The sequence below is a fragment of the Triticum aestivum genome, chromosome 1D (assembly GCF_018294505.1).
Source record: "Triticum aestivum cultivar Chinese Spring chromosome 1D, IWGSC CS RefSeq v2.1, whole genome shotgun sequence".
Classification (NCBI taxonomy): Eukaryota; Viridiplantae; Streptophyta; class Magnoliopsida; order Poales; family Poaceae; genus Triticum; species Triticum aestivum.
Window position 1 is genome coordinate 78,927,443 of NC_057796.1, and position 72,089 is coordinate 78,999,531.

A 72,089-nucleotide genomic window follows, 5' to 3' on the forward strand; every position below is an offset into this window, starting at 1 on the left:
GAAAGGGCTCGTCGCGGATGCGGGGGCCAAAGCATGGCGGGCCGACATCGTCTTCTTCTTCCAACGCCAAGGATCGAGCAAGGCGGTCGATCCTGTGGCGGGCGTCGTTCTCGCCGACTCCTTCTCGGCGGCCGAGTCGGTCGCCTAGAGTCGGATGTGCGACAGGCGGTGGAGTGAGGCGTCTTTCTCTTCGAGGCGGGGGAGGAGGCAGGTTTCCTTGGTGTTCTATAGCTCGAGGGCGGCCATCCGCGTCGCGCTCGATGGTAATGCGAGTCCGGCTGCGGCTGGCAGCCGGCTCCTTGTCTTTCTTCTGGCGCGCGCCGCTCGCAGTCGGCGAGCGGGACGTCGCGGCGTGCTCCCGGCGCGGGGGATGGCTATCAGCTCGGGCGCCGGCTTCGTGCCGTTTTGCAGCCGCGTCGATCAGCTGCTGGATCCGTCTTGTCATGTAAGGGAGCTCATCGGCTCCCAGCCCATTGAGCTCCTCTGCAGCCGCCTGAGCGGCTCGCAGATTCTCGAGCGGGGTGGCGTAGACGGGGCGATCTGCGCCCAGCATGCTGGCAACGGCTGCGCCGCGCTTCTGGACGAAGCCAGCTCGGCTCGGGCCGCTAGGCGGCGGCGTCCCGAAGGCGGCGCGGTCGACTTCGCGCTGGTGGGCCTCGGTGAGGCGTCTCATCGAGGCTATCTTCTTGCCCTCCGCGATGAGGGCAAGGCGGCGTGCCTCCAGGGTCTCGGCATCGGCGTCGGCCGGGATGGGGACGGAGAGGTCGTGCATCGCCGCTTGCTGAGCGTCGCAGGCATTCTCGTCCGAGTTGGAGACGTGGCTGATGACCAGCACTTCGGTGACAGCGCTGCTGCCGCTGTCAGCTCGAGGGAGGGGGTCGTCGAAGACCACCACGTCGGAGGGGTAGGCGTCGAGCGACGCGGTGTCGGAGTCGATGAGCATTGGGTCGGTGGAGCCGACCGACTCCATGTCCGCAGCAGGCTCGCTGGAGACGTGGAGTTGGTCGAGGAGGCTGACGAGGCGGCTCTTGGGGTAGTCGGTGCCTGCGTCGGACGCAGGCTCGTCGGAGATGCGAGTCTCGCTGAACATATCGGCGAGGCGGCTCGCTGCGCAGGCGTCGTCGACGCCTTGCAGCGCGTCGAGGCAAACGCCATCGGGCGAAGCAGGCTGGCTGCGCTCGCGGGGGAGGAAGAGGGTTCCCGTCTAGAACAGGTCTCCGGACGACGGTGCACCTGGCCCCACAGTGGGCGCCAAATGTCGGGTGGTTGGTGCGACATATGCCAAGGGATGGCTTATCATTGTGGGAGCCAATAAAACGTCGCCGGTGCCCGGAAACGGGATGAGGCAAAGACATGCACGCCGGCGAATCTTACCCAGGTTCGGGGCCCTCCGAGGAGATAACACCCCTAGTCCTGCTCTGCGGGGTCTCCGCATGATCACTAGATCGATAAAGGGTAGCTACAATCGCTCCTAGAGCTGTTGAGATCAAGGGAGAGGAAGAACAAGGCTAGCTCTCGCTTCTCTCTATCTATGGTGTGTGTGCTATGCGTGGGTGTGAACCTAGAAGCCCACCCTTTGCATGGGTGCCCCGGGGGGTTTATATAGGCCTACCTCCGGGGGTACAATGGTAATCCGACTGGGAATTGGTCCCAGCCGTTAGTGTCTACGCTCGCCGGCTTCTCCGTCTGCTGCTGGGTCCCGCCGGCTGCTGGGTCCCGCCGGCTGCCGGCTCCTTGGTCGACAGGCCGGCCCCACCGCCTAGGGTCTTGTCGGCGGCTGCTTACTGTAGCCGTGCCTCTGATGATGAGGGCTTTGTCGAGGTAAGCGTGGCTACAGTGGTCCGCCTCGGGGGCTATCACTGTAGCCTCACCTCGTCTTGTCTCCTTAATGGGGCTCCTGCTTCGAGGAAGGGAGTAGCCGGCTTCTGGAGGCCGGCTATACCCTTGGCCGACTAGGAAAAGCCGGGCCGCCTTCACGCCTCTCTCTGGCTGAAGGGGCCCGCAGTCCTTGGGTCGTACAGGAATGGGTCGTGGATGACGTTGAGGCTAGCGTGGCTACAGTGCCGAGCCGCACGGGAGACGCCCGTCCCGTACGGCCTCCTGTAGCCATGCCCGCCTCAGGCTTCGGGGGTAGTGGGCCGCACTGTGGCCACGCCCCGTCACGTCGTCGTTATGTGGGAGTGGTTGCGGTCTTGGCCGGCTCCTAGGAGTCGGCGTCCTTCTTGGCCGGCTTCTTGGAGTCGGCCACCCCGTAGTCGTCCTAGGGAGGAGTCGGTGAGGCTGGGTCGCCTTCCGGGGGTCAGCTTCAGTGGTAGCCGGCCAGGGAAGGCGGCCCAAGTGCTTGAAATGCTTGACGGCCCAAAGGTCTGATAATTTTTCTGAAGAGCCAGGGGTAGTGGGTTTGGCTACCCGTGGCCATTTACTCCGACAAAGATCGTGTAGTTTCGTTTGCTAGAGCTTTTCCAATGTCAAGTATCTTTTCCTTAGACCATGAGATCGTGCAACTCCCGGATACCGTAGGAGTGCTTTGGGTGTGCCAAACGTCACAACGTAACTGGGTGACTATAAAGGTGCACTACGGGTATCTCCGAAAGTGTCTGTTGGGTTGGCACAGATCGAGACTGGGATTTGTCACTCCGTGTGACGGAGAGGTATCTCTGGGCCCACTCGGTAATGCATCATCATAATGAGCTCAATGTGACTAAGGCGTTAGTCACGGGATCATGCATTGCGGTACGAGTAAAGAGACTTGCCGGTAACAAGATTGAACAAGGTATTGGGATGCCGACGAGCGAATCTCGGGCAAGTAACATACCGATTGACAAAGGGAATTGCATACGGGATTGATTGAATCCTCGACACCATGGTTCATCCGATGAGATCATCGTGGAACATGTGGGAGCCAACATGGGTATCCAGATCCCGCTGTTGGTTATTGACCGGAGAGGCGTCTCGGTCATGTCTGCATGTCTCCCGAACCCGTAGGGTCTACACACTTAAGGTTCGGTGACGCTAGGGTTGTAGAGATATGTGTATGCGGAAACCCGAAAGTTGTTCGGAGTCCCGGATGAGATCCCGGACGTCACGAGAGGTTCCGGAATGGTCCGGAGGTGAAGAATTATAAATAGGAAGTCAAGTTTCGGCCACTGGGAAAGTTTCGGGGGTTACCGGTATTGTACCGGGACCACCGGAAGGGTCCCGGGGGTCCACCGGGTGGGGCCACCTATCCCGGAGGGCCCCGTGGGCTGAAAGTGGAAGGGAACTAGCCCTTAGTGGGCTGGGGCGCCCCCCTTGGGCCTCCCCCCATGCGCCTAGGGTTGGGAACCCTAGGGTGGGGGGCTTCCCCCTTGCCTTGTGGGGCAAGGCAACCCCTTCCCCCCTTTTGGACGCCGCCCCCCATGAGATCCCATCTCTAGGGCCGGCGCCCCCCAGGGGGCCTATATAAAGGGGGGGGAGGGAGGGCAGCAACCTACAGCTTGGGCGCCTCCCTCCTCCCCTGCAACACCTCTCTCTCTCTCGTAGAAGCTCGGCGAAGCCCTGCCGGAGACCCGCTACATCCACCACCACGCCATCGTGCTGTTGGATCTCCATCAACCTCTCCTTTCCCCTTGCTGGATCAAGAAGGAGGAGACGTCGCTGCACTGTACGTGTGTTGAACGCGGAGGTGCCGTCCGTTCGGCACTCGGTCATCGGTGATTTGGATCACGGCGAGTACGACTCTGTCATCCACGTTCATTGGAACGCTTCCGCTCGCGATCTACAAGGGTATGTAGATGCACTCCCTTCCCCTCGTTGCTAGTACACTCCATAGATGCATCTTGGTGAGCATAGGAAAATTTTAAAATTATGCTACGATTCCCAACACCATTTTCAATATTAGCAGACCCCTTTTGCTTGCAAAAAGACCTCATTCAGAGCTTATGAACTGCTCCGTATCAGTTTTTAGGTCTAGAAATTTTTCTTTTCTGGACGATCGTTTGATCCAAAATAATCCCTGTAATCTATGAAACTTGTTTGTGCAACACTTAGGAAAAAACTGCATCTGTTAACCGTGGCGGGTCATATCGCTGGCTTAAAAGAAGCCATGCTTTGTGAAATTTCTGGATCATTCATAATAGAGTTAAATAACTTAATTGCTCATGATATCCACGGCGGCTTAAATAACCCGACACAATTAACCATATATCATTAGGCCCTTTCATAAGCCGCCATCTTGAAGACTGAACTGAAATTTTTCTCCGGCTTAAATTTGAACCGGAAACTTTATTTTGTCATAGGCTTCCATCTTTCACAATGCCACCTAAGGCTCCCAAAGCACCCATCACCTGCAACTATGTTAGATCCAACGTCACCGACAGCATCTTAGCTGACTTCATGAAAACGGGTTATCTCCCAAAGAAAGAGGTCATGTCCTATCGTGCTCCTGACCTGTCAGAAGAGAGGCCTCAACCCAAGGATGGGGAAGTTGTCATATTTACTGATCACATGAACCGGGGCTTTGCTCCTCCCGGCTCAAAAATCTTCAGAGATGTCCTGCACTTCTTTGACCTGCGACCTCAAGACATCGGACCCAATTCCATGTCAAACATCTGCAACTTCCAAGTGTTCTATGAGGTGTACCTCGGAGAAGAACCCAGCTTGCTGCTCTTTAGGGAGTTATTTTACCTGAACCGCCAGAATGAATGTGCCAACGGGCCTAGCTTGGAACTTGGCGGAATTTCAATCCAACGACGGAGAGATTGTCTTTTTCCTTATGCTGAGCCACCAAGCCACCCGAAAGATTGGAACCAGACATGGTTCTACTGCCAGGACACTTCTCCGGCTGACGAGAACCCTCTGCCCGGCTTTCGCGCCCTGCGTCTGGAATCAAATCACCCCTTGCCAGACAAATTATCTCAAGCTGAACGTCAATCACTTACACCCACCATCAACAAAATCAAAGCTCTTCTGGGGAACGACTTGAATGGTATTGATCTGGTCCGGGTCTGGGTTGCCTGGCGGGTGATTCCTTTAAGCCGCCGCCCCGGCTTGATGTGTGATTACACAGGCCAGAAAGATGATCCCCTATGACACAGTCCAGACGACTTACCTGAGGACGTCATTGATGATACAACCAAGTCGCTTCTGAACGAGAGCCTGGCAGATTGCGGGAGAGTGGGCTTAAGCCCTTTTTGCAAGACTAACCCGGCTCCAGCGGTAAACCATTGACCTGAATGCTTCTCCTTCCATTTTAACGATTTTGTCTTAACTTACTAACCTTTGTTGTATTTTACAGGCTAATGATAAATTCTGGAAGGTCAAGTATGACCACGAAGCTGCCAAGAAAGCCAGAAAAGTTAAAAAAGCCGCCAGGAAAGCCGCCCCCCGTAAGAAGGGGAGTAAACCTAGCGCCTCGGACCTGCTTCGTCTGGAAGACACCTCCGAGTCAGAGGTAGCTCTTGACTCTTTAGGCTCCTTTTTTAACCATCTTATTGACACGGATTATCAGCAGGAGGACACTGGAACAAGTCATGAAGTGAATGAAGAGGTAACTATAATTTCATCCGACTCCGAGCCTTTGCCGAGACGGAAAGTTCCAAGAGTAACCCGGAAAGTAAGATTTTCACATCCTTTAGCTTATCAAGATCCTCAATTTCTTTTGAAGCGACAGAATTATGAGAGCCAGAGGCAGACCCGGACCAGCAAAGACGCAGACCTCTCCTCCGGCTTACCCGAAGCAACAAGGAAGCGCCGGACTGAGGTTATCTCCGACTTATATCCTTTTCATCCTTTGGCGGGCGTCACTCGTCAACCACTCAATTCTTCTGATTCAAACTACCAGGGAACTTCACCTTCCTCCGGCGACTCAATGCAGTCTAGCTTGCCGGCCTTCAAGACCGCACCCGGGTAATGATGATCAGCTTACTTTGTGCTTATCTTACTCATGTTTTTGCACTAACTCTTTGACTTTCAGTGTACAAGTAAAGCCCAGCAAGAGGGCGAAGAAAAATAAGCCGGCCGAAGAGCCGGTCCTGACTGAGCCTGAAGCTTCTGCTCATGAGCCGCCGTCTGCACCAGCTCCTGAAACCACCACTGCTCCATCTGATGAACAAGTTATGGAAGGTTCGAATAACCCGAAGATCCCCAGCCCGGCTCATCCAGATGATCCGGACGTTGTAATCACCCGGACAGAGTTTGTCGAACCAGGAAGACCCACCGTGTTAGCTAGATGCTCTGGCAACGAAGAGCTTCTGGAACGCCGCAGGGCCAGGCTGGACATCACTGACTATGCCAATCTGAGCATTGGAGATATTGTCTCTGGCTATGTTAATCAAGTGCACAACAGCCGGGACCTGGAAATTGACATGGTGAAGCAAATACAGCAAAAATCTGAGGTATGACTCTCTTGCTTACTCCATAGTTATCCTTACCATGCCAGCCCCCAAGTCTATGACTTATGATAGAATATGTTGTAGACTTTAATACCGGCTTCATAATCACTGCAAGAAAACCGGCTTACCTGGTAACACTCAAGGGCCGGCTTAAACAGCATAGTTGACCCGGTTCTTTCCTTACTTTAATCAAGTAATTGAGCAACTTTACACATTAGCCCCCAAGTGCCAAGTACCTTTGCCTGCAAAGTGCTTGGGACTTAATGTTGCATTATAATTACCCTAACTGTAACCCGGAATTTGTACAGGCCGCCTGTAAGAAATTTGAATCGGAAATCTCTGATCTAAAGAACCGCCTGAAGACTCAGGAAAGTGAGACCCAAAAGGCCAATTCCAAATTTGAATTCAGTGTATCTGCACAAGAGAAACTGAAGAAAAAGTTTGAAGCAGAAAGAAAAGCCTGGGCGGATGAGAAAACTGCCTTGCTCAGCCGGGCCGAACAAGCGGAGGCCGCTCTTACTGAAAGAACCGCCGAACTTTCCGGCTTAAAACGCCATGTATCTCAGATGGTCTCCGCAATCTTCGGTACGTTACTCTGTAAGTTTCTAACTAGTTTACATCGTTCATTTCCCATAAATATCACCATTGCCATCAGCTCACCTGACTTTGTAATGCAGGTCCCAGAAGTTCCAATCTCAATCAGAACGTGCTGACCAAGCTGAAGGCGGTTTATACCTTGGTAGAACAACTTTACACCGGGTCACAGCGTGCCTTAGCCGTTGTGGCTCTGTCAAATGAGGTTCCCACTCACCTGGCAGATGTACTCAGGCGGCTTGCTGTACTTCCTCAACGCTTCCAAGAGTTGAGACGGGCTTCTGCAAGAGCCGGAGCTATAGCCGCTCTGAGCCGGGCCAAGGCGTTTCTACCGGAGCTAGACCTGGCCGACATCGCTCTTGGATACCCCAGCTTGAAGGAAGACGGCACCCCCTTTGACCAGAAAGACTTCGCCGCCTGTGTGAAGAGCGTGCGCCCGGTGGCCACCTTGATTGGTAATGATACATACCTTACCAAGTATCAACCGGGCTATGACGCGGAGAATCAGAGGATCCCAACACCACGCTATGAAGCAGTCAGCCTGATTCCTCCGACTCGTAAGCATACCTTCGCCCCTGAAGTTGACCCGGCCGGGTTAATTGATGATGAGGCTCAATTTGAAGCCTTGAGTGGCATTGACTGGAAATCATCAACCTTCCAGGTCATGGACACAGCCGGAGGAGCAGAGAGGGATGACCCGGAAACCTCAGGCCAACAACGCCCTTGATCTCGCAGGCGGCTCATATGATGTCTTAAAAGACGATGCCTCACTTTTTGGACTCGGGGAGTCATGTAATAGAGTAGGACAAACACCTAATTTTGTCGTGCCATCGCGCATGTGCGTAATGCTCAACATTGTTTAAGCTGCCCTTTTTATATTCTTCCGGGTTATGCTTGATCCTCTATTTTCCTTATGTTTAAAGAGCTGTCCTCAATTACCCTGCATAGAAAAACAAATCACAAGTCTCTAGGCAGCTTACTGCATGGAGAGTCACCTATTTCACATATAACCCGGAATATGAATCAAGGTCATAATAAACTGGCCCTCAATTATATCTTCAAGATAACCATAACAGCATACCTGCGAGCCTTCAAATATACTTCCGGTTTATATAACCCGAATAATGAGGTTGAGAACTCCGGCTCACCAGCACTTATAATACTTATTATGTGCCATCAACATTATTAATCAAGGTTAAGCCGGTGGAATTAGAACCACCCTTGAATACTTTTGATATGATCAAAAGAACTTGTTTGCAACAAAAAGATGTCAAAAATTTGGAGGCTTCTGATTCGAATACGACCAGAGAACCGTCCCAAAGGGGTTAAGCTAAGATTCGAATACGATCATATAGCCCTCAGTGGCTTTGGCGTTGCCGATCAAGAGGGTACCGACAGCTATGTTCTCTTTTGTTCGAATACGACCTATGCTTGAACAGGAAGCCCCCAAATGACCTTGAGAGTTGTTTAACGACGCTGATTCGAATACGATCCACGTCGGTTCCCAAAGGGGGTTGAGCTATGATTCAAATATGATCAAGAAAAACTCCCCAATGAGCTCGACAACATGCCAATCAAGTGGGTATCGACAGCTATGTTCTCTTTGGTTCGAATACGACCTATGTTTGAACAGGAAGCCCCCAAGTGATCATATTTTTAACGGCTAGATTCGAATACGATCATAAGCCGGATCAACCTCCAAGTGACCATGTAATATTATAATGAAAATAACAATGATACATTTACCTTTGGAGGAAAAAAGGACAGAGGTCCTGCTTTATCATTTATCACAATATATACATGGCTATAGAAATATATACATTATGAGAGCCGGTGGCTCAAGTGTAATAAGGCCGAAGCTGAGCTATGTTCCACGGCCGGCGGGTCTCCTCCTCCGACTTACATGAATCTTTGTGCTCCCGAACATCGATAAGGTAATATGACCCGTTGTGAAAGTTCTTGCTGACCACAAAGGGCCCTTCCCAAGGCGGGGATAACTTGTGTGCGTCTGTTTGATCCTGGATGAGCCGGAGCACCAAATCACCTTCCTGAAAGACCCTGGACTTAACCTGGCGGCTTTGATAGCGACGCAGGTCTTGTTGGTAAATCGCCGAGCGAGCTTCTGCCATGTCACGCTGTTCGTCCAACAAGTCAAGAGCATCTTGACGCGCTCTCTCATTATCCGCCCGACGTAAGCCGCCACTCGAGGCGAATCATGACGGATGTCGCTAGGGAGGACCGCCTCAGCTCCATAAACCATAAAGAAAGGCGTGTAAACCGTAGACCTGTTAGGAGTAGTATTGATGCTCCATAATACGGAGGGTAACTCCTCCACCCAACAACCCGGCGTCTGTTGCAAAGGGACCAAAAGCCGGGGCTTGATGCCCTTCAAATTTTCCTGATTGGCTCTCTCAGCTTGACCATTGGATTGAGGGTGAGCCACTGATGAAACATCAAGCCGAATATCCTCTCGTTGACAAAACTCCTCCATGGCGCCTTTAGACAGATTGGTACCATTGTCAGTTATAATGTTGTGTGGAAAACCAAAGCGAAATATCACCTTTTTCATGAACTGAACCGCCGTGGCTGCGTCACACTTACTAACAGGCTCTGCCTCAACCCACTTTGTGAACTTGTCAACCGCCACCAAGAAGTGGGTCTTCTTATCTTTGGACCTTTTGAAAGGCCCAACCATATCAAGCCCCCAGACTGCAAACGGCCAAGTGATTGGAATCATCCTCAACTCTTGAGCCGTCACGTGAGCACGTCTTGAGAACTTCTGACAACCGTCACATTTACTGACTAAGTCTTCTGCGTCAGCATGAGCCGTCAGCCAATAAAAACCATGACGAAAAGCCTTGGCCACAAGGGATTTTGAGCCGGCATGATGGCCACAATCCCCCTCGTGAATCTCTCGTAAAATTTCTTGCCCTTCCTCAGGGGAAACACAACGCTGAAAAGCCCCAGTGACACTACGATGATGCAACTCGCCATTGGCAATTATCATTGACTTAGACCGCCGGGTTATTTGTCTGGCCAAAATTTCATCCTCAGGCAATTCTCCCCGGGTCATGTAAGCCAAGTATGACACTGTCCAACCTGAGATAACATGAAGAGCTGCCACCAACTGTGCTTCAGGGTCTGGAACAGCCAAGTATTCCTCTGTAGGTAACTTGACAAAAGGGTTATACAAAATATCCAAGAAAGTATTAGGCGGCACCGGCTTTCGCTGAGAGCCCAGCCGGCTTATGGCATCAACCGCCTCGTTCTTTCTGCGGTCAATGTGCTCTACTTGGTAACCCTGAAAATGTCCGGCAATGGCGTCAACTTCACGGCGATAAGCCGCCATGAGGGGGTCCTTGGAATCCCACTTGCCTGATACTTGTTGGGCCACTAAATCTGAGTCGCCAAAGCACCTTACCCGGCTTAAGCTCATCTCCTTAGCCATTCGAAGACCATGGAGCAAGGCCTCGTACTCAGCTGCATTGTTAGTACAGGGAAACATCAACCGTAGTACATAACAAAATACTTCACCTCGAGGGGAAGCTAACACAACTCCAGCCCCCGAACCCTCCAATTGCCTGGACCCGTCAAAGTGAATAGTCCAGTATATATTATCCAGTTTCTCTTCAGGCACCTGCAGCTCTGTCCAATCGTTGATGAAATCCACCAATGCTTGAGATTTGATAGCAGTGCGTGTCACGTACTTTAGACCATGAGGTCCAAGTTCTATAGCCCACTTAGCAACTCTTCCTGTGGCTTCTCTGTTTTGGATGATATCTCCTGGGGGAGCAGAACTGACCACAGTGATAGGGTGGCCCTGGAAATAATGCATAAGCTTCCGGCTTGCCATGAACACCCCATAAACAAGCTTCTGCCAATGTGGATACCGTTGTTTGGACTCAATGAGTACTTCGCTGACGTAGTAAACCGGCCGCTGAACCGGATGTTCCTTACCCGCTTCCTTACGCTCCACCACCACAGCCACACTGACGGCTCGTGTGTTAGCGGCTACATACAACAACAAAGGCTCCTTGTCGACAGGAGCAGCAAGGACTGGCGGCTCAGCTAGCTGTCTTTTCAAATCCTCAAAAGCAGCATTAGCAGCATCATTCCAGACAAAGTCATCTATTTTCTTCATCATCTGATACAGTGGCATGGCCTTTTCCACCAACCGGCTTATAAACCGACTCAAAGCAGCGATCTGACCCGCCAGACGCTGGACGTCATTTATGCACGCCGGCTTAGCCAGAGAGGTGATTGCCTTGATCTTCTCTGGGTTAGTTTCAATGCCTCTGTGAGAAACCAGAAAACCCAAGAGCTTGCCTGCAGGAACACCAAAAACACACTTGGCCGGGTTAAGCATCATCTTGTAGACCCGGAGATTATCAAAGGTCTCTCTCAGATCATCTATCAAGGTCTCCTTCTTTCTGGATTTGACCACGATATCATCCACATAGGCATGAATGTTGCGCCCAATCTGATTATGAAGACAATTCTGCACGCAACGCTGGTAAGTCGCCTGTGCACTCTTGAGCCCAAAAGGCATGGACACATAACAGAAGGCTCCAAAAGGAGTAATGAACGTCGTCTTCTCTTGGTCCTTAACAGCCATTTTGATCTGATGGTAACCAGAATACGCATCCAAAAAACCCAAACGCTCACAACCCGCCGTAGCATCAATAATTTGATCAATACGAGGGAGAGCAAAAGGATCAGCCGGACAAGCCTTGTTTAAATCCGTATAATCCACGCACATACGCCAGGTGCCGTTCTTCTTGAGCACGAGCACCGCGTTAGCTAACCATTCTGGATGAAAGACTTCAATGATAAACCCGGCCGCCAGGAGCCGGGCTACCTCCTCACCAATGGCTTTCCGCCTCTCCTCATTAAACCGCCGGAGGAATTGCCTGACTGGCTTAAATTTCGGATCAATATTGAGAGTGTGCTCAGCGAGTTCCCTTGGTACACCCGGCATGTCAGAAGGTTTCCATGCAAAGATGTCCCTGTTCTCACGGATGAACTCGATGAGTGCGCCTTCCTATTTCGGATCCAGATTGGCACTGATGCTGAACTGCTTAGATGAGTCACCCGGAACAAAGTCAACAAGTTTAGTCTCATCGGCCGACTTAAATTTCATTACCGGCTCATGCTCCGTGGTTGGCTTTTTCAAAGACGTCATATCTGCCGGGTCAACATTATCCTTGTAAAACTTCAACTCCTTTGTTGCACAAACCGATTCAGCGTAAGCAGCATCACCTTCCTCACACTCCAAGGCTATCTTTCGGCTGCCATGAACCATAATGGTCCCATTGTGACCCGGCATCTTGAGCTGCAAATACACGTAACACGGCCGTGCCATGAACTTGGCGTAAGCCGGCCGCCCAAATAAAGCATGGTACGGGCTTCTTATTTTAACCACCTCAAAGGTTAGTTTTTCCGCCCTGTAGTTGTACTCATCTCCGAAGGCTACTTCCAGCTCGATCTTACCGACTGGATACGCCGACTTATCGGGTACCACCCCATGGAAAACAGTGTTGGACTGGCTGAGGTTTTTATCAGTTAATCCCATACGATGGAAGGTCTCATAATAGAGGATGTTGATGTTGCTGCCTCCGTCCATGAGCACTTTAGTGAATTTATACCCCCCAACCTGAGGAGCCACCACCAAGGCCAGGTGACCAGGATTATCAACCCGGGGAGGATGATCTTCCCTACTCCATACAATAGGCTGCTCAGACCATCTTAAATAGCGGGGAACCGCCGGCTCAACAGCATTTACATCCCTCTTATGAAGCTTCTGGTCTCGCTTGCACAGACTGGTAGTGAACACATGATACTGTCCACCATTGAGCTGCTTTGGATTGGTCTGGTATCCCCCCTGCTGCTGCTGCTGATTACCCTGGCCAGATTGCTGATTAAAACCCCCTTGAAAATTCTGAGAATTGGAATTTGAGCCGCCGCCTGGGCCATGAAAGCCGCCGGCACCTGAGCTGCCGCCCTGCCCATTGTTGCCATTAAAAGCGTTGGAATTTTTGAAGGCTTTCATGATTGCGCAGTCTTTCCATAGATGAGTGGCCGGCTTCTCCCTAGAGCCATGCCTTGGACAAGGCTCATTCAACAACTGCTCAAGCGTCGGGCCTGACCCGCCGGCTCAGGGAGGTGGTCTCCCCTTACGTCGGTGGTTGTTACCCTGTGCATTGGCGTTGGCCACAAACTCCATACTGCCATCAGCCTTACGTTTGTTACCTCCCTGGTTCGCCGGGTTATGCTGAGGGCCCTTGCCATTGCCGTTCTTCTTTCCCTTCCCTGTCCTTTCATCATCCGACGCGGGATCCTTGGTACTATCAGAGTCGGCGTACTTGACCAGAGCCGCCATCAGCGTACCCATATCATTGCAATCGCGCTTGAGCCGCCCGAGCTTCATCTTCAGGGGCGCAAAACGACAATTTTGCTCCAACATTAAAACTGCAGAGCCGGCATCCATCTTATCAGACGAATGTATTATCTCTTTGACCCGGCGAACCCAATGGGTTGTAGACTCGCCCTCCTGCTGCTTGCAGTTAGTCAAATCCACAATTGACATAGATTGCCTACATGTATCTTTGAAGTTTTGGAAGAACCGGGCTTTTAGCTCTGCCCATGACCCGATAGAATTAGGCGGCAGTCCTTTCAACCAAGTGCGGGCGGTCCCATCCAACATCATGGTGAAGTATTTGGCCATTGCCGCTTCGCTGACCTCTAGCAACTCCATAGCCATCTCGTAGCTCTCGATCCATGCTCCGGGTTGTAAATCAGCCGTATAATTAGGTACCTTCCTAGGTCCTTTGAAATCCTTGGGCAGACGTTCATTACGGAGAGCCGGCACCAGACAAGGGACACATCCGGTCCTCGCAGGTATACCCGCCTCGATAGAAGCCGTCGGATAAACCAGGAGGGGCTGGTAAGCCGTCAACTGAGGCATCTGCTCTGCCTCTTGCCGTGCTCTGTCTGGGTCTGCCGCGTTAAAGGCTCCATTATGAGCCGGGCCGTGGCCAGCTGGCAAGTCACGGCGTCGGACGTTGCTTGAGCCGGTCGCTGAAACCATGTCTCTGCTATAACTTGGGCTCCGGCCTAGACGAGGGGTTGAATGAATCCTGTCCCGGCTATATGAATATGCCTCCCGTTATGCCAGAGCCGTCTGGAGAAGTTCTCTGACCCGGCGGGTTTCGACCACCGTTGGAGAGTCGCCCTCGATTGGGAGAGCCGCCAGTCGCGCCGCCGCGGCGACCATGTTTTCCAACGGGTTGGCATAATGACCCGGTGGTATTGGCACGTACTGAGGCGGGGTAGTGTTCACACGGGGAGGCCCCATCACTTGCGGCTGAATCGGCGTTCCAGCCCCGGGTGCCGTGATCTCTGGCGGGTTACTGGGCCCTGCACCAGGCGTGTTGAAAAGGTTTCGAGGATCGTAAACCGGAGGAAGTCGAGATTGAGCCTTCTGATGCCTCCTTCTCATGATCTCATTGGATGCGTTCTGATCCATCGTGAGCCGGAAAGACTGCGCCTGAATCAGCTGAGTCTGGGCGTCGAGAGCCGCCCGCTCTGCAGCCATCCTGATCCCTTCCGCTGCCAGATCTTCCTTGGCTCTTGCTATATCCAGCTTTAACTGTGCCACCTCCGCATCATGCTGAGCTTGATCCGCTGGGACGACCGTAGCGGTTAACAGGGCCGTCATCTTATCTGTGAGATCCATTAGCACCTGAGCCGGTGAGTGTGCAAGGCCCCCTGCCCCAGCGGCGGGGTTTTGAACAGGTTATGCGCCGGCCATGAAGATTCCAACCCGGCTGGGCGGCTCAAAGGGGTCCGGAATACTATCGCCATCGGAACAACCCTTGAGCCTGCCATCTTGAAGTTGATATAACGAGTTGGTCTGATCTGTGGACGACTCGCCGTCAGAGCGAGCGGCCGTCTCATCGCCAGATCCAGATCCTTCAAAGAATATCCATGGACGCATCCCACGAAAGCACGCTTCAAGGCAGGCAGAGTCCGGGCGGGTCTTGCACGCTGAGCCGTCTCGATGAGGTCGGCGCAGAGGTCCGGCTCAGGGCCCGGCTCGCCAATCTTGCCAATGAAAATGTGGATTCCGCAGAAGGGGACCCGGTACCCGTACTCGATTGAGCCGGCGTCGGGGCCCCAGCTTGCATCGTCGATGTAGAGCTTGCCGCGACGACTCTTGGTCATCCGGCCCACAGCGTATCCCTTGAGCCCTTCGAAGCTGCCCTTCAAGAACTCAAATCCACCATGCGCTGGCCCCACGGTGGGCGCCAACTGTCGTGGAATTGTCACGGCAGATGTCCTCGAGCAAGGACTTAGTCGTGGAGCCATCGCCGCTAGGAAGCTTAAAGGGCTTAAATGGGACAAAGGACACGAAGATTATACTGGTTCGGCCCCTTACGTTGAAGGTAAAAGCCTACTTCCAGTTGAGGTGGTATTGCTTAGGGTTTCGATGACCAGGAGCTTAAACCGCTCTGCCTGGCTATCGATCTGATCTTACTTGTCCTGAACCGCTGCCGGGTCATCCCTTTATATAGAGAGGTTAACGCCCAGCGGCTCTCAGAGTCCCAGCCGGCTTATAAACAGCGTCCGGCTCGGACTCTTAACTATTCTTGCCTTACACTACAAGTCACGCCTTACGGCGGTTTACCACTACGGGCCATAAGCCGCCTCTGGGCCTTAAGCCTATTACTGACCCGCCATCTTCGAGCTTGATTCTGGGCTTCATGCGATGATCGTCTCAATGTAACCCGGCCCCTCCTGGGCGGGTGACACCAATAGCTATATCCCCAACAATACCCTTTAAGCTTTGCTAGTCTTGATACCCATGGTAATGGGATTGCTGAGTCCTCGTGGCTCACAGTTTACTACCACACCAGTTACAGGTACAGGTTTTGCGATGATCATGACGCGAGAGCGATGTTACTTGTTTTGGACTTCTTCTTCTGCTTCTTCTTCGATCAGGGGATAGGTTCCAGGTCGGCAGCCTGGGCTAGCAGGGTGGATGTCGTTTGAGCTTTTGTTTGTGTTTCATCCGTAATCGGATGTTGATCTTATGTATGATGTATTGATGTATTCTTGCGGCATGTGTATGCCTTGTATGTATCCTCATCTCTTATGTAATGTTGATGTAATGATATCCACCTTGCAAAAGCGTGTCAATATGCGGTTCTATCCTTGGTGGGACCTTCGAGTCTCTTTAGGATAGTATCGCATATTGGGCGTGACAGTATGGGAAGACAAAAGATACACCAGAGGCATGGGAGGACCAGCAATGTATGCACGGAAAAGACGGCGTACATCAGGGTCATGCCAGCTACGCTCTTACCAAAGAAGAGAAGGAAATCTTCTTTGAATGCGTGCTCAGTATGAAGGTCCCTTCTGGCTTCCCGTCGAATATAAAGGGAATAATAAATATGGCAGAGAAAAAGTTCCAGAACCTAAAGTCTTATGACTGTCACGTGATTATGACGCAACTGCTTCCTGTTGCATTGAGGGGGCTTCTATCGGAAAACGTGCGATCAGCCATTGTGAAGCTATGTGCATTCCTCAATGCAATCTCTCAGAAGGTAATCGATCTAGAAATCATACCAAGGTTAGAGAATGATTTGGTGCAATGTCTTGTCAGTTTCGAGTTGGTGTTCCCACCATCCTTCTTCAACATCATGACGCACGTCCTAGTTCACCTATGTGAAGAGATTAACATTTTAGGTCTCGTACTTCTACATAATATGTTCCCCTTTGAGAGGTTCACAGGAGTCTTAAAGAAATATGTTCATAACCGTGCTAGGCCAGAAGGAAGCATCTCCAAGGGCCATGAAAAATGAGGAGGTCATTGAGTTTTGTATTGACTTTATTCCTGACCTTAAGCCGATTGGTGTTCCTAAATCGCGGCATAAGGGCAGACTGGGTGGAAATGGCACGCTAGGACCGGAATAAATAATATGTATGGACGGGCATTCTCTCACTCAACCACACTACACAGTTCTACAAAATTCTGCCTTGGTGACTCTGTATATGGAGGAACACAAGAATATTCTACGCTCCAAACACACGGAGCAGTCTGACGACTGGATTACACGTGAACAAACGGGGACTTTTGCCGGTTGGTTGCCGACACTTGCCATGCATGACGCCGCTGTTGAAGATGACCTATACTTGCTGTCCCAGTTACCATCTTCGAGTATAATGACTTTCAAAGGGTACGAGATAAATGGGAATACATTTTACACAATCGCCCAAGATAAGAAGAGCACCAACCAAAAAAGTGGTGTCCGCTTTGATGCAGCAAGCAAGAGGGGAAAGGACACATATTATGGTTACATAGGGGAGATATGCGAACTTGACTATGGACGTGGTTTGAAGGTCCCTTTGTTTCGGTGCAAATGGGTCAATATGACACGAGGCGGGGTAACGGAAGACCCGTAGTACGGAATGACAACAGTGGATCTCACCAATCTTGCATAGGCAGACGAACCATTCGTCCTAGCCAATGATGTGGCGCGAGTTTTCTATGTGAAGGACATGTCTACCAAGCCGAGAAAAAGAAAAGGTAAGGAAGCGAATACATCATACGATGAGCCAAAGCGCCACATAGTTCTTTCAGGGAAAAGAAACATCGTGGGAGTGGATGACAAGGCAGACATGTCAGAAGATTATAAAAGTTTCATGAAATTTCTCCCTTCACAGTGAATATTGACCCGAGCATCCAATTAAATGATGAAGATTGTCCATGGTTACGGCGCAAAGGGACACACGCGAAGAAAAAGTTTCACACCCAAAGATCCCACTCTGGCATGTGACCGGCTTCACTGTCATCACTTTCTTCTCTAGTGAGTTTCCGGACTTATATACCTGAAAAGTCCCACTTCGGACAAACCGTAGGGAATCTTTGTAATAGTTAGGGTGCTTATGTGTTTTGGCATTTGAAACATGTACTTTTGTGCTTCAGACAAACGTGTACCTTTCTGACTTCATTTCTTATTTTTCAGCTCATTTACTGATCTTTTTGAGCTAAATGACCCTGAAATTAAAAAGCACTACAAAATGAACTCTGAAAAGGTTGAAAGTTGGCATGGTATCACCATTTCACCCACATAGCATGTGCAAAAAAGTTGACACGGTTACGGCAAAAACTGGATGCACTTCGTGTACAAAATTGACAATCTCTTTCGAAGTATCAGGGTTTCGGACGAAAACTCATCTGCTACAAAGGCATTTCATTTTTTAGAACTTATTACAACTCCAGACTTTTTGCGCATTCAGTATGCACCATTCAAAGCCACGTCATCAACTTTCAACCCTTTCTGACATCATTTGCTATTTTTCATGCATTTACTGATTTTTTTTAGCTAAATGACCCTGAAATTGAAAAGCACTACAAATGAACTCTGAAAAGGTTGAAAGTTGGCATGGTATCATCATTTCACCCACATAGCATGCGCAAAAAAGTAGAGAGGGTTACGGCAAAAACTGGATGCACTTCGTGTACAAAACGGACAATCTCTTTCGAAGTATTAGGGTTTCAAACAAAAACTCATATGTTATAAAGGCATTTCATTTTTTTAAAATAACCTAAGTATTACCAAATTGAATATAATGATAAAACACACTAATATTAAACATAATAAAAAAGAATCACTGAAAAATCTATTTTTAGAGTAAAGTTATTCACAAACTAGTGATTCACACAAATTTCAAATAATTCAAATTTAAACTATTCAAATTTGAAAACTACTGGCACTAACAGAAAGTTTGTAATTTTTTGTACCTAAAGCAAAAATATTCACAAAGAAACTTTAAATACAGCAAAAAACAACTCACAAATAAATAAAGAAAATAAATAAAGCAGAAAAGAAAAAAGACAAAAAAACAAAAAAAAAGCTCGCCTACTGGGCCACAGCGGCCTGCATACGACTAGAAACTCAACCTATAGTTGGCCAGGATGCAGGCCCGCAAGGCCCAGTAGGCCCACATGGCAGAATAGAGTTTAGGCCGAGAAGCCTGCTTTGGAAAGGAGCTCGAAGGAGCAGTCGTGGCTGGGTTTATAAACCAGTGCGACAGCCCTTCGCTCGGCGAGGTGGGACTAAACTTTGTGCACTGCGGGTGGCAGCGCGCCCCCTTTAGTACCGGGTCGTGGCTCCAACCCGTACTAAAGGGGGGGTCTTTAGTACCGGTTGCTTCCACGACCCGGTACTAAAGGGGGTACGCTTCCCGCCGCTTGGGCTGGCCAAAATAGGCCTTTAGTACCGGCTGGTGGCTCCAACCGGTACTAAAGGTCCATCCTATATAAACAACACTTCAAAATTTTGCAGTTTCATTTCCCACTTCCTCTCCTCTGCTTCGACATTGCCGCCGCCCCGTACGCCGCACCCGTCGCGCGCCGTCGCCGCCCCCGTCCCCATCGCCGCCCCGGCCCGTCCCTGTCGTCGCTGTCTCGCCGCCGCGCCCATCGCCGCCCCGGTCGCCCCGCTGTGAGCCCCCTGCGCCATGGCCGCGCCCTCGATCATCCGATCGAGCCCGCCCATACACACGCACACGCGCGCGCACACACACACACACACACATTTTTCTTACTTATTTTTTGTTTTCTGTTTTTAGTCTTTTATACGTTTAGTTATAGAAATGTTATATGAATTAGATATATATATAAATGTTAGATTAATGTCAAAGTTTTAGCTAGCTAGATGAATTAGATTAATGTCAAATTTTTAATTAGATGATCGAATTAGATATATTAATGTCAAATGTTAGATGAATTAGCTAGATAGAAATGTTAGATGAATTAGTTTTTTATACTTTTAGTTATAGATGAATTAGATATATTAATGTTAGATGAATTAGTTTTTTATACTTTTGTCAAATGTTAGATGAATTAGCTAGATATATTAATGTTTGATGAATTAGCTAGCTAGATATCATACGTCAAACTTTGAATTTTGACATATGCAACATTTGAGCATATATATTAATTGATCATATGTCAAAGTTTGAATTTTGACATATGCAACATTTGACCATATGTCAAAATTTGAATTTTGACATGTGCAGCAATATTTGATCATATGTCAAAGTTTGAGTCAAAGTTTGACTTTGACATAGATTTATCAAGAATGCCCCCATTATGGATGTGCACAAGTTGATCCAATTTGGTCCAAGACTCGCGCCTCTTCCGAAGAGGCCTTACGACATGACTGTGGAGGAAAACGAAGCCGAAGTGCAAGCCCAACTGAGGGCCCATTTTGAACCGGAACCGCCACCGCCGCCAAAGGAGAAAGTGCCCGAGTATGTCATTGACCACTTTATTCGTATGGCTCCACCACCAGCTCCCAAGCCTGTTGACTCAGACTATGAGCGCCAAATCAGGAAGGCATATCAAGCACAAAAAAGGAGTCGAGCTCGAGCCAAGCAGTGGCCAAAAAAAGCGGGAAAACTGTTCCCCAGGTAGGAGAACAGGCGGTGCAATCGATCCCCCCGCTCATTGTACGAACACACATGAGTACCAGCGCCGATCAGCTGGTAATAACCGACGATCATAGAAGGCAGGCTGCAGAGATCGGATGCACTATAGAACAACTCCTAGAACTCGAGCCCATGGAAACTTTTAAAGAGCAGGAACTAAAATGGAAATATGCCCGCAGCGAGCCTTTGGTCAAGCCTGAGGAGGTCAAGAAGCTCTCAATGAGAATGTATGAATTGCATGAATGGCACATGAAAATTGCCAAGACTACCAATCGAGAGTCCCTCATGATGAAAGTCAAGGAAGAGCATTACTTCCATGAGAATGTTCTGTATGTTGAGTTTACAGAACTGTTTCAGTTATTCAATCAAGACGCACTCGACAAATCTATCATCAGTTGCTATTGTTTGTAAGTGATTTCTTTCTGTAATTTAAGTCTCAAGCTAGCTGTAGTGCTCGTTGATCATTACCTGTAATTATCCTTACTATATTCTTTTTTGTGGTATTATGCAGAATGAAGATCTATGAAATGAAAAAAGCTGAACGACATTGGGTTCATTGACCCAAATACCATTAATCAAGAAACATGGACACTGGAATGGTCAAGAAAAGACACAAAGAGCATCTTGCTAGAGTTCTTGAAGCGCCTAAATACCAATCGAGATGTAATACTTCCTTATAACTTCGGGTGAGTCATACTGTCTTGTACTACAAATTCTGTTTTTGCTTACTAGCTAGATGTTAATAAGTGTATAGGGTTTAGGGTAATTGATGAGTGTTATGCACATGCCCGCTTAATTTATACATGCAAACGTGTATGCATGCAGTTTTCACTGGATCTTGTTAATCATTCAAGTTGAATACTGTACTCACTACTCAAACCAGTTACTCAGTACGAAATCGTGAAAGGAATGATCAACAGGTAATTTCAACCATTATCGAACTATATGTCGACCTCTTTAGTTCATCATTTCCTGATATCAACTAATTAATAATTCATTTATTCATTTTCTTTGCCAGCGGGCAGGACTTGGGAAAAGCTCATGAAAACGGTTCAGGCCAATGGAAACAAAAGTTGTTTTGGTATCGAGCCAAGGTATAATTAATTAAGTACTACTAGCTAGCTACCATCTCTTTAATTCTAGTTTCAATACTATTAATTATCATGCTTGATTAATTATTATCTGATTGAATTCTAGTCTCGTAAAGGCATAAGGCTAGTCATAGTGGGAGTAACATAAGTAGTAATATACATGCCACATAAGCAAAAAAGATAATGTGTCATGCAATTAAAGAGGAGAGAGACAAATGGAGTAACATAATATGCTACCATCACATAGTGCTTTCCAATGTAAAATGAGTCTACAAAGCAATAAATGTATTTATGCATGTTACTACACCTATGACACTTCCCACTATGAAGGTAGTAACATAGACTACTAACATATGTATGTTACTAGTCTAAGTTACTCCCCACTATGACTAGCCTAAAGCAGGCGTTGGGGACTAATTTATGTGCATACATCGTTTGCGAGAACATTCGCATGATGGCGTCCGAAAGGAGCATATCTGATAGACAGCTATGGATACATTTGCCAGAACACTATTCACAATTATTACATCATTATCTAATGTATATATACACAGAACTAATATATGCATATTTATCTCCTTCTTTAAAGTTCGAAGAGATGCGGGATAAGCTCCTACCAACGGATCGCGTGCGAGCAATTCAAGAGGAAATAGCGGGATTTTTGCTCAACCAGGTCATAAATCCCAAAGGAGAATTCCATTACCCGCTACCGCAGTAATGCCTCCATGTAATGATATGCAAATTGTAGGAGAAATTTCATATACCAAATTGTATATATACATGTATACGTGTGAATGGTCGTGCGAGACATTCGATGATATATATATATATATATATATATGTGTGTGTGTGTGTGTGTGTGTGTGTGTGCAATATGTAGTATCGTAAAATACTAACCAATGAAAAAAATTAAATGGAAAACACAAAATTAAAGGAAAAATAAATCATAAAACCAAAACCCCTAAAACTTTTAGTACCGGTTGGTGTTACCAACCGGTACTAAAGCTCTCCCAGTCCCCGACGCTGGCTCCTGCCTCATGGTGGCCCTTTAGTGGCGCTCGTGTTGAACTGATACTAAGGGGGGACCTTTAATCCCTACCCTTTAGTGCCGGTTACAGAACCGGCACTAAAGGGCCTAATGAATCGGTGCTAAAGCCCGGTTTGGCACTAGTGTCAAACACCCTGTAGGCGCTGAGCGGCAGTGGGTGGCCGGTCGCTGTTCGTCGGAGAAATGGCGCGCTCGATGGGCGGCGGCGACGAGAGGAGGTGGAGGAAGCATCGGCGGCGCGCGGGATAGGCCGGGGAAGCGCCGTCGGGTCGCCCGAGTAAATGGGGAGGTGCGGGCGGCAGCGCTGGCGCCTGGATCTGGCGGTTGGTGGAAGTCGCGTGCGAGCCTTTGTTGTCTAGTGCGTGCGGGAGCAGGCGCATGAAATAAGCGGCGCGTGATGCCGTTTTGCTCCGCGTGTTGAACCAACTATACCGCGCGCGTTTTTTACGCGTCCGCTGAAGCGCCCGTTCCGGCTGCGCTAAAATCACGCGCCTGTTGAAGATGCTCTTACTACAAATAAAGTACACCAATCTTTGCAAACATGTGATGAACTATGATTACATGAGTGCAAGCCAATGAGCCAAGTATGCAGTTAAGCAAGGAGGCAGTTCTTAGGGAGTATAATTTTGTTGCGTTACTCTCTTGTGCATATCCATACGAGTATACTCCTATATATATGGTCTCTGGATGACTAGTCCATGGAGTAGCAGATCTGCTTGAAAGACTGGACGTGTTCGTCATCGAGCGCCATGAAGAGGTCGACACCGCCCTTGGGGTCGCACGACGGCACGAAGATCATTATTCCTTCGATGGGCAGATCCGGCGGTAGGAACGCGCAGGGCGGCCCGCAGCCAAAGTCGAGGTCGTGGAACCGGAACCCGAGCCAGCTATCAACCTCCAGGTCAGGGCAAAACATTGTCCCTGGCGTCGCTGCCGTCGACGCTAGCTCCTCGCCGCCGTCTTCAATAACGCCGCGCTCCGCCTCCCCGAAGTCGATGAACGAATGGATGTACTCGTCGTCGACGAGCGCGACGGCGTCCCGGATGGCGGCGACCACCGTTGGGTAGCTGCTGGACAGGAGGTCCCGAACCTGCATCCTCGGGAACGCCCAGAGCACCATGTTCCCGAAGAAGTCCATGGGCACGGGAGGCTTTGCGCGGCCGCGGCAGTTGACGGCGACCCTCACCTGCGTGAAATCATCCAGCGCCAGATCCCGCGCCGCCGTGATCTTCTTCCACGCGTGCGCAAGGAGGCACTGAAACGTGCTGCAGCGCGTGCCCACGCGGGCCTTGAGGTCGGCGATGAACTCATCCGGGAAGTGCACGGCCAGGTTCTTGATCCTGTCCATGGGGAGGACACCATAGGAGTGGCTCCGGCTGAGCTCGCCCTTGAATTCAATATTCCGGTAATCATACGCCGGCGTAGGTGGGCTTCGGGGGACAACGGTTGCCGAGCGGTCGACGAACGGCGACATGAGGACTGCCGAGTCGGTGCGGACGGCGCTGGCCCACGCGGTGTAGAAGACGCTCATGGACTGACCGTCGGCGACCTGGTGATGGCAGGCGGTGCCGATCACCAGTCCGCCGCACGCGTACCTCGTCAGCTGCGCCTGGAAGATGGGCTCATTCGCACGTTCCTGCAACCCAACAGTGTCAAAATCATCAGCATGTTTTTCAACCCTACAGTACTGATATCTGATATGCTTTATGTTACGTGTAGAAACTCTTATTTGGACGTGTAAAAATACTCTTCCTCTCATCACCTTTTCGGCCTTCGGGTAGAGCTCGTTGATGTGGGCGGGCACGTCGTGCGCCAGCGCGTCGGCAAGGTCCGCGTCCGCGGTGGCCTCGAGAACAAGCACCCCGGCGTCGTTGAGGTGGAAGCACTTCCGTCCGTGGTCGTCCGCAGCGAACCTCCCGGCGAGGTGCGGGAACCTGGCGACGGCGGCGACGAGGCCGGCCTTGAGCGCGTCGTTGGTCGGCGCCGGCGCGTTCCACGCGAAGACGGCCGGGATGTACCCGTCGGTGGAGGCGCGGTCGAAGACGGTGAGAGGGACCTTCTTCCCGCCGCCGCGGGCTGCCTCGTGAGAAGGCTGGAGCACCGTGCTCTGCATGATCTCCACCGTCACTGCCATTGCTGGAGCAGCAAGGTAACTAATGATCGTGTGTGTTTGTGTTGTGTGGCTCGTTGTCTTGTGTTGGGTTAGCGTAGGTTAGTGTGTGCATGTATATACAGGCGGGTTTTTCTCTGGGGGGTCAGCCGGCCAGGCCGAATACCCTCGAATAGGGAAATTAATAGGTTGGCTGGTTAGTCAAAAATTGGGTTGGTAACGTTGACGGCACTAGCACCAACCCCCGCTCAGGTGGGCATGCGTGTGGCTACTCGGTTCTCAAACGGCGCAGCGGGTGACCTCTCCTCCTGGCATGCCAACAGAATGGTGTTCGTACGTACGTCTTCCCACAACAGTCGCTTCCGCGTACGTCTTCTTCAACCTTGGCCAGCAAGTGTTGCCTCCCAAATACTAATCGATTTTTCTGGTAAAGTTTATTCTAGGGCAGGCTTCATTGTGTAGGACCTCTTTGATTCGTAGGATTTTAAAAACGTAGGAATAGGAAAAGTATAGGGTTGGAGTGGTATGCCCACTTGAATCCTATAGAATTAGCAATGAGTGTTTGATGGCACAGGAAAAACAGAAAAATTGTAAAAAAATGTTGGAGTGGATGTTAGATTTCCTAGGAAATGTAGTACAAAAGATTTCATAGGAAAAAATCCTGTGGGATTCAATCCTATGAATCAAAGGACAAACATAGGAAAAAATCCTAAGGATTTTAATCCTCCAGAAATCCTATAAAATTCCTTTGAATCAAAGGAGCCCGTAGTTGTGGATGGGCATACCTTGAAGTTCAGCCGTAGTAAGACCCCGCTAAAACACTAGAACGTACTCCATTAGCCAACACATTTTTTTTGTTGTATAAAACACTCTTTACATATTTTTTTTCCTTCGCATTTAGTATTGTCTTAAATCGAACTTCATAAATTTGAGTAAATTTATATTCTAAAAATAAATGCAATATAAAAATATATTTCATGATGGATCGGATGGTATCATGATGAGTTTGAAGCATCGTGCATGGACACAAAGCACATAATTAATTAAGCACAGCGAACGGAAGTTCGTAGGGGCACGCATGCAAGCAGCCACCCATTTGCTTTAAGATTGGTGCACTAGTTTATGACATTAATCCTTAATCGATGCACTATAGTCCATGCATGTTGCATCCGTCACCCGTCCCACCTCATATATTTGAATTTTGTTGTAACCTTTGAACCAAAAGTCCAAATAAGTTGCATATTTGTGTTCGTTGCAGCGAGTATTTTCGAATAAGACCAATTTTGAAAACATTTATGCAAAGTTGGTCCCATCACAAGAAACACGAATATGAAAAATGTAAATGTTGACCTTTCGATTCCAAAGAAGAAACATGGGAGCGGGGCGGGCCGAGGGGGGATGCACTCTTCATAAAAAACGGTTGGGGTGGGTGGGGCATGCACTCTTCGTCAAAACAGCTTGGTGGGTGGGGCATGCACCAGCCCACCAGTGTTCGCGTCTCGGCTCAAGTGCCTGGTGTTTATGGAGTTTTCTTCTATAAAAAAAGCCAACAGGCTAGTCTAGCACTGATTGGTCTCTTTTTTTGTGGGGCATGCACTCTTCATCAAAACAGTATCAAAAGCCGCATGCATGTAGTAATTAAGCTCTAATCATAAAATCATATTTTAAATCTGGACGCAATAATATGGCTGCATGCATACATGCATGCGCCGCCGTGTGCTACAAATCGTGTTCCACGTAGCGAATATATGCTTTGGTAGTCGACAATGTTATATTGGTTAGTAAGGTAATAGCTACCTAGATAGGTGCATGATCAGGTAGTTTGGATGAGATCGACCGACGCTGATCTCATTGTTGCACGGCTACGTGCAATTGTCTTGTTGGGCGGCTTCTCCCCGAATCGATTCTCCGCGGCATGTTTTGTTTACTCACGAGTGCGCGTAAGTATCGGGTGTGACGCGAGGGCTCGAAGATGCATGATGTATGATCTCTCTGAAAAAGCAACCAGTAACCCGTGTGAACATCGCATGCTTTTTGTTATAGATTAGGAGGACGCAAGCGCACACGTACGCACGAATTCCACGGTCACGCGGAGTCGCGGATACCTCCCTAATCACGCATTATAATTGACGGACATCGGAAACGAGTTCGCCGATCACTAGTTTAGGAGTGCAATACAACTGAAACACACCCTCGATGCAGCACGGCCATCATGACGATCGATATGAGGGTAGTTCTTATCTCGCCTCTATCTCAGACTGGCATCACCTTAGAGCATCTACAGTCTCATACGCCCATTGAATTGCTCGGTCACGTTTTTTAACTCAGACAGACGCCTCAAACGGGCCTCTAACGCTCGGGCTGACCGGCACCCTCAATATCCAGCTCAAATATGGGGCGGATATGGGACGCCCGGGCACACCCGTCACGTCGGACCCGGCCTATGCTGGCCCACCCTATCCCATTTATATTCGTCCACATCCTCTCGCCGCAGCAAACCCTAGCCACTTCACTTCACTCCCCTCCATCATCCGAGCTCACCTTCGGCGGTTTCCGGCCTTCTCCGCCATGGCAGGCAGCGGATCGGACTTCGACCAGTCCGGATCTCTCGACTGGGGTGTCATCCCGTGTGGGTTGGAGGAGGCAAATGGCAGTCCGCATTGCACTCTGTTGGGGATCGTAGCAGAAATCAAAAAATTTCTACGCATCACCAAGATCCATCTATGGAGTTTACTAGCAAGGAGAAGGAAAGAGTGCATCTACATACCCTTGTAGATCGCGAGCGGAAGCGTTCAAGTGAACGGGGTTGATGGAGTCGTACTCGTCGTGATCCAAATCACCGATGACCGAGCGCCGAACGGACAGCACATCCGCGTTCAACACACGTACGGAGCAGCGACGTCTCCTCCTTCTTGATCCAGCAAGGAGGAATGAGAGGTTGATGGAGATCCAGCAGCACGACGACAGACACTTTTGGAGATACCCGTAGTGCACTTTTATAGTCACCCAGTTACGTTGTGACGTTTGGTACACCCAAAGCACTCCTACGGCATCCGGAAGTTACACGATCTCATGGTCTAAGGAAATGATACTTGACATTGGAAAAGTTCTAGCAAACGAACTACACGATCTTTGTGCCATGCTTAGGATTGGGTCTTGTCCATCACATCATTCTCCTAATGATGTGATCCTGTTATCAATGACATCCAATGCCCATAGTCAGGAAACCATGACTATCTGTTGATCAACGAGCTAGTCAACTAGAGGCTTACTAGGGACACGTTGTGGTCTATGTATTCACACATGTATTACGATTTTCGGATAACACAATTATAGCATGAACAATAGACAATTATCATGAACAAGGAAATATAATAATAACCATTTTATTATTGCCTCTAGGGAATATTTCAACAGTCTCCCACTAGCACTAGAGTTAATAATTTAGTTACATTGTGATGAATCGAACAACCATAGAGTTCTAGTGTTGATCATGTTTTGCTCTAGGGAGAGGTTTAGTCAACGGATCTACTACATTCAGGTCCGTATGTACTTTACAAATATCTATGTCTCCATTTTGAACACTTTCACGAATGGAGTTGAAGCGACGCTTGATATGCCTGGTCTTCCTGTGAAACCTGGGCTCCTTGGTAAGGGCAATAGCTCCAGTGTTGTCACAGAAGAGAGTCATCGGGCCCGACGCATTGGGAATCACCTCTAGGTCGGTAATGAACTCCTTCATCCAGATTGCTTCTTGCGCTGCCTCTGAAGCCGCCATGTACTCCGCTTCACATGTAGATCCCGCCACGACGCTTTGCTTGCAACTGCACCAGCTTACTGCCCCTCCATTAAAAATATACACGTATCCGGTTTGTGACTTAGAGTCATCCAGATCTGTGTCGAAGCTAGCATCGACGTAACCCTTTACGACGAGCTCTTCGTCACCTCCATAAACGAGAAACATATCCTTAGTCCTCTTTAGGTACTTCAGGATATTCTTGACCGCTGTCCAGTGTTCCATGCCGGGATTACTTTGGTACCTTCCTACCAAACTTACGACAAGGTTTACATCAGGTCTGGTACACAGCATGGCATACATAATAGACCCTATGGCCGAGGCATAGGGGATGACACTCATCTTTTCTCTATCTTCTGCCGTGGTCGGGCATTGAGCCGTGCTCAATTGCACACCTTGCAATACAGGCAAGAACCCCTTCTTGGACTGATCCATATTGAACTTCTTCAATATCTTGTCAAGGTACGTACTCTGTGAAAGATCAATGAGGCGTCTTGATCTATCTCTATAGATCTTGATGCCTAATATATAAGCAGCTTCTCCAAGGTCCTTCATTGAAAAACATTTATTCAAATAGGCCTTTATACTTTCCAAGAATTCTATATCATTTCCCATCAATAGTATGTCATCCACATATAATAAGAGAAATGCTACAGAGCTCCCACTCACTTTCTTGTAAACACAGGCTTCTCCATAAGTCTGTGTAAACCCAAACGCTTTGATCATCTCATCAAATCGAATGTTCCAACTCCGAGATGCTTGCACCAGCCCATAGATGGAGCGCTGGAGCTTGCATACTTTGTTAGCATTCTTAGGATCGACAAAACCTTCCGGCTGCATCATATACAATTCTTCCATAAGAAAGCCGTTAAGGAATGCCGTTTTGACGTCCATTTGCCATATCTCATAATCATAGAATGCGGCAATTGCTAACATGATTCGGACGGACTTCAGCTTCGCTACGGGTGAGAAAGTCTCATCGTAGTCAACCCCTTGAACTTGTCGATAACCCTTAGCGACAAGTCGAACCTTATAGATGGTCACATTACCATCCGCGTCTGTCTTCTTCTTAAAGATTCATTTATTTTCTATGGCTCGCCGATCATCGGGCAAGTCAGTCAAAGTCCATACTTCGTTTTCATACATGGATCCTATCTCGGATTGCATGGCTTCAAGCCATTTGTTGGAATCCGGGCCCGCCATCGCTTCTTCATAGTTCGAAGGTTCACCGTTGTCTAACAACATGATTTCCATGACAGGGTTGCCGTACCACTCTGGTGCGGAACGTGTCCTTGTGGACCTACGAAGTTCAGCAGTAACTTGATCTGAAGCTTCATGTGTCGGGGAACGTAGCAGAAATTCAAAATTTTCTACGCATCACCAAGATCAATCTATGGAGTAATCTAGCAACGAGGGGAAGGGGAGTGAATCTACATACCCTTGTAGATCGCGATGCGGAAGCGTTGCAAGAACGCGGATGAGGGAGTCGTACTCGTAGCGATTCAGATCGCGGTTGATTCCGATCTAAGCACCGAAAGAACGGTGCCTCCGCGTTCAACACACGTGCAGCCCGGTGACGTCTCCCACGCCTTGATCCAGCAAGGAGAGAGGGAGAGGTTGGGGAAGACTCCATCCAGCAGCAACACGACGGCATGGTGGTGGTGGAGGAGCGTGGCAATCCCGCAGGGCTTCGCCAAGCACCGCGGGAGAGGAGGAGGAAGAAGAGGGGTAGGGCAGCACCAAAAGGAGACGTTCTCATGTCTGTATGGCAGCCCAAACCTCAAGTATATATAGGGGGGAAGGGGGCTGCGCCCCCTTTAGGGTTTCCACCCCCAAGAGGAGGCGGCCAGCCCTAGATCCCATCAAGGGGGGCGTCCAAGGGGAGGAGAGGGGGAGGCGCCCCACTAGATGGGCCCTAAGGCCCATCTGGACCTAGGGTTTGCCCCCTCCCACTCTCCCATGCGCCTTGGGCCTTGGTGGGGGGGCGCACCAGCCCACCTGGGGCTGGTCCCCTCCCACACTTGGCCCACGCAGCCTTCTGGGGCTGGTGGCCCCACTTGGTGGACCCCCGGGACCCTCCCGGTGGTCCCGGTACATTACCGATTTCACCCGAAACTTTTCCGGTGACCAAAACAGGACTTCCCATATATAAATCTTTACCTCCGGACCATTCCGGAACTCCTCGTGACGTCCGGGATCTCATCCGGGACTCCGAACAACATTCGGTAACCACGTACATACTTTCCCTATAACCCTAGCGTCATCGAACCTTAAGCGTGTAGACCCTACGGGTTCGGGAACCATGCAGACATGACCGAGACGTTCTCCGGTCAATAACCAACAGCGGGATCTGGATACCCATGTTGGCTCCCACATGTTCCACGATGATCTCATCGGATGAACCACGATGTCGGGGATTCAATCAATCCCGTATACAATTCCCTTTGTCCATCGGTATGTTACTTGCCCGAGATTCGATCGTCGGTATCCCTATACCTTGTTCAATCTCGTTACCGGCAAGTCTCTTTACTCGTTCCGTAACTCACATCATCCCGTGATCAACTCCTTGGTCACAATGTGCACATTATGATGATGTCCTACCGAGTGGGCCCAGAGATACCTCTCCGTTTACACGGAGTGACAAATCCCAGTCTCGATTCGTGCCAACCCAACAGACACTTTCGGAGATACCCGTAGTGCACCTTTATAGCCACCCAGTTACGTTGTGACGTTTGGCACACCCAAAGCATTCCTACGGTATCCGGGAGTTGCACAATCTCATGGTCTAAGGAAGTGATACTTGACATTAGAAAAGCTCTGAGCAAACGAACTACACGATCTTGTGCTAGGCTTAGGATTGGGTCTTGTCCATCACATCATTCTCCTAATGATGTGATCCCGTTATCAACGACATCCAATGTCCATGGTCAGGAAACCGTAACCATCTATTGATCAACGAGCTAGTCAACTAGAGGCTTACTAGGGACATGGTGTTGTCTATGTATCCACACATGTATCTGAGTTTCCTATCAATACAATTCTAGCATGGATAATAAACGATTATCATGAACAAGGAAATATAATAATAACCTATTTATTATTGCCTCTAGGGCATATTTCCAACAGTCTCCCACTTGAACTAGAGTCAATAATCTAGTTCACATCACCATGTGATTAACACTGACAGGTCACATCACCATGTGACCAACACCCAAGAGTTTACTAGAGTCAACAATCTAGCTCACATCTCTATGTGATTAACACTCAAGAGTTCTGGTTTGATCATGTTATGCTTGTGAGAGAGGTTATTAGTCGACGGGTCTGAACCTTTCAGATCCGTGTGCTTTACGAATATCTATGTCATTTTGTGGATGCTACCACGCGCTACTTGGAGCCATTTCAAGTCATTGCTCTACTATACGAATCCGGTTTACTACTCAGAGTCATCCGGATTAGTGTCAAAGTTCGCATCGACGTAACCCTTTACGACGAACTCCTTTTCACCTCCATAATCGAGAAAATTCCTTAGTCCACTAGGTACTAAGGATAAGTTCGACCGCTGTCATGTAATCCATTCCCAGATCACTATTGTACCCCTTGACCAACTCATGGCAAGGCACACTTCATGTGCGGTACACAGCATAGCATACTGTAGAGCCTACGTCTAAAGCATAGGGGACGACCTTCGTCCTTTCTCTCTCTTCTGCTGTGGTCAGGTCTTGAGTCTTACTCAATACTCACACCTTGTAACACAGCCAAGAACTCCTTCTTTGCTGATCTATTTTGAACTCTTTCAAAATCATGTCAAGGTGTGCGTTCTTTGAAAGTATCATCAGGCGTCTTGATCTATCTCTATAGATCTTGATGCCCAATATGTAAGTAGCTTTATCCAGGTCTTCCTTTGAAAAACTCCTTTCAAACAACCCTTTATGCTTTCCAGAAATTTTACATCATTTCGGATCAACAATATGTCATTCACATATACTTATCAGAAATGTTGTAGCGCTCCCACTCACTTTATTGTAAATACAAGTTTCTAACAAACTTTGTATAAACCCAAAAACTTTGATCACCCCATCAAAGCGTATATTCTGACTCCGAGATGCTTGCTCTAATCCATGGAAGGATCGCTGGAGCTAGCATACCTTTTAGCATCCTTAGGATCGACAAAACCTTTCTGATTGTATCACATACAACCTTTCCTTACGAAAACTGGTAAGGAAACTTGTTTTGACATCCATCTGCCAGATTTCATAAATGCAGCTAATGCTAACATGATTCCGACGGACTTAAGCATCGCTACGGATGAGAAAATCTCATCGTAGTCAACTCCTTGAACTTGTGAAAATACTCTTTGCCACAAGTCGAGCTTCATAAACGGTAACATTACCGTCCACGTCCGTCTTCTTCTCAAAGATCCATTTATCTCGGATTTCATGGCTTCTAACCATTTGTCGGAATATGGGCCCACCATCGCTTCTCCATAGCTCGTAGGTTCAGTATTGTCCAACAACATGATATCTCAGACAGGATCACGTACCACTCTGAAGTAGTGCGCATCCTCGTCGTCCTACGAGGTTTGGTAGTGACTTGATCCGAAGTTTCATGATCACTATCATAAGCTTCCACTTCAATTGGTGTAGGTGCCACAGGAACAACTTCCTGTGCCCTGCTACACACTAGTTGAAGTGACGGTTCAATAACCTTATCAAGTCTCCACCATCCTCCCACTCAATTCTTTCGAGAGAAACTTTTCCTCGAGAAAGGACTTTCTAGAAGCAATTACTTTTGCTTCCAGATCTGAAATAGGAGGTATACCCAACTGTTTTGGGTTTTCTATGAAGATGTATTTATCCGCTTTGGGTTCGAGCTTATCAGCTTGAAACTTTTTCACATAAGCATCGCAGCCCCAAACTTTTAAGAAACGACAACTTAGGTTTCTCTAAACGGTGTCGTCTCAACGGAATTGCGTGGTGCCCCTTTTAAAGTGAATGCGGTTGTCTCTAATGCCTAACCCATAAACGATAGTGGTAATTTGATAAGAAACATCATGGTATGCACCATATCCAATAGGGTGCAGTTATGATGTTCGGACACACCATCACACTATGGTGTTCCAGGCGGTATTAATTGTGAAACACTTTCCACAATGTCTTAATTGTGTGCCAAACTCGTAACTCAGATATCTATATGATCATATCATAGACATTTTATCCTCTTGTCACGACAATCTTCAACTTCACTCTAAAATTACTTGAACCTTTCAATAATTCAGACTTGTGTTTCATCAAGTAAATATACTCAGCATCTACTCAAATCATCTGTGAAGTAAGAACATAACGATATCCACTGCATGCCTCAGCACTCATTGGACTGCGTACATCAAAATGTATTACTTCCAATAAGTTGCTCTCTTGTTCCATCTTACTGAAAAAGAGGCCTTTCAGTCATTTTGCCCATGTGATATGATTTGCATGTCTCAAGTGATTCAAAATCAAGTGAGTCCAAACGATCCATCTGCATGGAGTTTCTTCATGCATATATACCAATAGACATGGTTCGCATGTCTCAATCTTTCAAAAACGAGTGAGTCCAAAGATCCATCTACATGGAGCTTCTTCATGCGTTCTATACCAATATGACTCAAGTGGCAGTGCCATAAGTATGTGGTACTATCATTACTATCTTATATCTTTTGGCATGAACATGTGTATCACTACGATCGAGATTCATTTTAGGTGCAAGACCATTGAAGGTATTATTCAAATAAACAGAGTAACCATTATTCTCCTTAAATGAATAACCGTATTGCGATAAACATAATCCAATCATGTTCAACGCAAACACCAAATCTCGATAGTAGAGGGAGCATGCGATGCTTGATCACATCAACCTTGGAAACACTTCCAACGCACATCGTCATCTCACCTTTAGCTAGTCTCCGTTTATTCCGCAGCTTTTATTTCGAGTTACTAACACTTAGCAACCGAACTGGTATCTAATACCCTGGTGCTGCTAGGAGTACTAGTAAAGTACACATTCATATAACGTATATCCAATATACTTCTGTCGACCTTGCCTGCCTTCTCATCTACCAAGTATCTAGGGCAGTACTGCTTCAGTGACCGTTCCTCTTATTACAGAAGCACTTAGTCTCGGGTTTGGGTTCAACCTTGGGATTCTTCACTAGAGCAGCAAACGACTTGCTGTTTCATGAAGTATCCCTTTTGCCCTTGCCCTTCTTAAACTAGTGGTTCTACTAACCATCAACAATTGATGCTCCTTCTTGATTTCTACTCTCGCGGTGTCAAACATCGCGAATAGCTCAAGGATCATCATAACTATCCTTGATATGTTATAGTTCATCACGAAGCTCTACTAGCTTGGTGGCAGTGACTATGGAGAACTATCACTATCTCATCTGGGAGATTAACTCCCACTCGATTCAAGCGATTGTGGCACTCAGACAATCTGAGCACACGCTCAACGATTGAGCTTTTCTCCCTTAGTTTGCAGGCTTAAGAAACTTGTCAGAGGTCTCATACCTCTTGACGTGGGCACTAGTCTGAAATCCCAATTTCAGTCTTCGGAACATCTCACATGTTCTGCGACGTTTCAAAAACGTCTTGGGTGCCACAATTCTAAACCGCACTGAACTATCACGTAGTTATCAAAACGTGTATGTCAGATGTTTCGTAACATCTACAGACGACGCTGAGGTTCAGCACACCGAGCGGTGCATTAAGGACATAAGCCTTCTGTGTAGTAATGAGGACAATCCTCAGTTTACGGACCCAGTCCGCATAATTGCTACTACCAACTTTCAACTAAATTTTCTCTAGGAACATATCTAAACCAGTAGAACTTAAAGCGCAAGCTATGACATAATTTGCAAATACCTATTTGACTATGTTCATGATAATGAAGTTCATCTGATTATGAACTCCCACTCAGATAGACATCCCTCTAGTCATCTAAGTGAAACATGATCCGAGTTCAACTAGGCCGTGTCCGATCATCACGTGAGACGGACTAGTCAAGATCGGTGAACATCTCCATGTTGATCGTATCTTCTATACGACTCATGCTCGACCTTTCGGTCCTCCGTGTTCCGAGGCCATGTCTGTACATGCTAGGCTCGTCAAGTCAACCTAAGTGTATTGCGTGTGTGCCGAGGCCATGTCTGTACATGCTAGGCTCGTCAACACCCGTTGTATTCGAACGTAAGAATCTATCACACCCGATCATCACGTGGTGCTTCGAAACGACGAACCTTCGCAACGGTGCACAGTTAGGGTGAACACTTTCTTGAAATTATTATAAGGGATCATCCTACTTGCTACCGTCGTTCTAAGCAAATAAGATGCAAAAACATGATAAACATCACATGCAATCAAATAGTGACATGATATGGCCAATATCATCATGCTCCCTTGATCTCCATCTTCGGGGCACCATGATCATCCTTGTCACCGGCATGACACCATGATCTCCATCATCATGATCTCCATCATTGTGTCTTCATGAAGTTGTCACGCCAACGGTTACTTCAACTTCTATGGCTAACGCGTTTAGCAATAAAGTAAAGTAATTTACATGGCGTTATTCAGTGACACGCAGGTCATACAAAATAATAAAGACAACTCCTATGGCTCCTGCCGGTTGTCATTCTCATCGACATGCAAGTCGTGATTCTTATTACAAGAATATGATCAATCTCATACATCACATATATCATTCATCACATCTTCTGGCCATATCACATCACAAGGCACATGCTGCAAAAACAAGTTAGACGTCCTCTAATTGTTGTTGCAAGTTTTTTTACGTGGTTTGTAGGTTTCTAGCAAGAACGTTTCTTACCTACGTATGACCACAACGTGATTTGCCAATTTCCATTTACCCTTCATAAGGACCCTTTTCATCGAATCCGTTCCGACTAAAGTGGGAGAGACAGACACCCGCTAGCCACCTTATGCAACTAGTGCATGTCAGTCGGTGGAACCTGTCTCACGTAAGCGTACGTGTAAGGTCGGTCCGGGCCGCTTCATCCCACAATGCCGCCGAAACAAGATAAGACTAGTAGCGGCAAGAAGAATTGACAACATCGACGCCCACAACTACTTTGTGTTCTACTCGTGCATAGAAACTACGCATAGACCTAGCTCATGATGCCACTGTTGGGGAACGTAGCAGAAATTCAAAATTTTCTACGCATCACCAAGATCAATCTATGGAGTAATCTAGCAACGAGGGGAAGGGGAGTGAATCTACATACCCTTGTAGATCGCGATGCGGAAGCGTTGCAAGAACGCGGATGAGGGAGTCGTACTCGTAGCGATTCAGATCGCGGTTGATTCCGATCTAAGCACCGAAAGAACGGTGCCTCCGCGTTCAACACACGTGCAGCCCGGTGACGTCTCCCACGCCTTGATCCAGCAAGGAGAGAGGGAGAGGTTGGGGAAGACTCCATCCAGCAGCAACACGACGGCATGGTGGTGGTGGAGGAGCGTGGCAATCCCGCAGGGCTTCGCCAAGCACCGCGGGAGAGGAGGAGGAAGAAGAGGGGTAGGGCAGCACCAAAAGGAGACGTTCTCATGTCTGTATGGCAGCCCAAACCTCAAGTATATATAGGGGGGAAGGGGGCTGCGCCCCCTTTAGGGTTTCCACCCCCAAGAGGAGGCGGCCAGCCCTAGATCCCATCAAGGGGGGCGGCCAAGGGGAGGAGAGGGGGAGGCGCCCCACTAGATGGGCCCTAAGGCCCATCTGGACCTAGGGTTTGCCCCCTCCCACTCTCCCATGCGCCTTGGGCCTTGGTGGGGGGGCGCACCAGCCCACCTGGGGCTGGTCCCCTCCCACACTTGGCCCACGCAGCCTTCTGGGGCTGGTGGCCCCACTTGGTGGACCCCCGGGACCCTCCCGGTGGTCCCGGTACATTACCGATTTCACCCGAAACTTTTCCGGTGACCAAAACAGGACTTCCCATATATAAATCTTTACCTCCGGACCATTCCGGAACTCCTCGTGACGTCCGGGATCTCATCCGGGACTCCGAACAACATTCGGTAACCACGTACATACTTTCCCTATAACCCTAGCGTCATCGAACCTTAAGCGTGTAGACCCTACGGGTTCGGGAACCATGCAGACATGACCGAGACGTTCTCCGGTCAATAACCAACAGCGGGATCTGGATACCCATGTTGGCTCCCACATGTTCCACGATGATCTCATCGGATGAACCACGATGTCGGGGATTCAATCAATCCCGTATACAATTCCCTTTGTCCATCGGTATGTTACTTGCCCGAGATTCGATCGTCGGTATCCCTATACCTTGTTCAATCTCGTTACCGGCAAGTCTCTTTACTCGTTCCGTAACTCACATCATCCCGTGATCAACTCCTTGGTCACAATGTGCACATTATGATGATGTCCTACCGAGTGGGCCCAGAGATACCTCTCCGTTTATACGGAGTGACAAATCCCAGTCTCGATTCGTGCCAACCCAACAGACACTTTCGGAGATACCCGTAGTGCACCTTTATAGCCACCCAGTTACGTTGTGACGTTTGGCACACCCAAAGCATTCCTACGGTATCCGGGAGTTGCACAATCTCATGGTCTAAGGAAGTGATACTTGACATTAGAAAAGCTCTGAGCAAACGAACTACACGATCTTGTGCTAGGCTTAGGATTGGGTCTTGTCCATCACATCATTCTCCTAATGATGTGATCCCGTTATCAACGACATCCAATGTCCATGGTCAGGAAACCGTAACCATCTATTGATCAACGAGCTAGTCAACTAGAGGCTTACTAGGGACATGGTGTTGTCTATGTATCCACACATGTATCTGAGTTTCCTATCAATACAATTCTAGCATGGATAATAAACGATTATCATGAACAAGGAAATATAATAATAACCTATTTATTATTGCCTCTAGGGCATATTTCCAACATCATGATCATCATCATTAACTTCCTCCCAGTCGGTGCAGGCACCACAGGAACATCTTCCCGCGCTGCGCTACTTTCCGGTTCGGAAGGGGTGACTATCACCTCATCAAGTTCCACTTTCCTCCCACTCACTTCTTTCGAGAGAAACTCTTTCTCCAGAAAGGATCCGTTCTTGGCAAGAAAGATTTTGCCTTCGGATCTGAGGTAGAAGGTATACCCAATGGTTTCCTTAGGGTATCCTATGAAGACGCATTTTTCCGACTTGGGTTCGAGCTTTTCAGGTTGATGTTTCTTGACATAAGTCGCATCCCCAAACTTTTAGAAATGACAGCTTAGGTTTCTTTCCAAACCATAATTCATACGGTGTCGTCTCAACGGATTTCGACGGAGCCCTATTTAAAGTGAATGCGGCAGTCTCTAAAGCATAGCCCCAAAACGAGAGCGGTAGATCGGTAAGAGACATCATAGATCGCACCATATCCAATAGAGTGCGATTACGACGTTCGGACACACCATTTCGCTAAGGTGTTCCAGGCGGCGTTAGTTGTGAAACTATTCCACATTTCCTTAAACGTGTGCCAAATTTGTGACTCAAATATTCCCCTCCACGATCTGATCGTAAGAATTTTATTTTCCTGTCACGTTGATTCTCAACCTCACTCTGAGATTCCTTGAACTTTTCAAAGGTTTCAGACTTGTGTTTCATTAGGTAGACATACCCATGTCTACTCAAGTCATCAGTGAGAGTGAGAACATAATGATAGCCACCGCGAGCCTCAACACTCATTGGACCGCACACATCAGTATGTATGATTTCCAGTAAGTTAGTTGCTCGCTCCATTGTTCCGGAGAACGGAGTCTTGGTCATCTTACCCATGAGGCATGGTTCGCACGTGTCAAATGATTCGTAATCAAGAGACTCCAAAAGTCCATCTGCATGGAGCTTCTTCATGCGCTTGACACCAATGTGACCAAGGCGGCAGTGCCACAAGTATGTGGGACTATCGTTATCAACTTTACATCTTTTGGTATTCACACTATGAATATGTGTAACATCACATTCGAGATTCATTAAGAATAAACCATTGACCAGCGGGGCATGACCATAAAACATATCTCTCATATAAATAGAACAACCATTATTCTCGGATTTAAATGAGTAGCCATCTCGCATTAAACGAGATCCCGATGCAATGTTCATGCTCAAAGCTGGCACTAAATAACAATTATTGAGGTTTAAAACTAATCCCGTAGGTAAATGTAGACGTAGCGTGCCGACGGCGATCACATCGACCTTGGAACCATTCCCGACGCGCATCATCACCTCGTCCTTCGCCAGTCTCCGCTTATTCCGCAGCTCCTGTTTTGAGTTACAAATATGAGCAACCGCACCGGTATCAAATACCCAGGAGCTACTACGAGTACTGGTAAGGTACACATCAATTACATGTATATCACATATACCTTTGGTGTTGCCGGCCTTCTTGTCTGCTAAGTATTTGGGGCAGTTCCGCTTCCAGTGACCATTTCCCTTGCAATAAAAGCACTCAGTCTCAGGCTTGGGCCCATTCTTTGGCTTCTTCCCGGCAACTGGCTTACCGGGCGCGGCAACTCCCTTGCCGTTCTTCTTGAAGTTCTTCTTAGCCTTGCCTTTCTTGAACTTAGTGGTTTTATTCACCATCAACACTTGATGTTCCTTTTTGATCTCCACCTCCGCTGATTTCAGCATTGAATATACCTCGGGAATGGTCTTTTCCATCCCCTGCATATTGAAGTTCATCACAAAGCTCTTGTAGCTCGGTGGAAGCGACTGAAGGATTCTGTCAATGACCGCGTCATCCGGGAGATTAACTCCCAGCTGAGTCAAGCGGTTGTGCAACCCAGACATTTTGAGTATGTGCACACTGACAGAACTGTTTTCCTCCATCTTACAACTGAAGAACTTGTCGGAGACTTCATATCTCTCGACCCGGGCATGAGCTTGGAAAACCATTTTCAGCTCTTCGAACATCTCATATGCTCCGTGTTTCTCAAAACGCTTTTGGAGCCCCGGTTCTAAGCTGTAAAGCATGCCGCACTGAACGAGGGAGTAATCATCAGCACGTGACTGCCAAGCGTTCATAACGTCTTGGTTCTCTGGGATGGGTGCTTCACCTAGCGGTGCTTCTAGAACATAATCTTTCTTGGCAGCTATGAGGATGATCCTCAGGTTCCGGACCCAGTCCGTATAGTTGCTGCCATCATCTTTCAGCTTGGTTTTCTCTAGGAACGCGTTGAAGTTGAGGGCAACGTGGGCCATTTGATCTACAAGACATATTGTAAAGATTTTAAACTAAGTTCATGATAATTAAGTTCATCTAATCAAATTATTCAATGAACTCCCACTCAGATAGACATCCCTCTAGTCATCTAAGTGAAACATGATCCGAGTTAACTAGGCCGTGTCCGGTCATCACGTGAGACGGACTAGTCAACATCGGTGAACATCTTCATGTTGATCGTATCTTCTATACGACTCATGCTCGACCTTTCGGTCTTCCATGTTCTGAGGCCATGTTTGTACATGCTAGGCTCGTCAAGTCAACCTAAGTGTATTGCGTGTGTAAATCTGGCTTACACCCGTTGTATTCGAACGTTAGAATCTATCACACCCGATCATCACGTGGTGCTTCGAAACAACGAACCTTCGCAACGGTGCACAGTTAGGGGAAACACTTTCTTGAAATTATTGCGAGGGATCATCTTATTTAAGCTACCGCCGTTCTAAGCAAATAAGATGTAAAACATGATAAACATCACATGCAATCAAATAGTGACACGATATGGCCAATATCATTTTGCTCCTTTTGATCTCCATCTTCGGGGCGCCATGATCATCTTCGTCACCGGCATGACACCATGATCTCCATCATCATGATCTCCAGCATCGTGTCTTCATGAAGTTGTCACGCCAACGATTACTTCTACTTCTATGGCTAACGTGTTTAGCAATAAAGTAAAGTAATTTATATGGCGTTAATCAATGACACGCAGGTCATACAAAAGATAAAGACAACTCCTATGGCTCCTGCCGGTTGTCATACTCATCGACATGCAAGTCGTGATTCCTATTACAAGAACATGATCAATCTCATACATCACATATATCTCATTCATCATCCTTTTGGCCATATCACATCACAAGGCATATGCTGCAAAAACAAGTTAGACGTCCTCTAATTGTTGTTGCATGTTTTACGTGGCTTCTATATGTTTCTAGCAAGAACGTTTCTTACCTACGTAAAACCACAACGTGATATGCCAATTTCTATTTACCCTTCATAAGGACCCTTTTCATCGAATCCGTTCTGACTAAAGTGGGAGAGACAGACACCCGCTAGCCACCTTATGCAACTAGTGCATGTCAGTCGGTGGAACCTGTCTCACGTAAGCGTACGTGTAAGGTCGGTCCGGGCCGCTTCATCCCACAATGCCGCCGAAACAAGATAAGACTAGTAGTGGCAAGAAAATTGACAACATCTACGCCCACAACAAGTTTGTGTTCTACTCGTGCATAGAAACTACGCATAGGCCTGGCTCATGTTGCCACTGTTGGGGATCGTAGCAGAAATCAAAAAATTTCTACGCATCACCAAGATCAATCTATGGAGTTTACTAGCAACGAGAAGGAAAGAGTGCATCTACATACCCTTGTAGATCGCGAGCGGAAGCGTTCAAGTGAACGGGGTCGATGGAGTCGTACTCGTCGTGATCCAAATCACCGATGACCGAGCGCCGAACGGACGGCACCTCCGCGTTCAACACACGTACGAAGCAGCGACGTCTCCTCCTTCTTGATCCAGCAAGGGGGAAGGAGAGGTTGATAGAGATCCAGCAGCACGACGGCGTGGCGGTGGAAGTAGCGGGGATCTCGGCAGGGCTTCGCCAAGCACAGCGAGAGGGAGAGGTGTCACGGGAGGGAGAGGGAGGCGCCAGGGGCTGTGTTGCGGCTGCCCTCCCTGCCCCCACTATGTATAGGTCCCCTGGGGGGGCGCCGGCCCTGGGAGATGCAATCTCCAAGGGGGGCGGCGGCCAAGGGGGTGGCTTCCCCCCCAAGCCAAGTGGGGGGCGCCCCCACCCCTAGGGTTTCCAACCCTAGGCGCAGGGGAGATCCAAGGGGGGGCGCACCAGCCCACCAGGGGCTGGTTTCCCTCCCACTTCAGCCCATGGGGCCCTCCGGGATAGGTGTCCCCACCCGGTGGACCCCCGGGACCCTTCCGGTGGTCCCGGTACAATACCGGTAACCCCCAAAACTTTCCCGGTGGCCGAAACTTGACTTCCTATATATAATTCTTCACCTCCGGACCATTCCGGAACTCCTCGTGACGTCCGGGATCTCATCCGGGACTTCGAACAACTTTCGGGTTACCGCATACTAATATCTCTACAACCCTAGCGTCACCGAACCTTAAGTGTGTAGACCCTACGGGTTCGGGAGACACGCAGACATGACCGAGACGAATCTCCGGTCAATAACCAACAGCGGGATCTGGATACCCATGTTGGCTCCCACACATTCCACGATGATCTCATCGGATGAACCACGATGTCGAGGATTCAATCAATCCCGTATACAACTCCCTTTGTCAATCGGTACGTTACTTGCCCGAGATTCGATCGTCGGTATCCCAATACCTTGTTCAATCTCGTTACCGGCAAGTCACTTTACTCGTACCGTAATGCATGATCCCGTGACCAACCACTTGGTCACTTTGAGCTCATTATGATGATGCATTACCGAGTGGGCCCAGAGATACCTCTCCGTCATACGGAGTGACAAATCCCAGTCTCGATCCGTGCCAACCCAACAGACACTTTCGGAGATACCCGTAGTGCACCTTTATAGTCACCCAATTACGTTGTGACGTTTGGTACACCCAAAGCACTCCTACGGCATCCGGGAGTTACACGATCTCATGGTCTAAGGAAATGATACTTGACATTGGAAAAGTTCTAGCAAACGAACTACACGATCTTTGTGCCATGCTTAGGATTGGGTCTTGTCCATCACATCATTCTCCTAATGATGTGATCCCGTTATCAATGACATCCAATGCCCATAGTCAAGAAACCATGACTATCTGTTGATCAACGAGCTAGTCAACTAGAGGCTTACTAGGGACACGTTGTGGTCTATGTATTCACACATGTATTACGATTTCCGGATAACACAATTATAGCATGAACAATAGACAATTATCATGAACAAGGAAATATAATAATAACCATTTTATTATTGCCTCTAGGGCATATTTCCAACACACTCCGCCGCTCCCAGGAGGACAACGCCCGGCCGACGGACGGATCCGTCCGCCGTGATACCATAGCGTCGGCTCACTGGGCGCTCGGGTTCTTTGGTGCTGGATCCTCGCGGTCCCGGTCAGAACACCTCTCCTTTCTCATCACCGGTCGGGCAGAGTATGAGTCCCACAGGGAATGGGCAGCCTGCCGTGGGAAGGAGAGGATAAGGGCCGCCGAGGCCCGTATCGCAGTGGAAATGGCGGCGGCGGAGGCGGTTGATTCGGCGGCGCGGGCAGCCGCAGAGGAGGAAGCCATCTGCGCCCGCATTATGAAGAAACAACAGGGGAGGAACACGTGCGCCCTCGCCTGAGAGCAGAATCGGGCGGTCTGTACCATGGCCGGACTGTCATCGAAGGAGGAGAAGGAGGACATCGACGGCGAGGACAGCTCCGGCGACGAGCAGATCCGGCTAGATCCGTACTGCGTCTTCGACCGGTACTTCCGCGAGAAGGACGGCAAAGGCGTCGGGAAGAGCAAGGGCAGCCGTGGATGAACTTCACTATAGCCAAACATGTCAAATTTTGGTAGTTCGATGACACGTTTAGTGTAGTGTGATGGAGTAGCCGGACGACGCGTGTGCGTCGACGCAATTGCATGAATTTGTATGAATTTAAAATATGATAATTAAGGTATCCGAATGTGAATTGCATTTTTTGAGAAGTGCCCGGTTAGTGTCCACGGACGCGCCCGGGCACATCCGTGTGTGAGTGGCCGGATTTGCGAAGTCCGGCGGTAGATGCTCTTAGACTTGGGCAGATAAAAACAAACGTTCTCGATGCAGCAAGTTCAACGTCCCTTAACGACTTTTTTTAACGAACGCCGGTCACCTACATTTCCTTTCAAAATATTTCGTTAATTGGAGGAGAAGGCATCATAACAGCACCGAAAATCCTAAAGCTAGGTACGGATGTGTTACGCGTACTCGGATGCATGCATGCAGCAGCCAAGATGGTAAGTGGGAACGGAAGCCAGCTTTTCCATGGAAATTTCTTGCCAAAACTCGCAAAAGCAAACGCGCGACGCGACGAGCCGATCAACGAGCATGCATCTATCGACCAACGAGCAACCATCGACGAGGTAGGGCGTATCCGTGTTGGTGGATGGATTCGGATTGGCACGCACGCGTACGACTAAGCGAGAGCGACTAGACTTGTGAGAAGCCAAAAGCGGGTAAGTATGGAAAAATAACTATATGCTTGGAGGGTGGAGAATAGCTTTTCGACTAAGATTAACGTTGGGCAGTGCCTGGTCACTAGCTAGTGGCAGTAACATCTAGCACTTAATTACTGCACCAGTAATTTACCTGGTTGTAGAGCTAGTGTTATGGTAACAACCCACTCGTATAAAGTCGTAATCCAGGACCAGGCAGACAGTTGCAAGAAGTGGTAACTAAACGAAATTAGTTAAGTGTGGTCTGACTCAGTCGATGCCATGGCATCATAACCAAGCCACTATATCTGGGGAAGTTTATGCCCTTACGTTTACCCACTTGTTTGAAAGCAACTTGAGAATATGTGGGATGAGGACACGTGCATTACTTTGGGCTACTGTGGGGTACAAATTCATGGTGACTGTAGTTTTTCGTTGTAAATTTTGTCAACGTGATTCGCGTTTTTGTGTGTGCATTCGGTGGCTCTACCACTTTACGCTGGATTTGCTCCACCAGTTTGCTATTGGTCCAATGTGTGTTGAACGTCGTGTTTCGATTGGCTTGCATGTGTGGGCTGAGGCCGGTGTTCGATTTGGCCACGTTCCTACTGCATGCTTATCTCTGGCCACCGCTTTGTTTATTTTTTCCCTCCTTATTTCCTTTCTCTTGCATGCTTGCGCGCCGTGTCGAGTGTCTCTCCCAGCAGGTGGGCCTGTCTTTTCTCGCATATTCCGTTGAGAGTGCCACATTAGCGGTCGTTTACAATTTTGCTTTCATTCGTAACACGTGTGTCGTTGGTATGCATGTATAGGTGGTTGCCGCTTTGGCCGCGCGTTCTGGGCGTCTCACATCGGGATGTTTTTGTTCAAATTGGTTTTGCGTCCGAGCTCCTATAAATATGGGCTTTCCCTGCTGCTGCTCCTTCAACTCGGCCGCGTGGTCATCGCCCAGTTCCACCTTATTCCTGGCCTCTGCGGCGTCCCCGGGCACGCTGTCGCTCTTCGTTGCCGCGGTCACCTAGGCCGGCGGCATCTCCGTCTGGTCCACGGGCGACGGCGCGCCCGTCGACTCTGGGGGCTCGCTCGGCCTGTCGTCCATCGGCGACCTGCAGCTGCTCAACGGCTCCAGTGCTGTGCTCTGGTCGCCCGGCACCGTCGTCGCCCTCCAAGAGCGGCAACCTCGTGCTCAAGAACTCTGTGGCAAGCTTCCTGTGGCAGTACTTCGACCACCCCACGGACAGTATGGTCATGTCACAAAGCTTTGCCTCCGGCATGAACCTCACATCCGCCCCCCACGTCTTCACCGTCGACAAGGCCACCAGCAACCTAACGCTGAGGTGGGCCATCGCTGGCTCCGCCACCGTCGCCTACTTCAACAAGGGCTACAATTCCACCTTCACCGCCAACAAGACGCTCAGCTCCCCGACGCTCAAAAATCTAGATGCAGACGAACGCATCGTCTCTCTCACCGACAGCATGCTCTCCTTCTCCGTTGTCGTTGCCTACAGCAGCAACTACGGGGAGAGTGGCGACATGCTGCGCTTCGTGCGCCCCGACACGGATGGAAACTTTGGCGCTTACTACACCGGTGCGCCAGTGGCACGGCGACCGAGTAGTGGTCGGCGGTGGCGGACCAGTGTGAGGTGTTTGGCTACTGCAGTAACATGGGTGTGTGCTGGTTCTCTCCCTCTCCTACACCGTTCAGCGTTGCCTTCTCTAGAGTCATACACACCACGCACCGCCTAGATCACCGCGGGGAACACATCCATCGAGAAACAACCAGTTTCTTCCAGGCCGATCTTGACGGCCTCTGACGAGAGGCTAGATCCAAGCGAGGTGGGTTGCGCCGGCGAGGCTCTTTCGCTCGCGTCATCTCCTCTTCCCAGTGTCGGTCTAGGGGTCTCGCTGCAAAACTGGCTTCGCCCCGGGCTCACCTCGCACCACTGCCATGTCGCCTCTGCTTCTAGCTCCTCCATCACCTACGGCGGTATTTTGGTGTTCCTATGTGGCAGCGTGACGGCCATGCTGGAGGCTGCGAGCTCCGCGGGTCCCGAAGACGCTTGCCGCGTCAGAGGTAGCAGGGCTGTGGGAGAGCATCGTCGCCAGGTTCAACGGCGCGCTGGATCCTGGGACGGTGAATGCGCTCACGGCTCACCTACCGCACGCACTGTCGACGGTACGCAATGCTCACTCTAACGGTTGTGAGTTCGGACATGTATGTATAGGGCAAGTTTGCCGACCTGGAGTCGCTAAGAACAACGAGAAACAAGGAGTGCATCATTGCATCATGACGCTGCCGCCAAGCACTGATCGCTGAAGGTGAATGGCCATGTTGACGACGTGGTGTGGGTGTTGTAAGGTGGAACCCTAGATGGAGATCTTTTACGAATTGGAGGGGAAATCCCCAAGAACACGAAGAACACAAGAGAGGGAAAACACTTAAATTGACTAGATCCAATCACACATATGCTAGATCCAAGAACACACAAGAGGTCACAATGATTCAAAAACAACAAAGGAAAGATACAAGGTACTAGTTCATTTCAATCCTATGAGTAGAGAGGTCTTGATGATCCTATGATGGGGATCCTTCCAAAGATGGGGGCTTGATATCCACTAGGGATCTTCTCCTAGGAGGTCTTGATCTCCTAGAGGAGTGGGTACAAGGAGCAAAGCTCACATAATCATCTCATATACTTTGCTATCCCCTCTAATGAGCTAGGTGGGGGGTACTTATAGTCTAGGGACGAAATAAGAGGGGGAGAGGGTTACAAGGGCAAAAGCCCCAACTTGCACGTAGGCACTCACGGAGTGGTCCGGGCACCCGGTGCAAAGGGGTCCGGGCACCCGGACAAGTCAGGGGCCGGCTGTAGGTGGCTCGGGCACCCGGGGGTTCCAAGCCCGGGCACCCGGGGTGGCGCCAAGAGGCTGGAGGTGGGAGGCCAGGCACCCGGGGGCCCAAGGCCCGGGCACCCGGTCCAGGCAGGCGGCCGGCTGGGCGGGACCGGGCACCCGGAGGCGATGGCAGCAGCTCCAGCGGGAGGGGCCGGGCACCCGAGGCGGCAGGGGCAGCGCCCAGGCGGGGCCGGGCACCCGGGCCCATGGTGGCCGGGCACCCGGGGAGGTCTGAGACCTCTCTTCCATCGCGCCTCGCGCGTTCTTCTTCCTTCTCCTCCTCCATAGTTGCTTGTGTCTCCGTCCTTGCCTCTTCACGATCTTCTCCTCGGTACCTACGAGTGAATAGAGTTTTCATTTGAGGTAGACTCCGACTCTCGAGTGAATTCGAATGAAACTCGAAGAGGAAAGAGTTAACCTCGTGTTTGACGGTGTGTTGATACGTCTCCGTCGTATCTACTTTTCCAAACACTTTTGCCCTTGTTTTGGACTCTAACTTGCATGATTTGAATGAAACTAACCCGGACTGACGATGTTTTCAGCAGAATTGCCATGGTGTTATTTATGTGCAGAAACAAAAGTTCTCGGAATGACCTGAAACTCCACGGAGATTATTTTTGGAAATAATAAAAAATATTGGCGAAAGAATCAAGGCCAGGGGGCCCACACCCTGTCCACGAGGGTGGGGGGCGCGCCCCCTGCCTCGTGGGCCCCCGGTGCTCCACCGACCTCAACTCCATATATTCGTGTTCGGGGAGAAAAAAACAGAGAGAAAGATTCATCACGTTTTACGATACGGAGCCGCCGCCAAGCCCTAAACTCTCTCGGGAGGGTTGATCTGGAGTCCGTTCGGGGCTCCGGAGAGGGGAATCCGTCGCCGTCATCATCATCAACCATCCTCCATCACCAATTTCATGATGCTCACCACCGTGCGTGAGTAATTCCATCGTAGGCTTGCTGGACGGTGATGGATTGGATGAGATTTATCATGCAATCGAGTTAGTTTTGTTAGGGTTTGATCCCTAGTATCCACTATGTTCTGAGATTGATGTTGCTATGACTTTGCTATGCTTAATGCTCGTCAGTAAGGCCCGAGTGCCATGATTTCATATCTGAACCTATTATGTTTTCATGAATATATGTGAATTCTTGATCCTATCTTGCAAGTCTATAGTCACCTACTATGTGTTATGATCCGGCAACCCCGAAGTGACAATAATCGGGACCACTCCCGGTGATGACCGTAGTTTGAGGAGTTCATGTATTCACTATGTGTTAATGCTTTGGTCCGATACTCTATTAAAAGGAGGCCTTAATATCCCTTAGTTTCCGTTAGGACCCCGCTGCCACGGGAGGGTAGGACAAAACATGTCATGCAAGTTCTTTTCCATAAGCACGTATGACTATATTCGGAATACATGCCTACATTACATTGATAAATTGGAGCTAGTTCTGTGTCACCCTATGTTATGATTGTTACATGATGAACCGCATCCGGCATAATTCTCCATCACATATTGTTCTTCGCTTATTTACTTTTCCGTTGCTATTGTTACAATCACTACAAAACCCAAAAATATTACTTTTGCTATCGTTACCGTTACTTCCATATTACTTTGCTACTAAATACTTTGCTGCAGATACTAAGTTATCCAGGTGTGGTTGAATTGACAACTCAACTGCTAATACTTGATAATATTCTTTGCCTCCCCTTGTGTCGAATCAATAAATTTGGGTTGAATACCCTACCCTCGAAAACTGTTCCGATCCCCTATACTTGTGGGTCATTAAGACTATTTTCTGGCGCCGTTGCCGGGGAGCATAGCTCTATTCTTTGAGTCACTTGGGATTTATATCTGCTGGTCACTATGAATAACTTGAAAGATGAGAAAACAAAAATTTATCCCTCAACTACGAGGGGAGGTAAGGAACTGCCATCTAGCTCTGCACTTGATTCACCTTCTGTTTTGAGTAAGCTTGCGACACCTAAACCTGCATATTCTATTCATTCTGATATATCGCATGTTATTGATGATGCCACTTCTGCTATGCATGATACTTATGATGAAACTACTTCTATGCTTGATACTACTGTGCCACTTGGTGAATTTCTTGATGAACAACTTGCTAGGGCTAGAGAGTATGAAATTATTGAAATTGATAATATTGATGAAAGTGATGATGAAGGCTCTCCCAATAAATATGAATTGCCTGTTGTGCCTGAGGGCTATGTTATGGATGAAGAGACTAAAAGAGACTTTCTTGCTTGCAATGATAGAAGTGATCTTAAGAAATTATTAGCTAAGCTTAAACAAAAAACTCTGAATGCTAGAATGAAATATGATCCTGTTTATGCTACTTCACCTATCTTTGTTACTGATAAGGATTATGAATTCTCTATTGATCCTGATATAATTACTTTGGTTGAATCTGATCCTTTTTATGGCTATGAATCTGAAACTGTTGTGGCACATCTTACTAAATTAAATGATATAGCCACCCTGTTCACTAATGATTAGAGAACTTGCTACTTTTATATCCTTAAAATATTTCCATTCTCATTAAAGGGTGATGCTAAGATATGGTTTAATTCTCTTGATCCTGGTTGTGTGCGTAGTCCCCAGGATATGATTTATTACTTCTCTACTAAATATTTCCCCGCTCATAAGAAACAAGCTGCTTTAAGGGAAATGTATAATTTTTTGCAAATTGAAGAAGAGAGTCTCCCACAAGCTTGGGGGAGGCTTCCCCAATTACTTAATGCTTTGCCTGATCATCCTCGTAAGAAAAATGAAATACTTGATATCTTTTATAATGGACTAACTGATGCTTCCAGAGATTACCTGGATAGTTGTGCTGGTTCTGTTTTCAGGGAAAGAACACCGGATGAAGCTGAAATTCTATTGAATAATATGTTGACCAATGAAAATAATTGGACACTTCCTGAGCCAACTCCTGAGCCTATTCCTAAGCCAGCTCCGAAGAAGAGAGGTGTTCTATTTCTCAGTCCTGAAGATATGCAAGAGGCAAAGAAATCTATGAAAGAAAAGGGTATTAAAGCTGAAGATGTTAAGAATTTACCTCCTATTGAAGAAATACATGGTCTTAATTTACTGCCTGTTGAAGAAATATATGATCTTAATCCATTACCTATTGAAGAAACACATGGTCTTGATAACCCGACACAGGTAGTAAAGGTAAATTCTCTCTATAGATATGATAAAGCTGAAATCCCTCCTACTAAGTTTGCTAGCCAATGTTTGGATGAGTTTGATAATTTTATGGTTAAGCAAGAAGACTTTAATGCTTATTTTGGTAGACAATTGAAACAAAATGCTTATATGATTGAACACTTGGGTAATTATATGTCTAGAGTTAAAGGTGAACTCAAACTCATTAGTAAACATGCTTCTATGGTTACCACTCAAGTAGAACAAGTACTTAAAGCTCAAAATGATTTGCTCAACGAATTAAATAGTAAGAATAATGACTATGCTGTTAGAGTGGCTACTAGAACTGGTAAAATGACTCAGGAACCTTTGTATCCTGAAGGCCATCCTAAGATAATTGAGCAAGATTCTCAGAGAAATAATTTAGATGCACCTAGTCCTTCTAAAAATAAGAAAAAGAAAAATGATAGGACTTTGCATGCTTCTAGTGAACCTATTGCTGAACCACCTGAGAATCCAAATGATATTTCTATTTCTGATGCTGAAACACAATCTGGTAATGAACATGAACCTAGTGATAATGTTAATGATAATGTTCATGATGATGCTCAACCTAGCAATGATAATGATGTAGAAATTGAACCTGCTGTTGATCTTGATAACCCACAATCAAAGAATCAACGTTATGATAAGCAATACTTTGTTGCTAGGAAGCACGATAAAGAAAGAGAACCATGGGTTCAGAAACCCATGCCTTTTCCTCCCAAACCATCTAAGAAAAAGGATGATGAGGATTTTGAGCGCTTTGCTGAAATGATTAGACCTATCTTTTTGCGTATGCGATTAACTGATATGCTCAAAATGAATCCTTATGCTAAGTACATGAAAGATATTGTTACAAATAAAAGAAAGATACCGGAAGCTGAAATTTCCACCATGCTTGCTAATTATAGTTTTAAAGGTGGAATATCTAAGAAACTAGGAGATCCAGGAGTACCAACTATACCATGCTCCATTAAAAGAAACTATGTTAAAACGGCTTTATGTGATCTTGGAGCCGGTGTTAGTGTTATGCATCTCTCTTTATATCGTAGACTTGATTTGAATAAGTTGACACCTACTGAAATATCTTTGTAAATGGCTGATAAATCAACTGCTATACCTGTCGGTATTTGTGAGGATGTGCCTGTTGTGGTTGCAAACGTTACTATTTTAACGGACTTTGTTATTCTTGATATTCTCGAGGACGATAGTATGTCTATTATTCTTGGAAGACCCTTTTTGAATACTGCATGGGCTCTTATTGATTGCAACAAAGGCAATGTCACTTTTCATGTTAATGGCAATGAGCATACGGTACACTTTCCGAGGAAACAACCTCAAGTTCATAGTATCAATTCTATTGGAATAATTCCATCGATTATTATTGGAGGTTTTGAATTTCCTCTTCCTACTGTCAAAAAGAAATATGATATTCTTATTATTGGGGATGTGCATATCCCCGTTGAGGTAACATAGTGTTATTCAAAATTTCTCCGGTTCCATGTTGGTCGGAATGAGTTGGTTAACAAGACTTGATCAACCTTGTTAGTGGATTCCTTTTGATGAGCATAAGATGGATGAAGTTAGAAAGCACAACCTTGTGTACCCTCTTTTTACTTTCTATTATTTAGTTGAAATAAAGTAAAAATATTATTTTTCTGTCTGTTTTCTGAATTATCCGTGCAATATAAAAATACCCCGAAAATAAAAGTTCTCCAAATGCCCTGCCAATTTGATATGATTTTTTCTGGAATATTTGAGAGTATCTGGCACTGAGAACACAGCAGGGGGAGCGGGCACCTGGCCACGAGGGTCCAGGGCGCGCCCACCCCCCTAGGCGCCGCCCCTGCCTCGTGGGCCCATGGTGGGCCCCCTCCACTTATGCCAGCCACCACACACTTCTTCCTCCCAAAAAAATCACCATCCAACTCAAGCACGAGTTCTAGCTCATTTTGCTGCGATTTTGATCTCCTTGCTCAAAGCACCTCTCACAAAACTGTTTGGGGGATTGTTCCTTGGTATGTGACTCCTCCATTGGTCCAATTAGTTTTTGTTCTAGTGCATTATTCATTGCAAATTTGTGCTGCCTAGGTGACCATGTTCTTGAGCTTGCATGTCAAATTTATATGGTTCCAAGTAGTTCTAATGCATGATATAGGCTCTAGGCACTTGTAGGAGTAGTTGCTATCAATTTTGTTGAGTTTGGTTTACTTTTATTTGAAGTTACTAAAAATTTCAGAAATTTTTCAGAGGAAGAAATATGCTTAGGAAAATGTACCAAGGTGGTTCTTCAAAGAAACAAGGACCCAGGCTTGCAATGCGTGATGCTGATGATGAGCCACCAAGGGACGCTCCTGTGCGGCCTTGTGAATGGCCTTCAGAGGACTTCATGGATTAAGCTGGAATGAAGGAAGAATTTAACGCATATTTGCGTAACGCTAATCTTATGAGCTCCGAGGCAGAAAAGTGCCGCCAGTACCACTATCTCACTAGTTCCTTTGTTAGGAAGTTTGAATTTTCATCTTCACGCAATTCTCAAACTGTCCCGTTTGATCTTTATGAAAATTCTTATACTATGGACTTAGAGGATTTTACCACTGCTTTCAAACTTCCATAATGGGGTAGTGCTAGTGAACCTCGCAAATCTGAATTTAGAGATTTTCTTGCTAGTATAACTATGGGGGAATCTAGAGACATAGCACAAGCTACCATAGGGAGCATTCATTTTCCTGCTATACATTATTTTTGCTCTCTTCATAGGTAGGTGCATAAATGGTAAGGATGAAGCATGTCACATGTGTGTCCCTGACCTCAGTATTCTCAGGAGTGCTGTGTTAGGAGATAAACATTACAATTTGGGAGCCATTGTTGCACGTAGGTTGCATCATAATAGATTTAATGGAGATTTCTTTGGTGGAATTTATGCAACCCGTATAGCTAATTTTCTTGGTATAGCCATACGTGAGGATGATATTGAGTTGCCTCCTACTTATTTGGATTATGAGGCTATGGTTCGTCATCATTTTGTTGAGAGGAACGTATCAGTTCCTCCAGTACCGACTAATCTTTGACAGACGACGCACCTATCACGTCGCTCTCCCTGCTTCTACCTTCTTTGACTTTCAGGCAAAGGGGAGATATTACATAACCAGAGAGGAGGCGGAAGAGTATAAGAGGAGGGCTGAGATAGCTCGCCTCCAAGCTGCAGCCCATGATGCCATGACTACTGCATCTCAGTATGACCCCAACTACAACTTTGGATATCCGCCAGGCTATCCGTGGCATTAAACCAACTTAGACCAAAAGCCTAAGCTTGGGGGAGTACGTATCTCTCACCAACATTACATTTATGTTCACACACTCATTGCTAGATGTCGGTGCTCATACTTTTTCACTGTAATATCCATGTTAGTTTATTTTCCTTTTTATGCTTTCTTCTTGTGTGCTTGAAAAACCTTAAGAAAAACAAAAAATTAGTAATAGCTTTTAGCTAGTTTACTTTCTTGTAGTAGTAATAATTAAAAGAAAACCCAAAAAGATTTCCTGTTCTTCTTTTGCTTGTTGGGAGCTTTCCCGTTTAAATAGTTTTATTTCTTTTCTTTTCTTTGGGGGTCGTAGGAGAAGACCATGATTAAATTGTTGAAGTGGCTCTTATATGCATTGTTGTTGATTTAACCAAGAGCCTATGTTGCCTTGTCTTCTCCTGTTTATTGAATGCTTGCAGATTCCAGCTTAGTCCAATGCACGTGCACTATTATTATTATTCACATCATTCGGTCGTGCAAGTGAAAGGCAATAATGACGATATATGATGGACTGATTGAGATGGGAGAAGCTGGTATGAACTCGACCTCTCTTGTTTTTGTAAATATGATTAGTTCATCGTTCCTGATTCAGCCTATTATGAATAAACATGTTTGCAATGACAATTAGAGATTATAGTTACTTATGCCATGCTTAATTAGCTAGGAGTTTATAATGGTTTACCTTGCGTGCCAACATGCTATTAAAATGGTTGTGATGTGGTATGATAGGGTGGTATCCTCCTTTGAATGATTCAAGTGACTTGACTTGGCACATGTTCACACATGTAGTTGAAACAAATCAACATAGCCTTCATGATATTTATGTTCATGGTGGATTATATCCTACTCATTCTTGCACTCGATGTTTATTAATTTTAATGCATGTTCATGACTGTTGTCGCTCTCTAGTTGGTCGCTTCCCAGTCTTTTGCTAGCCTTCACCTGTACTAAGCGGGAATACTGCTTGTGCGTCCAATTCCTTAAACCCCAAAGTTATTCCATACGAGTCCACTATACCTTCCTATATGCGGTATCTACCTGCCGTTCCAAGTAAATTTGTATGTGCCAAACTCTAAACCTTCAAATGAAATTCTGTTTTGTATGCTCGAATAGCTCATGTATCAACTTGGGATGTCCGTATCTTCCATGCTAGGCGGGTTATTCTCAAGAGGAGTGGACTCCGCTCCTCACTCACGAGAAAATGGCTGGTCACCGGGATGCCTAGTCCCATGCTTTATGCAAATCAAATCAAAATAATTGCAAACAAAACTCCCCTGGGACTGTCGTTAGTTGGAGGCACTCATTGTTTCGAGCAAGCCATGGATTGATGCTTGTTGGTGGAGGGGGAGTATAAACTTTACCATTCTGTTTGGGAACCGCCTATAATGTGTGTAGCATGGAAGATATCGCCATCTCTTGGTTGTTATGTTGACAATGAAAGTATGCCGCTCAAAATATTATTTATCTCTGCTTTAAAATCGAGCTCTGGAACCTCTACAAATCCCTGCTTCCCTCTGCGAAGGGCCTATCTATTTACTTTTATGTTGAGTCATCATCCTCTTATTAAAAAGCACCAGCTGGAGAGCACCGCTGTCATTTGCATCCATTATTATTAATTTATATTGGGTATGACTATGATTGGATCTCTTTTACCATGAATTACAATGTTTAGTCAGTCCTTGATCTTTAAAGGTGCTCTGCATTTATGTTTTGCGGTCTCAGAAAGGGCTAGCGAGATACCATCTTGTTTTATCATATCATGATTGTTTTGAGAAAGTGTTGTCATCCGAGATTTATTATTATTGCTCGCTAGTTGATTATGCCATTGACATGAGTAAACATGAGACCTAAATGTTATTGTGAATATGGTTAGTTCATAATCTTTGCTGAAAACTTGAATGCTGGCTTTACATATTTACAACAACAAGAGCAAACCGAGTTTGTAAAAGTTTTTCTTTATCACTTTCAGTTTATCAACTGAATTGCTTGAGGACAAGCAAAGGTTTAAGCTTGGGGGAGTTGATACGTCTCCGTCGTATCTACTTTTCCAAACACTTTTGCCCTTGTTTTGGACTCTAACTTGCATGATTTGAATGGAACTAACCCGGACTCACACTGTTTTCAGCAGAATTGCCATGGTGTTATTTATGTGCAGAAACAGAAGTTCTCGGAATGACCTAAAACTCCACGGAGATTATTTTTGGAAATAATAAAAAATATTGGCAAAAGAATCAAGGCCAGGGGGCCCACACCCTGTCCACGAGGGTGGGGGGCGCGCCCCCTGCCTCGTGGGCCCCCTGGTGCTCCACCGACCTCAACTCCATATATTCGTGTTTGGGGAGAAAAAAACAGAGAGAAAGATTCATCGCGTTTTACGATACGGAGCCGCCGCCAAGCCCTAAACTCTCTCGGGAGGGCTGATCTAGAGTCCGTTCGGGGCTCCGGAGAGGGGAATCCGTCGCCGTCATCATCATCAACCATCCTCCATCACCAATTTCATGATGCTCACCACCGTGCGTGAGTAATTCCATCGTAGGCTTGCTGGACGGTGATGGATTGGATGAGATTTATCATGCAATCGAGTTAGTTTTGTTAGGGTTTGATCCCTAGTATCCACTATGTTCTGAGATTGATGTTGCTATGACTTTGCTATGCTTAATGCTCGTCAGTAGGGCCCGAGTGCCATGATTTCATATCTGAACCTATTATGTTTTCATGAATATATGTGAATTCTTGATCCTATCTTGCAAGTCCATAGTCACCTACTATGTGTTATGATCCGGCAACCCCGAAGTGACAATAATCGGGACCACTCCCGGTGATGACCGTAGTTTGAGGAGTTCATGTATTCACTATGTGTTAATGCTTTGGTCTGGTACTCTATCAAAAGGAGGCCTTAATATCCCTTAGTTTCCGTTAGGACCCCGCTGCCACGGGAGGGTAGGACAAAAGATGTCATGCAAGTTCTTTTCCATAAGCACGTATGACTATATTCGGAATACATGCCTACATTACATTGATGAATTGGAGCTAGTTCTGTGTCACCCTATGTTATGATTATTACATGATGAACCGCATCCAACATAATTCTCCATCACCGATCCAATGCCTACGAGCTTTTCACATATTGTTCTTCGCGTATTTACTTTTCCGTTGCTATTGTTACAATCACTACAAAACCCAAAAATATTACTTTTGCTATCGTTACCGTTACTTCCATATTACTTTGCTACTAAATACTTTGCTGCAGATACTAAGTTATCCAGGTGTGGTTGAATTGACAACTCAACTGCTAATACTTGAGAATATTCTTTGGCTCCCCTTGTGTCGAATCAATAAATTTGGGTTGAATACTCTACCCTCGAAAACTGTTGCGATCCCCTATACTTGTGGGTTATCATGCGTGCACGTGCTCTTGTCATTGGTCCACGAGGTGCTTGCGGTGGTGGTGTGACGTCCATGGTGATGGTTGAGGGATGATCCGCATCATCTCCCCCCTTGGGAGAGATCCGTCCGCGGATCGTGATCTTCATCACCATGGTGAAGTGTGGGCGTCGCCGTGTAGAAGTGTACAACCACCAAGCACTTGTCATGTGGAAACTCGAAATGGGCACTCTCCAATGTCGCACCGTCTTGTGATTCCTTCAAAAGGAGCAAGAACAACAAACACTTGGAAAAACAAATGCGGTTAGCGTTAGAGCAAAACCAAGCATTCAAGAGGTGATTCACCAAACAAGTGTCGTCATCAAGCATAGCATATGGTGTGACAAGGGATTGTGACATGTCATGCAAGCGCATAAAGTGAGCAAAATGAAGAACATCATGTAAACAATCATGCAAATGGGAGGTAGCGATGCAAATACGAGGGACAAGTAAACAAGCATCGACCTCAATGTCATAGCAAGCATGCATAAAGTGTTCAACAGATGGTCTATGGTATGCATAAGAACCATTCACAAAACCAAATAAGACGAAGTGTCTAAACACATGGGGCAAGTGCAAGACAATCCAAGCATAATGTGCATATGGTGTGGTGAAGATAGTGTGGCATCCAACACAAATGAGATGGCAATTGTGCAACATGTGTGGGGCAATCAAATCAATCATGTGACAAGCAATGGGACATGGCATATGTGAAGTAATGTTATTGTTGCAACCAAACATATGATAGGAGCAAGTAATCCAAGAATTGAATGCAACATGAGAAATCATCGAAATCAAGTCGTGCAAACTAGTGGAGCGAAGATGCAACACACTAGAGGAATGGATCACAAAGGAAACATGGCAAGAACAAGAAATATCTCCACCAAGCTTGCAAATACACATACAAGTAGTAGAATCAATCATCATGTGTAATGCAAAGCATGGGTCACAAATGCATGACAAAGGCATAGAATGACCATATCATGCAAAGTGAACATGGCAAGATGGGCATATAATATGTAATGGACGATAACCCATAACCATGTGAGAGCCATGTAGAAGAAATGCGCGAAGTCTTTGCGCGAAGAGAGCGGTGGGAAAGGAAATCCATGGGATCCCAAGTCATCATTGCTCTCTAGAGCTCGTTTTGTCAACTCGTGGGATTGCGAGGTTGACAAGTATTCATGTGTACCTACACAAAAGATACACAAACCAAAGAAAGTGTGTGCGTGGTAAATATACACATCATCCATCATGATGTGTATGTGCATGTGTGAGTTAGCACAAGATAAGCATCGCTCAAAGAAATTTGATGCATGGTATAAGAACATGTCATCCATCATGAAAGAATAGTTATTGTGTATGACATGATGAGGACACAAATTGAGAATGCAAGTATATGGCACATCAATATTATTTTCATTCATGGGGAGCATATGGTGCACACAAGTAGTGGGATCATGCAAAGAATGGGATGTAGCAAACTCTCCTAATGGGTATGAGGAAACTATGGGGGTGTCCTCATGACCAAGAGTGGAAACATCATATGGAGAATATGAACAACATCCAAAACAATGCATATCCGAAGCTAGGTGGTCATGGCATGGCATATGAGATAAATGATGCAAAGGGAGCATATCAATATCATCACAAGAAAAACAAATGCCAATAACCATGGGCTTGTCATCTATGCCATATGTGCAAATTGGGTTTATTTTAATGGCATATGCATAGTCACTACGATGAGATTGCAAATATGACATATGGTTGATCTCATGCATAGCATATGACAAGTCAAACGGATTGTCAAACATGATGTGACCTAAAGAATTGTCACAAGAAATCCTATGTAACATGGCATCACAATTAATGGACTCCACATGGCAATCATCAAACTCATCATAAATGGGTAAATCATCGCATGGGGAAGTCACACTAGCATGAAGCATGGTAATAAGTGGATCAACATCATGCAAGCAATCAATGTCAAGAATGTCCACTAGTGGGACTAGAGCATCACCTTCACCTATGTTACCTTGTTCATTCCACTCAAGTGGTGTAGGTGAGGTGGCGAAGACCAAATGGTGGTCATCATTATCAACTTGATGGAACCATGTGGGGGGTGCATCATATTCCACCATGGCCATCGTCTTGTCCAAAGGGAGGACGAAGTCGTCGCGAATCTGCGCGTCATCATATATGGGACCTATCACCAAATGAGAAGACACAATAGAGGTAGAGGTTAAGTTGTTAGAATTCAAAATGGTCTCACATGCCCAATCAACTATCACACTCTCTCTATGTGGTGGTGGCTCACTCACTCCCTCAAGGTAGGTGCACTCAAAGTCACATATGGTGGAGTCACTCAAATCACTCAAGTGGTGGTGGTGGTGGCTCTCCTCACATGGGAATTGTGGCAACTCATCATATATGGGGCTAGTGGTGAAGTCACTCTCCTTCTCAATATGGTGGCACAAGTCACCCAAGTTATCATACGCCGCCGTGGTCGAAGGGAAAATCCCATGCTCAACCATCTCGTCGTCGTCACCGTGGATGAAGGCCAAAGATGGCACATCATCGCTCTCCTCCATGGCCGAAGGGAAAATCCCATGCTCGATCATCTTCCTTGAGGGGCTTCCCAAGATGGAAGTGTCTCCCTCGCTTGTAGGTGATCGCCTTGTACTTGATGATGTCGAAGTAGGCATACTCGTGGGAAGTAGGCGAAGATGTTGTACGTCCGAAGGCGAAGATGCCTTGATAACCCTTGGCGAAGATGCCGAAGTGGTCGTAGCTCCGTCTTGGTGGTGCTTGTCTCGCGGTCTTCTCTTGTGCTCATGAAGTTTGGCTGTAGCTTGATGTAGAGCTTTTTGGGACTTGTAGGTGTACGCAGTGCGAGCATCTTCAGCTTGATGGTGTTGTAGTGCTTGAGCTCGATGGCGTTCCGAAGATTGGCCACTTGAGCGTCGCCGCCTTGAAGATGACGAAGGGGAAGAAGACTTGTAGTTGGCCACCATGTCTCGTACTGGATCCCTTTGTTCGACCAACTTGGTGTCGAGGTAGTCCCTTATCCTTGCTTCGTTTTGGCGAATGTTGATGGCGAGTCGCTCAATGCCTTGCATTGCTCGTTGTAGTCCGAAGATGGACATTTTGGTGATGTAGTTGTTCGCGTTGTCGTTGTCGTGGAAGACCAGAGATGAAATGCCTTGCCTATCCATCACAAGACTCAAGCAAATGTAAGTGGAAGAAAGGAAAGAACTAGACCAATGTACCTGATCCAATGTTGAAGATGGATCAATGATCACTCAATAATGTAACAAGGAAATAGCACAATTGGTACCGGATCTTGTCAATTCTCACACCTACACACGTAAGGCTTATGGTGGAGCTCGGTGAGGATAGTGGCACAAAAATTTGATGCAAAATGTTAGCAAGAGTCAATAATGTTGGAAAAGATTCACAAATTCGCAAGTGAAACAAGTAGACCAAAAGCAATATGTGGCACACGGATAGATAAATGGGGTCGTGCAACCAAGCAGTGAGCACAAAATGTGGAATCCACGGAAAACGCTCGTTGTCGGAGTAAATGGCCACGGGTAGCCTAACCGACTCCCCCTGGCTCTTCGAAAAATTATCAGGCCATTCGAGCCTTCAAGCATCCAGAGCATAGGGCCGCCTTCCCCCGGCCGGCTATCCCCAGGGTCGACTACCAGAAGGCGACCCGGCCTCAAAAACCTTCCCAAAGAAAGCTACGAGATGGCCGACGCCAAGAAGCCGGCCCCAAGAGGACCGACTCCCAGAAGCCGGCCATGAAGAAAGCCGACTCCCAGAAGCCGGCCAAGACTGCACCCACCAAGACTGCACCCACCAAGACTGCATCCACATAACGGTCATAAGACGGGGCGTGGCCGCAGTACAGCCCACTACCCCCGAATCCCGGAACAGGCATGGCCATAGGGCGCCGTACGGGTCAGCCATCTCCCATCCGACGCGGCACTGTAGCCATGTTGACCTCGATGTCACCCACGACAGGCGCCAGTACTGCCCGCGGGCGGCGGGCCCCTTTAGCCAGAGAGACGATCGAAGGCGGCCCGGCCTCCCCTAGTCGGCCGGGGGCGTAGCCAGCTCCCAATAGCCGGCTACCTCCCTCCCTCGAAACATGTGCCTCATTAAGGACGCAAGACGAGGTGAGGCTACAGTGAGAGCCCGCAAGACGGCGGCACTGTAGCCACGCTTACCTCGACAAAGCCCTCATCATCAGAGGCGAGGCAACAGTAACCAGCCGCCGACAAGGCCCCCAAGCGGTGGGGCCGGCCTGTCGGCCAAGAGACCGGCAACCGGCGGGACCCACCAGTCGGCGGCCCCAATGGCCGGCGGAGAAGCCCGCGAGCACAGACACTGACGGCTGGGACCCGCGCCCAACCGGATTACCATTGTACCCCTGGGGGTAGGCCTATATAAACCCCCCGGGACACCCATGCAAAGGGTTGACCTCACATAGTTTCACACACCACATAGAGAGAAAAGGAGAGCTAGCCTTGCCCTTCTTCTTCCTCTAGCCAAACAGCTCAAGGAGCATTTGTAGCTACTCGTGTTGATTTAGTGATCATGCGGAGACCCCGCAGAGCAGGACTAGGGGTGTTATCTCCACGGAGAGCCCCGAACCTGGGTAAGATTCGCCGGCGTGCATGTCTTCGCCTCATCCCGTTTCCAGGCACCGGCGATGTCTTACTAGCTTCCACAATGATAAGCCACCCATTGGCATAAGTAGCACCTACCACCCGACATTTGGCGCCCACCATGGGGCCAGGTGCACCGTCGTCCGTAGACCTGTTCTGGATGGGAACCCTTTTCCTCCCCGCGAGCGTAGCCAGCCCGCTACGCCCGATGGCGCTTGCCCTGACGCGCAGCAAGGCGTCGACGACGCCTACGCGGCGAGCTGCCTCGCCGACCTTCTTGGCGAGACTCGCATCTCCGACGAGCCCGCGTCCGACGCGGGCACAGACTACCCCGAGAGTCGCCTCGTCAGCCTCCCCAACCAGCTTCACGTCTCCAGCCAGCTTGCTGTGGACCTGGAGTCGGTCGGTTCCACCGACCCGATGTTTGTCGACTCCGACACGGCATCGCTTGACGCCTTCCCCACCGACGTGGTGATCTTCGACGACCCTCTCCCTCGAGCCGACAGTGGCAGCAGCGCTGTCACTGAGGTGCTGGTCATCAGCCACGGCGCCGACTCGGGCGAGAACGCCCACGACGCCCTACAAGCGGCGATGCACGACTTGTCCGTCCCCATCCCGGCCGACGCCGACGCCGAGACTCTGGAGGCACGCCGCCTCGCCCTCATCGCGGAGGGCCAGAAGATAGCCTCCATGAGACGCCTCACTGAGGCTCACCAGCGCGAAGTCGACCGCGCCGCCTTTGGTACGCCGCCTCATGGCGGGCCGAGCCGAGCCGGCCTCGTCAAGAAGCGCGGCGCGGCCATCGCCAGCATGCTGGGGGCAGACCGCCCAGTCTACGCCACACCGCTCGAGAATCTGCGAGCCGCTCAGGCGGCCGCAGAAGAGCTGAACGGGCTGGGGGCTGATGAGCTCCCCTACATGACAAGGCGCATCCAGCAGCTGATCGACGCGGCCGCAGAACGGCATGAAGCCGGCGCCCGCGCTGAGAGTCCTCCCCCACGCCGAGAACACGCCGCGACATCCCGGTCGCCGACTGCGAGCGGCGCCCGCGCGAGGAAAGACAAGGAGCCGGCTGCTAGCCGCAGCCGGACTCGAATCACCATTGAGCGCGACGCAGAAGGCCGCCCCCGAGCGGTGGAGCGCCAAGGCAATCCGCCTCCTCCCCCGCCTCATGGGGAGAGATATCCCACCCCGCCGCCTGTCACGCATCCGACTCTCGGTGGCCGACTAGGCCACCGCGAAGGAGTCGGCGAGAACGACGCCCGCCACCGGATCGACCGCCTAGCACGATCCCTGGCGCTAGAAGAAGAAGACGATGTCGGCCCGCCTTGCTTTGGCCCCCGCATCCGCGACGAGCCTTTCCCCAAAGGGTTCTCGCTCCCCAGAGACACGCCCAAGTACAACGGCTCCGTGAAGCCGGAAGATTGGCTGATCGACTACTCTACCGCTGTCAGCATAGCGAACGGCAACAGGCGCGTAGCCGTGAAGTACGTCCCTCTCATGCTTCAAGGCACGGCACGCACCTGGCTGAACAGCCTCAAGCCCTACAGCGTCAACAGCTGGCTGGACTTCACGGAAGTCTTCGTCCGCAACTTCACCAGCACGTACAAGCGGCCTCCCAAGCCCCGCCAGCTCTCCTTGTGCGTCCAAGGGCCCAGCGAATCGACTCGCGACTACCTCACGCGGTGGGCCGAGCTCCGCAACTCCTGCGAGGGGGTGCACGAGGTTCAAGCCATAGAATACTTCACCGCCGGGTGCCGAGAGGGCACCCTCCTCAAGCACCGACTCCTCTGCGACGAGCCGGCTACCCTCGACGAGCTGCTGGTCATAGCAGACAAGTACGCCACGGCCGACTCCTCGATGAAGACCGAGCTCCGAGTGGACGCTTCTGGAAAGGTGCTCGCTCCGGCTCCCAAGACGCCGGCTGGCGACTCCAACCGACGCCCCTACCAGAACGACCACAAGCGCAAGGCCCCTATGCCGCCTTCCACCAGTCGGCAGGTGGCCACTGTCGAAGACGAGCAGCCCGAAGAGCGGCCCGCTCCCAAGAAGAAGGGCGGCAGGCCGGCTTGGCAGCCGGCCTTCTCCTACGAGCAGACTCTCGATGCCCCCTGCAAGTTCCACAGCGGCGCGAAGCCGTCCAACCACACGACCCGGAAGTGCCACTGGCTCACACGGATCTCCAAGGGCGAGGGGCTGGTGCCGCCTCCGCCTCCCGGCCCGCCGCCTCCAGCCCCCCAGCAGCCGGCTGCTCGACCAGCAGTCGGAGCCATTCAGGATGAGTTCCCAGATGAGCACGCCGCCTACGTCGTCTTCACGAGCCAGGTTGAAGACAAGCGCAGCCGGCGCCGACAGCACCAAGAGGTCAACGCAGTCGCCTCCAGCAACCCCGAGTTCATGCATTGGTCTGAAAGGCCTATCAGCTGGAGCCGGGCCGATCACCCAGAGGTGATGCCGTCTCCTGGCTCCTACGCATTGGTGTTGGACGTCACCCTCGCGACGGAGAGGCGAGCTGCCCGATTCTCCCGCGTGCTGATTGATGGCGGAAGCAGTATCAACATACTGTACCGCGACACCATGGAGAAGTTGAACCTCAAGGCGAAGCAGCTCATGCCAAGCCGGACCGTGTTCCATGGCATCGTACCCGGCCTGTCCTGTTCCCCAATCGGCAAGATCAAGATGGATGTTCTCTTCGGAGACAAGGATCACTTTCGCCGAGAAGCAATCTGGTTTGAAGTAGTGGACCTAGAGAGCCCTTACCACACCTTGCTTGGCCGACCTGCCCTGGCCAAGTTCATGGTTGTGCCCCACTACGCCTACCTCAAGATGAAGATGCCGAGCTCGAAGGGGATCATCACTGTAGCCGGCGACTACAAGAAGTCCATCGAGTGCGCTGCAGCCAGCAGCCGACTGGCCGAGTCCCTCGTGGTTGCAGAAGAGAAGAAGATGCTGGAGCGAGTTGTGGCCATGGCCGGCAAGCAGCCGGCCCTGTCCCCCAACCCCAAGGAATATGATGCTCAGGGCTCCTTCCAGCCGGCCAAGGAGACGAAGAAGATACCTCTGGACCCGGAGAACCCGGAGAGGTTTGCTGTCATTGGTGCAAACCTGGACAGTAAATAGGAAGGCGAGCTCGTCGACTTCCTCCGTGAGAATCGAGACATCTTTGCATGGTCCCCAAAGGACATGCCGGGTGTTCCGAAGGATTTCGCCGAGCACAAGCTACACGTCCGAGCGGACGCGAAACCAGTCAAGCAGCCTCTCCGCCGACTGTCGGAGGAGAAGAGAAGAATCGTAGGAGAAGAGATAGCCCGGCTCCTGGCCGCCGGCTTCATTATGGAAGTGTTTTTCCCAGAGTGGCTTGCCAACCCGGTCTTGGTGTTGAAGAAGAACAACAAATGGCGTATGTGTATAGACTACACTAGCCTCAACAAAGCCTGCCCCAAAGATCCGTTTGCCCTACCACGGATTGATCAAGTGATAGACTCCACAGCCGGATGCGAGCTGTTGAGTTTCTTGGATGCCTACTCAGGATACCACCAGATCAAGTTGGACCCAGCTGACCGCCTGAAGACCGCCTTCATCACACCATTCGGAGCTTTCTGTTACCTGACTATGACATTCGGCTTGAGGAATGCCGGTGCCACTTTTCAGCGTTGCATGCAGAAATGCCTCCTCAAGCAACTCGGCAGAAATGCCCACGTCTACGTAGACGATATTGTGGTGAAGACGGAGAAGCGCGGCACCCTGCTGGAAGACCTCAAAGAAACATTTGCCAACTTGCGCCGATTCCAGATCAAGCTCAACCCCGAGAAATGCGTGTTCGGAGTACCAGCCGGCCAGCTTCTAGGCTTTCTGGTCTCCGAACGCGGCATTGAGTGCAACCCTGTGAAGATCAAGGCCATTGAGAGAATGGAGATTCCCACCAAGTTGCGAGACGTTCAGAAGTTCACCGGGTGCCTGGCCTCCCTAAACCGCTTCATCAGCCGGCTAGGAGAGAAGGCTCTCCCCCTGTACCGACTCATGAAGAAATCCACCCACTTCGAGTGGAACGACCAAGCAGACCAAGCCTTCCATGAGTTGAAGAAGATGCTGACCACTCCACCTGTCCTGGCGGCGCCGACTGAGAAGGAGCCCATGCTCCTCTACATTGCCGCGACTAGCCGAGTGGTCAGTACAGTCATCGTGGTCCAGCGCCCAGAAGAAGGCCGAGCCCAGTTAGTCCAGAGGCCGGTATATTATTTAAGCGAAGTACTGTCCACCTCAAAGCAAAACTACCCGCACTACCAGAAGATGTGCTATGGAGTGTACTTCGCCGCCAAGAAGCTGAAGCCCTACTTTCAAGAGCATCCCATCACGGTCGTATGCACCGCCCCGCTTGCCGAGATCATAGGCAGCCGGGATGCATCCGGCCGGGTGGCTAAGTGGGCCATTGCGCTGGCTCCTTACACAATCTTCTACCAGCCCCGCACCGCCATCAAGTCCCAAGCATTGGCCGACTTCCTTGTCGACTGGGCCGAGACCCAGTACCTACCGCCGGCTCCCGACTCCACTCATTGGCGGATGCACTTCGACGGGTCCAAGATGCGCACCGGCTTGGGAGCCGGCATCGTCCTCACCTCTCCCAAAGGCGACAAGCTCAGATACACGCTGCAAATCCATTTTGCCGCCTCCAACAATGTGGCTGAGTACGAGGCGCTCATACACGGGCTCCGGCTAGCCAAAGAGCTCGGCATACGCCGGATCCTGTGTTATGGCGACTCGGACTTGGTGGTCCAGCAGTCATCTGGCGACTGGGACGCCAAGGATGCAAACATGGCGAGCTATCGATTCCTCGTCCAGCAGATCAGTGGATACTTTGAAGGGTGCGAGTTCCTCCACGTGCCACGGGCCGACAACGACCAAGCAGATGCCCTGGCACGGATCGGCTCCACCCGACAGGCTATACCAACCGGTGTCTCTCTCCAGCGCCTCCTCAAACCGTCTATCAAGCCGTCTCCAGAATCGGACTCTATCTTCGTACCGCCCGCCCCTGATGCAGCCGGATCCGACTGGAGGAACCCAGCAGGCGGCTCGGGGACTTCGACAAGCGGCCCGGGGACTGCCGTAGTCGCACCCGGCTCGGGGACTTCAGAACCCGGCCCGGGGACTGCAGCAGTCGGCCCGGGGACTGCAGCGACACAAGAGGCGGTGGCCGACTCCAACTCTCCACCACCCAACCCACCCACCCGGGTCACAGTGGCCGTACTGACAATAGAAGAAGTCACAGCTCCATCATGGGCCCAGCCCATCCTCAACTTCCTAGTCAACAGAGAGCTGCCGACTGATGAGATCTCGGCAAGACTAGTGCAACGCCGAGCCGGAGCATACGCAATAATAAACAGAGAACTTGTCAAGCGTAGCGTCACTGGAGTCTTCCAGCGCTGCGTCGAGCCAGAGAAGGGCATAGCAATCCTCAAGGATATCCACCAAGGCGAATGCGGCCACCACGCAGCCTCAAGATCACTTGTCGCCAAAGCTTTCCGCCATGGTTTCTTCTGGCCGACTGCTTTGGAAGATGCCAAGGAATTAGTCAAATGCTGCAAAGGATGCCAAGTCTTCAGTTCCAAGCAACACCTGCCGGCTTCTGCACTCAAGACCATCCCCCTCACCTGGCCCTTTGCCGTTTGGGGGCTGGACATGGTGGGCCCATTCAAGACAGCCCGCGGCGGCATGACACATCTGCTTGTCGCCGTGGACAAATTTACCAAGTGGATTGAAGCGAAGCCGATCAAGAAGCTGAACGGGCCGACTGCCGTAACATTCATCGCAGACATCACTACTCGGTATGGTGTACCACACAGCATCATCACCGACAACGGCACGAATTTTGCCAAGGGAGCACTGGCACGTTTCTGCGCGACACAGGGCATCCGACTGGACTTAGCGTCCGTTGCCCACCCGCAGTCAAACGGCCAGGTCGAGCGAGCAAACGGCCTCATCCTCTCCGGCATCAAGCCCCGACTGGTCGTACCACTGGAGCGTTCGGCCGGCTGCTGGCTCGATGAGCTGCCGGCTGTCCTCTGGAGTCTGCGTACTACCCCAAACAAGTCAACCGGCGTCACTCCGTTCTTCCTTGTATATGGTGCCGAGGCTGTCATCCCAACTGACATCGAGTTCGACTCGCGTCGGGTCACCACGTACACGGAGGCGGAGGCCAAGGAAGCGCGAGAAGACGGCATCGACCTGCTGGAAAAGGCCGGCTGTTAGCACTCAGCCGGTCCGCCATCTACCAGCAGGGTTTGCGCCGTTACCACAACCGGAAGGTCAAGCCAAGATCCTTCCAAGAGGGCGATCTTGTGCTCCGGCTGATCCAGCGAACAGCCAGCCAGCACAAGCTCTCGGCCCCTTGGGAAGGCCCTTTCGTCATCAGCAAGGCCCTAGGCAACGACTCCTACTACCTGATCGACGCACAGAAGCCAAGAGCACGCAAGAGGGATGATTCCGGCAAGGAGTCGGAACGACCATGGAACGCCAACCTCCTGAGAAGATTTTACAGTTAAAAGCAGTATGTATCATGCTACCTTTTTCTATTAAGTATGAGACAACGGGCCCCCCGAGGCGCACTCGGGGACTGCCCTTCTTTATTTATGAATGACGAGTGTCATACCCATGAATGTATTATTACATTTGAGTTTCTATTTGGCACCGGGTTCGACTAGTCGGCCCGGGGACTGGCTGCCTTAAGTTATATTAAAAGTTCTACCTGAAGTCAGACAAGTAGTGTGCCAGCACTCGAGCCCTCTCTTGTTGTAAGTCGCAGCTCGAAGAACCGACTGTCCGACTGGCAAGAGCCAAAGGCAGAAAGGATGCCCACACGAAAAACGGCTAAGGACTAACGAACTTATATAACACAAGCCGGCCTCCAACCATGCCTACGGCTGTCAAAATAGCCGGCTGGCCGGCTCCCTAGTCACTTCGCTACAATCCAATAAAGCTAGAGTACTTGCCCTCCCAACCGGCCAAGCACTTCTCCAGCCACAGACTGCAGAGCAGCTGTCCGGCTGGGAAGGCGGCAACCAAGGGAGGGCGGCAAAGGAAATAGCCGAAGGATGAAAAGCAAAAAACAAGGGAAAGCCAAACGCATGCATGATTATATTTACACATAAGGCCCTCAACAGGCCGGCAGTCAATATAGTTCGAATACACCCCCAGTGGATGGAACTATGCAAACTTAACAAAATATTGTTCCAAGAGTAATAAAACAGGAAAGTAGAGGTAGCAGACTAGACTAAGGGCACAACAGGGGAGCCGGGCTGGTCGGTGGAGACGGCAGCGCCGGCTGGAGGAGTGGTCGGCTGGCGAGTCTCGGCTTGATCATCGCCGGCTGCAGGCGGTGCGCTCGCACGCGCCTTGTTGCTGGAGGCACGGTCAAGCTGAGGCTGACCGGCTGCTCCACCATCTGGCGCGGCGCCTTCACCCTCCTCCTCCTGCTCCTCGCCCTCGTCGCTGGAGTCGATCTCCTCCGCCGAGTCCTCGCCATCTGCCGGGTTCAGCCCGAACCACTCCTCCGGCTGGGCAACGCCATTGTCGTCCGCCTCGCTGGATGATAGCCGGCCGCACCGGCTCCAGCTCCGTGTCGGCCTCCTGCCGCCAGGTGGCCAGCTGGTCCAAACTCAGCTCGGAATACCAGGCCTTGACGAACTCCAGCGCCCGCCTGGCGCCTGACCGAGCCGCAGAAGCCTTCCAGGCCTCGAAGCGGCCGGCCACCACCTCCAGCCAGTCGGCAGTCCGATTGGGAGTGCGGGGAATCACCTCACCGGGCCAGAGAGCGGCCAGCACCTGCGCCCCAACACGCTGAAGCCGGCGGAGCATGCGGTGAGCCGGCTGGAGGCGGGCCTGAATCGCCAAGAGCTGTTCCTCCAGCGACCGGCGAGCGTTCAGCGCGATCTTGGCGCCAGCCTGCCTTTGCGCCTCGCGGTGGGCCTCAACAACCTGGTTGGCGGCAGTAGAGTAGCCAGGGAAGTACTCTGCGCAAGAAAGAAAGAGAAAGAAGAGAAAAATACCAAGTCAGAAAACGAACCACATGGCAAGCGGCAAGCAAGGGACGAAGAAGAGGGCGGCCTACCGTCAACCAAGTCTTCAAACTGGCCGTAGCCATTGATCAACGACTGCCTCGCCTCGGCCCAGCTCGCCGCCTCCGTCTCATATTCGGCTTGGAGGGCGGCCTCGCTGTCCTGCACCGCCTTCAGGGCCGCCTTGTGGCTCTCCTCCTGGTCGGCTAGCTTCTTGGCCAAGCGGTCACGCTCCTGGGCCAAGGCGTCAAACTCGGCTTCCTTAGCGCGAACGGCGGCCTGAGTCCCACCCAGCTGCTCCCTCATTTTGGCGTTGGCCGCTGCAGACATGGCAGAGAAGAAAGAAGCAATAAGGAAGAAGTCGTCAAGAAAGATCCGACCCGACTGCTCAGTAGTCGGCCCGAATCTCAGGGACTACACCCAGTGGGTGCGTTGACGCGCCCCCACATGAGATAAAAGATGAGGCACTTACCCCGGCTCTCAGATAGATCAGCATTCTTCTGGGTCAGCTCCCGAGCCTGGGAGTTGAAGGCAGCCGCGCGGAGGTTGTGGTAGTCCTGCAAGACAGACGGAAAAGCGAATGAGAACAAGATAGCAAACAAAACCCGCTAAGAACTTCCAAGCCGCCTGCTCAGCAGCCGACTCGGAACTCGGGGACTACACCCAGTGGGTGCGCTGACGTGCCCCCACGGAAGAAACCAAGGTCAAAAAGCAAAAACGGGAAGACTTACCTGAATGGCCGCCCGCGTCGCGAGGAACTCGTCATTGTATTGCCTCAGCACTGCGGCCTGGGACTGAAGCCGGTTCCGGACTTCTTGCGCCGCCACATTCACCACGGCCGTCCCTCCACCCGGCGTCCACCCCGAGCTGGTGCTCGCAGCCTCCACGTCCTCGGCCGACGAGCTGGAGCCCGCGGCCTTCTGCGGGTCCGGAGCCGAAGTGGCCTTCCCCGCGCGCTCGCGCGACGGCGACTGGACCACCAGGTCTGTCCTCGCAGCCGGCTCACCCCCAGCCGATTGCGCAGGCGGCACATTAGGCCGGCTGCCTTGGGCCGCCCCAGTCGGCGAGGACGGTGCCGCCTCCCTCTCCGGGACGACGATGTTGTCCTCCCACCCCAACCCCGGCAGGTCTCCGCCGGCTTCCTCCGGCGGGGGCTCCGGGACCTCGGGTGCCGTGACACGCAGAGGGGTGACAAGCAAGGCCCCCTCCGCTGTTGCCGCGGTCGCAGCATCCGCCTGGGCCTTGGCCACCGCATCGGCAGGCGCCTTCGCCGACTCCTCCTCCTGTGCCGCCTTGGCGGCAGCCGCCCTCAGCTCCTCCACCTCCCGCTCCTCCCGTGCATCCCGCGCATTTCGCTCTGTCGCCGCCTGAAGTTCGGCGCGGGGTCCACACGGCGGGTGCTCCCGGATCCTCCCGGCGATCCAACCACGGAGGCGGCAGCAACCCGCTCAAGAGAAAGCGGAGCCCTGATTTTTGAGACAAGACAAGGGTTCAGAAATCGACAAGAAAAGAAGAAGGAGTATGCAAAAGAATATACACTTACGCTGACACCGTCTGCGGCTGCTTCA

The 72,089-nt window shown here is 49.4% G+C and overlaps 1 protein-coding gene and 1 pseudogene across 1 annotated transcript; one reads left to right on the plus strand and one right to left on the minus strand.

Moving 5' to 3' along the window:
- Positions 1-23,143: 23,143 nt before the first annotated feature.
- On the minus strand, positions 23,144-24,781 carry LOC123165714 (tryptamine hydroxycinnamoyltransferase 2). The gene is made up of 2 exons (XM_044583416.1): positions 24,364-24,781; positions 23,144-24,237 (listed from the first exon to the last, which is right to left on the minus strand). The coding sequence occupies exons 1-2, from the start codon at positions 24,733-24,735 to the stop codon at positions 23,293-23,295; spliced, it is 1,317 nt and encodes a 438-aa protein (XP_044439351.1). The 5' UTR covers positions 24,736-24,781; the 3' UTR covers positions 23,144-23,292.
- Positions 24,782-45,858: 21,077 nt separating this feature from the next.
- Positions 45,859-47,379, plus strand: LOC123157951 (G-type lectin S-receptor-like serine/threonine-protein kinase At1g34300; annotated as a pseudogene).
- The last annotated feature ends 24,710 nt before the right edge of the window (positions 47,380-72,089 follow it).

Excerpts from the sequence above, each read along its gene's own strand:
- LOC123165714 (XM_044583416.1), bottom strand. The coding sequence starts at position 24,735 with ATGGCAGTGACGGTGGAGATCATGCAGAGCACGGTGCTCCAGCCTTCT. Across the intron at positions 24,238-24,363 it reads TCTACCCGAAGGCCGAAAAG|GAACGTGCGAATGAGCCCAT; the intron begins GTGATGAGAGGA and ends GTTGGGTTGCAG.